The 62,124-nt window shown below is 43.2% G+C and overlaps 2 protein-coding genes across 2 annotated transcripts; both read right to left on the reverse strand.

Moving 5' to 3' along the window:
* Nucleotides 1–24,344: 24,344 nt before the first annotated feature.
* LOC123186869 (ABC transporter B family member 9-like) lies at nucleotides 24,345–26,766 on the reverse strand. The gene is made up of 4 exons (XM_044598539.1): nucleotides 26,614–26,766; nucleotides 25,483–25,749; nucleotides 25,087–25,350; nucleotides 24,345–24,998 (listed from the first exon to the last, which is right to left on the reverse strand). Exons 2-4 carry the CDS (start codon nucleotides 25,747–25,749, stop codon nucleotides 24,345–24,347), a joined length of 1,185 nt encoding a protein of 394 aa, XP_044454474.1. The 5' UTR covers nucleotides 26,614–26,766.
* A 46-nt stretch (nucleotides 26,767–26,812) lies between these two features.
* LOC123186870 (ABC transporter B family member 11) lies at nucleotides 26,813–49,709 on the reverse strand. Its single transcript, XM_044598540.1, has 9 exons — nucleotides 49,470–49,709; nucleotides 38,485–38,539; nucleotides 37,950–38,125; nucleotides 37,620–37,841; nucleotides 37,287–37,525; nucleotides 36,707–37,205; nucleotides 27,652–27,925; nucleotides 27,241–27,566; nucleotides 26,813–26,842 (listed from the first exon to the last, which is right to left on the reverse strand). Exons 1-9 carry the CDS (start codon nucleotides 49,707–49,709, stop codon nucleotides 26,813–26,815), a joined length of 2,061 nt encoding a protein of 686 aa, XP_044454475.1.
* Between the last annotated feature and the right edge of the window lie 12,415 nt (nucleotides 49,710–62,124).

The following is a 62,124-nucleotide window of genomic DNA, read 5'->3' on the forward strand; positions in this document are numbered from 1 at the left end:
GGCTGCTACGGGCTTAAGCAAGAACCAATCTTACCTACGCATCAAAACCACAACGATAGTTTGTCAAGTTGGTGCTGTTTTAACCTTCCCAAGGACCGGGCGTAGCCACACTCGGTTCAACTAAAGTTGGAGAAACTGTCACCCGCTAGCCACCTTTGTGCAAAGCACGTCGGGAGAACCGGTCTCGCGTAAGCGTATGCGTAATGTCGGTCTCGGCCGCTTCGTCCAACAATACCGCCGAACCAAAGTATGACATGCTGGTAAGCAGTATGACTTATATCGCCCACAACTCACTTGTGTCCTACTCGTGCATATAACATCAACATATAAAACCTAGGCTCTGATACCACTGTTGGGTTTCGTAGTAATTTCAAAAAATTTCCTACGCACATGCAAGATCATGGTGATGCATAGCAACGAGAGGGGAGAGTGTGATCTACGTACCCTTGTAGATCGACAATGGAAGCGTTAGCACAACGTGGTTGATGTAGTCGTACGTCTTCACGGCCCGACCGATCAAGCACCGAAACTACGGCACCTCCGGGTTCTAGCACACGTTCAGCTCGATGACGATCCCCGGACTCCGATCCAGCAAAGTGTCAGGGTAGAGTCCCGTCAGCACGACGGTGTGGTGACGATCTTGATGCACTACCGTCGCAGGGCTTCGCCTAAGCACCGCTACAATATTATCGAGGTCTATGGTGGAAGGGGGCACCGCACATGGCTAAGAATATGATCACGTGGATCAACTTGTGTGTCTAGGGGTGCCCCCTGCCTCCGTATATAAAGGATCAAGAGGGGGGTGCGGCCGGCCAGGGAGGGCGCGCCAGGAGTAGTCCTACTCCCTTCGGGAGTAGGATTCCCCCCCTTTCCTAGTTGGAATAGGATTCGGGAAGGGGGGAAAGAGGAGAGAGAGAAGGAAGGGGGGCGCCGGCCCCCTCTCCCTGTCCTATTCGGACTAGGGGGGAGGGGCACGCGGCCCAGCCCTGGCCACCTCTCCTCTCTTCCACTAAAGCCCACTAAGGCCCATATACCTCCCGGGGGGTTCCGGTAACCTCCCGGTACTCCGGTAAAATCCCGATTTCACCCGGAACACTTCCGATATCCAAATATAGGCTTCCAATATATCAATCTTTATGTCTCGACCATTTTGAGACTCCTCGTCATGTCCGTGATCACATCCGGGACTCCGAACAAACTTCGGTACATCAAAACTCATAAACTCATAATATAACTGTCATCGAAACCTTAAGCGTGCGGACCCTACGGGTTCGAGAACAATGTAGACATGACCGAGACACGTCTCCGGTCAATAACCAATAGCGGAACCTGGATGCTCATATTGGCTCCTACATATTCTACGAAGATCTTTTATCGGTCAGACCGCATAACAACATACGTTGTTCCCTTTGTCATCGGTATGTTACTTGCCCGAGATTCGATCGTCGGTATCTCAATACCTAGTTCAATATCGTTACCGGCAAGTCTCTTTACTCGTTTCGTAATACATCATCTCACAACTAACTCATTAGTTGCAATGCTTGCAAGGCTTATGTGATGTGCATTACCGAGAGGGCCCAGACATACCTCTCCGACAATCGGAGTGACAAATCCTAATCTCGAAATACGCCAACCCAACATCTACCTTTGGAGACACCTGTAGAGCACCTTTATAAACACCCAGTTACGTTTTGACGTTTGGTAGCACACAAAGTGTTCCTCCGGCAAACGGGAGTTGCATAATCTCATAGTCATAGGAACATGTATAAGTCATGAAGAAAGCAATAGCAACATACTAAACGACCGGGTGCTAAGCTAATGGAATGGGTCATGTCAATCAGATCATTCACCTAATGATGTGATCCCGTTAATCAAACAACAACTCTTTGTTCATGGTTAGGAAACATAACCATCTTTGATTAACGAGCTAGTCTAGTAGAGGCATACTAGTGACACTCTGTTTGTCTATGTATTCACACATTTATTATGTTTCCGGTTTAATACAATTCTAGCATGAATAATAAACATTTATCATGATATAAGGAAATAAATAATAACTTTATTATTGCCTCTAGGGCATATTTCCTTCACCAGGTACCACGCCTTCACCTGCTCGTCCATCGTCGACGTGTCTACCCCCATCAAGAACGACAGGTCTGTGTCCCTCTTCTTCGCGGAGACATTGGTCCTGAGAAGGTCGAGCTTAACGTCCTGCTTGGTCATCAACGCCGCCCACCTCGCATCGGATTTCTCCTCCCTCTTGGAGGCGTTGCTCTTGGCGTCGGCGATGCACTGCTCAATCGACGACTGCAGCCGTTCGGCAGCAGGTGCCGCGTCCCTTGCCGCCTTGGCTCGTTTGTTGCCATCAGGGTGCCCTTCTGCCGCCGCTGGGGCAGGCGCGTCCGGGTTGTAGGCGTCCTTTGTCTTGGCGAGAGCCAGCTAGACCTCCATCCATTTCTCGCACGACTCGATCCTGGTGAACACATGAAGGAACTTGAACTCTTGGTCGTTGTTGTCTTGGCGAAACATGTTGAACATCTGAACCATCTACACAGCCAAAGACAAAACTGTCAGCAAAGTGCACTGCGAGCAACTGGGCCGGGGAACGATGGCCATACCTGTCCCTCGACGTTGGCGCCGCTTTCCGGGCAAGCCCCGACCTCCTCTTGAATACCATGCCACTTGTTGCAGGGCGCCTGGATGATCGCCCAGTGGTTCGCCATGGCCTTCTCGCCGCGGTCCATGTGGATGTTGGCAAAGTCGGGGTCGACCACTTGCGCTCGTCGAACGTCGTCTTGATCCTCCTCTAGTACGCATCGGCGTTCTGATTCGAGGCGGTAATCGGGTCGATGCTGACGGTCTTCCATGCTTCGGTGAGGCACTCATCTTCCTTGGACGTCCACTTGACGTGAGGCTCTCCCGGCCTAGCGTTGGCCGCCCGCTTCTTCTTTTTCGCTTTGGGTGCCGGCTCCACCTCCGTCGGTTCTTACTCCTCCACCTCCACCTCGGCATCATCGAGATCATCCTTGATGTCGACGGTGGCGTCCAGAGTTTCGCCTTGTGTGCGGAACCTGGGGCACGAAGCGGCAGCGACCGAGCCGCTCGTGATGATATCGTCCATGTCGGCGTCGGTGTTGTTGAACTGTGCAAAGGGTAGGGCGCCATGACGCAAAGGCGGGGCAGGCGAACCTGAGTAAGTCGGCGGCAAGTAGTTGTACTAGGTGTTGAGGCCGGCGGCGAACGCGGGCAAGGGAGTGTGCGGGTCGTGGTTGAAGCCGGATGGGGACGCGCACGATGCCGCACCATGCGGGAAGGTAATGTTAGGGTTGAAGCCACCATGCGCGTCGCTGTTGGCGTATCCAGGCAAGGCTGTGTAACCCCACATCGGTGGTGAGAAGTTGGCCGGCGACGCGACGCTCTGCTGGCTCCCCCACGCGGCGTCTTGAGGTGGAAGGTTCGCCATCCCCGCGCAAGACGCCTCTCTCTACTCCGCTGCCGCCGCGTCCCTGGCCTTCTTCATGATGATCCTGTTTCGCCGGTCGATGGTGACCGCCACCCGTCGCTCAACGTCGGCCTTCCACTCGGCGTTTGACAAGCCCCGGGGCCTTGCCATTGGCGCCCTCGGCTTCCTCTGCTTTGACTGAACGGAATTGGTGGCTAGGCGAGGGGCGACGTACTTCTTCGGCGACATGACGGGCGGATCCGGGGAGAGAATGGCAGGAAGGGCGGGGGAGAAGGGGGCGACACTAGGGGAAATGGAGGGAAAGGGGGAAGAAAATAGCGGGAAATCGGCCGGTGTCGCCGACAGCGCGGGCCCGCGTGCCTTTTCGCTTCAGCTGGCGTCCCCAGGAGCCCCCCAGCGTGCTGGGTTCGGATTGGGTTAGCCGGTTGTAATTTCATCCCAAAGCGGCGATAAACGAGGATCGGGGGCATGGCTGAGCCGTTTTTTCGCCGCCGGCTTCAAGAAAGACGCCCTGGGGCCTGTTGGGGGAGGGCGAGTGGAGATGCTCTAAGAGAGAGCAAGAACTCCCCGCCTCTACATTAAAATATGCACAGGCGAGCTAATAAGTGTCCTAGAAAAAAAACTTCTTAACGATTTGAAATTGGCAAGTGCATATGCATCCGGAACAGCCACGTGAAAATTCATTTGTCGACCGTTAGAATGTGCACAGGCTCGTGCTGTCATCGTCGTAGACTGTCCTGTTCTGGATCGCATGTCAAGGTCGTGATGAAGCCTTCTCTCCAGTCCAATCTGCAACACTATGCCTACACAACAGATGATGGACAAGTTACGTACGACGGACAACGACCTGTGTGTTGACACACGAACACGTCACGTGTATCCTCGACGCCGGGGGTGATGCACCGCAGCTCACGTCGAAGGAGACCCGACCGACAGCGCGATATACAAAACAGTCGACGGGCGCTTTTGCAGACCCGAAAACCCCACACCCCCGAGAGGGACCCCGTTAGGGAGTGCGGCGGCTATGGGCTGCCCTAGGTCGATTCGCTCGCCCCTAGAGCCTCGGGATTCGCAGCTCTCAAACACGAAGAACAGCAAAGAACGAGAGAGAAAAACGATGGAGAGATAAAACGTAGATGAAAAAGTAGTATGTTGATTTGTTCGATTGTGTGTTGTTCAATCGACCGTCGCCCCCAACATATATAAGAGGCGGCTGGACTTCCCGTACAAGTAAAGGACTCGTCTAGGCTTTCCTTACAAGAAAAATTACATCAATTCACGTCCTAGAGTCCTAATTCTATTCCAACTCGGATTCAGTCTGAATCTGGCCCAAACTCTGTCTTCCTTCTTGCACGGGCCGCCGGGCTTGCATATGATCTCCGATCAAGACGGCCCAAATATCAAACTTGTGCGCCTAGACGATACGAACAACTCTCATGTTGATCACTTTTTCAAATAAGGCCATCTTGAATACTTTTTGAGGTCATCTTTATCTCCCAGTCGGACTCGGTCTTGCAGTAGACTGGATTATCCGAGTCTCGTAGTGAATTTGTAGGATATATACTATCTCTGATGATGATGACTTCAAAATCAAAGTTTACCGTCTTGATGATACGCACAACTTCTGTATTGAACACTTCTTCATCCGAGGTCATCTTTATAAAATTTCAGGCATATGTTCAGTTTCACTCGGATTCGAGCTCATCCACTCGGATTAGAGTCATTCACTTGGATCGTCCGACTGGACTTTTCACTCGGAAGACAATCTTTCACTCGGATGACTATATTTTCACTCGGAGGGCATTTCCACTCGGATGACTATATTTCCACCCGGAAGGCATTATCTTATTCGATCGGCAAGTTTTCGTCCTGATGGTAATCTTTTCACTCGGAATATTTTCACCTAGAGGACAATTTCACTCGGATGACCATATTTCCACTTGGATAATAATAAGTTCATCCGGTCAGCAAACTTTCACTCGGCCGGTAAATTTTCGCTCGACCTTAAACTTTCACTCGGATGGTAAACTTTTCACTCGGATTTTCCGACTGAAAACATAGCCTGATCTTGATTTGTCTCTCCAGGCCTCATACGACCTTGGATTGAGACGAATTATATATGAAAATCGATCGGCTCGACGAGACGAAACTTTTCCGTGTTGAAGGTTTTTCAATTCAAGGCCGTCTTGAAGGACGAATTGCTCACGCATTGCATCAGACACTCATCAACATGTGTCTGGTGTCAAGCGTAATATTTTGGTCTCTGGCCTGTCCAGACCATATTGACTATAACTTTTGCATATGAACTCGGATTGAGATGATTTATATATGAAAATCGATCGTCTCGACGAGACGAAGACAATTCCTTTAGAGCACTCCTTCATCTGAGGTCATATTAAGGGCGTAATCGGCCAAAAAGCACTCAGAACATTAAATTTTGTCACTCGGAGTACAGCTTCGGCCACTGAGATGAGGTCGAATGGCGATAGCCTAAACATCAAAGTTGTTCCACTCGACGATATGAAACTTTCTCATGCTGAAAACCCTTTCACTCTGTATCTTGCCAAAATCAGGTGTCAACACATGCCCCCCTGTTTTTCGGCAAAGCTTGCATGCCGAAAAATAATATGCATAGTGTTCGTTCTAAGGACGATGTCAACACTCCATCGGCCATTTATTTTTCTCAGGGCGATAATTATGTATCGGCCATGTTTGTGCTAAGGGCGATAATTGTATATCGTCCATTGCCTACTTAGGCTTCCTGCCACACACTCGGGTGATACTTCTTCAAATATTTGCCATTGAGAGCTCGAGGTAACAATGCCCCTTGTATTGATTCCACCAAATATGAATTTTCGGGAACAACTCTTGTAATCCTAAAAGGACCTTCCCAACTTGGAGACCACTTCCCGAATTTTCTATCTCTTGAACCAATCGGCAGAATCACTTTCCAGACCAGATCACCAACTTGAAAATTCTTCAACTTAACTTTCTTATTGTAAGCCCTTGCCACCCTCAACTTATCTCTCTCTATGGCATTCAAAGCAGCCAAACGTTTATCAGCAACCTCATCAATGTTGTCCATCATCAAGTTATAGAAGTCTATTGCCGATAAATCATTTTGTTTGGCTATTCTCAAAGCATTCAAATTTACTTCCACCGGTAAAACAGCCTCCTGACCATATACTAGTTCATATGGAGTCACTTTCGTAGCACCATGCCTTGAGATTCTATGTGCCCATAATGCCTCAGACAACAAGTCATGCCATCTCCTTGGATTATCCTCAATCTTCTTCTTGATGAGCTAGATTAAAATTTTATTGCTAGACTCAGCTTCTCCATTAGCTTGGGCATAATATGGAGAGGAATTGAGCAACTTTATGTTATAAGATTCGGCAAACTTTCTGACTTGGTGTGACATGAAAGATGAACCTTGATCTGTAGTTAACGTTTGAGGAATACCGAATCTATGAATAATATGCTCGGTTATGAATTGAATTACCTCCGTATGTGTCATGTTCTTGAGAGGTACTGCTTCAAACCATTTAGTGAAATAATCAGTTGCCACCAATACGAACCGATGCCCTTTTGAGGAAGACGGATGGATTTGTCCAATGAAATCTAAACCCCAACCCCTGAAAGGCCACGGTTTGATAATAGGATGTAACATAGCAGCAGGAGCCAATTGAATATCACCAAACTTTTGACAAGCTTCACACCCCTTATAATATCTGAAGCAATCATTAATCATAGTCGGCCAATAAAACCCAGCACGTCGCAATAACCATTTCATCTTGGGAGCCGACTGGTGAGTGCCACAAATACCTTCATGTACTTCTCCCATAGCAACTCTTGCCAGGTCCTCGTCCAAACACTTTAGAAGAACATCATTGACTGTTCGGCAATAAAGACCATCATCTCTCATTGTATACTTGAAAGCCATACGCCGAATAGCCCTGCCCACCCTTTCACTCGGATTGCACAAGTAATCAACAATGGGCTTCCTCCAGTCGGGATTGTCACCTGCACTAGATTTTTTGTTAATTACCAAATCAGTGGGTTCTGGTTCGGCCTCTTCTATACTGGTAAGACAAGACATCGGACTTTGAGAAATATGAAACATGCCATGATCAACATGGTATCCAGATGCTTGCTGTGCCAACTCATTTGCTTTCCAGTTGTCATGTCTAGATATATGTGCAATGCTAAAACAATCCAAAGTAGAGATTATATCTAGACATTTATCAAGATAAACATTAAGTGATTCGTCCAAACACTGAAAGACTTTGGATATTTGCTGCACCACTAGTAACGAATCACCATAAGCCTCAATATGTGTAACACCTATAGCAAGTAACATCTCTAGGCCGAATAACAATGCTTCATATTCGGCTTGATTGTTTGTGCAAAAATATTCTAAGCGGCATGAGGCTTCAAAAACAGCACCATGAGGAGATATATAAACAATACCAACACCTTGGCCATTGCTACAAACTGAACCATCAAAGTATAATCTCCATGGTACTAATGAAACAAGGTTCATATCAACATCATTCTTGTCATTAATCCGATGTTCAACAATGAAATTAGCAACAATTTGGCCTTTCATGGATTTTAGAGATTCATAAGCCAAATCATATTCAATCAAAGCATAAGCCCACTTGCCAATTCTACCACTAAGAATTGGCCTATGCAACATGTACTTAATGACATTGGTCTGACAAGCTACTACACAAGCACTCGGCACTAAATAATGTCTCAATTTTGTGCAAGCATAATATAAGCATAGACATAATTTTTCAATAAATGTATACCTTGTCTCGGCATCCAATAAGCGTCTGCTCAAATATGTAATAGCATGCTCTTTTTCCTCGGTTTCTTGAGTCAAAACAGCACCAATAACTCCTTCCTCCGCTGCAATGTAAAGCCTGAAGGGTTCCCTATGCTTGGGTGCTTTCATCACCGGAGGAGTGCACAAATAACTCTTGATCATATCAAATGCTTCTTGCTGTTTTGCCCCCCAAGTGAAATCAGCATCATTCTTCAACCGAAGGATAGGAGTAAATGCATCAACTTTCCCTGATAGATTAGCTATGAACCTTCTCAAATAATTGACCTTGCCAAGGAACTTTTGCATATCTCTCTTGCATGTTGGAGCCTCCACTTTCTGTATAGCCTCTATCTTTTTGGGATCAATCTCTATGCCATCTTCATGAATAATGAAACCCAAAAACTTGCCAGCTGACATGCCGAAAGCACACTTCAAAGGATTCATCTTCAGTCCATACTTTTTCATCCTTTCAAAAGCTAAACACAAATCGGCCAAGTGAGATTCGAAAGCATCCGATTTGACAACAATATCATCAATATAAACTTCAAGTATGATACCGAGTAAATCATGAAAAATCAAATTCATAGCCCTTTGATATGTGGCTCCAGCATTTTTGAATCCGAATGTCATCACTGTCCACTCGAATAAACCAAGGAAACCAGGACATCGAAAAGCCGTTTTGTACATGTCCTCTTCGGCCATAAAAATTTGATTGTATCCGGCATTACCATCTAGAAAGCTAATAACCTTATGTCCAGAAGCGTCATTAATAAGCATATCGGCTATTGGCATAGAATACTCATCTTTGGGTCTAGCCCTATTCAAATCTCTGAAATCAATGCACACCCTCAACTTGTCGGATCCTTTCTTCTCCACTGGGACAATGTTAGAAATCCACTCGGCATACCTGCAAGGTCGAATGAAATTAGCTTCAAGCAGTCGACCGATCTCTTCCTTGATCCGGTCATATGTTTTCGGATTAAATTTTCTGGCTGACTGTTTATAAGGTCTAAAACCGGCCTTTATAGGCAACCGATGCTCCACTAGCTCTCGGCTTAACCCTGGCATCTCATGATATTCCCATGCAAAGCAACAAACATATTCTTTCAATAGCTCGACTAACTTAGCCTTACAATCGGCTTTCAAATTTTTGTATATAAATGTCGGTCGAGTGACTGAACCATCTCCAATATCTACCTCTTCTAATGGATCTGTTGATGTAAAACCTTGTCCAAGTTTATCCATGTCATCCAACTCCTTTATAGACTCATACATATCGTTCTCATTGGACCGATACTTTACAAGACGTTTTTGTAACCACTCAGAATTAGGATCCATTTAAATATATCATACTTTGGAGTCGATTGCATTCAGTCGGCTTTAAAGAGACATGCACAAAACCATTCTTGGTCGCGCTGAGAAAATCAAATTCTGACAAGTCACGTCCCGTCAAGCAAGTAGCATTGGGATGTTGCCAATCCACCGATGCATCGGCCAAAGCAACACAGGCCGAGTTATCCGCATGAATGACTTCCACTTCATCATCAACCCACTGAATCAAAAACTGGTGCATAGTGGATGGCACGCACTGGTTTGCATGAACCCAATCACGACCTAGTATAACATTGTAGTTACCTTGCACCTCAGCGACAAAGAATGCAGTAGCCAAAGTTTTGCTTCCAACTGTAAGTTCCACATACATTACACCTTTGGCTTCAGTTTTTTCTTTGCCTTCAAATCCGTTGAGCATCATATTGGTCTTGATCAATTCTTCATCAGGCAAACCCAATTTCTTGAAGACCGAATAGGGCATAAGATTTACCACAGCACCACCATCAACAAGCATCCGAGTGAGCGGCGACCCATTGACATGACCTCTGAGATATAATGGTTTCAGATGCGTTACTGGTTCTTTTGGCTTCTCGAATATTGCGTTTTTAGGGCCAAAATCCAGCTGAGCCACCTCCCCTTCCTCATCTACAGCACGAAACTCAGCAGGTAAGTAATACACCATATTGATATCCATACCTTCATGAACCGGTGTAGACTCATAGTCCAACATATCAGCCTCCTTCTCGAGTGCATCCACCGATTCAGAAATTTGTCCGAGTGAAGAGGAAGCAATAGGTAACGTGGATGATGCAATGATTGCATTGTCCTCTTTTGGTAGTGTAGGTGCTGCTGTGATAGGTGTAGAGGCTACTGTATCTTGTATTTGTTTGGGCCTCCACACTTGTTTTGTAGGTACCATAGGCCTAGTGTCATTGAACAACTTATCCCTTTGCTTCTCAGCCTCTTGTTCTGCCGTCTCTTGACTCCTTAACCTCTGTAGTTTCCTCTTTTGTGTCTTTGTTAGCCCTGGAGGACACCACTTTGGCTGAGTGTATTTAGGATCTCTCGTTTTTACTCGGCTGGTGCTTGCTTCATGGTCATTAGCCGAGTGCTTTGGCGCGATAGCAAGTATCGGCTCAGTCGGATTGCTATGCACAATCGGCTGTCGTATGGCGAATGTTTCGGTGCCCAAGATAAGTGAGTCGGCATTCGTTTTCTCCTTGCCTTTTCCCGACTCAACTGCTGCAATACTTGGTGACTTAACACGCCATTCTTTTCGACTTTCCAGATGCATGAAATTTCCACTCGGGCGCAGCTTTTTACTCTGATGGAATCCACTCGGATGGATGTCACTCGGATGGAATTCACTCGGATGGAATCCACGTGGATGAAAGTCAGTCGGATGGAATCTACTTGGCCACATTTTTTCACTCGGATAGCTTCCACCTGGGTGCATTCTTACACTCGGATAATTTCCACTCGGTCGCATATTTTGACCAGCCAACTGATAGTCACCGATGTTAGAGTCGGCCATTATATGAGTAATCAAGTCGATCCCACACAGATTGCCTCTGCTCTTCTGAAAATTGCGCCCTTGGTCCACTCGGTTTTGTATACCGACTGAACATATCAGCTGATGGTGACCTTGGTCGTTTCAGATGAGTCGGTCGATTGAAACTAGAACCGGCCGACTGGTTAGCATACTGGGACAACAACATATCAAAAGTTGGCTTGATCCGCTTGCGCTGCATTTTAGCTTCATTCTTCTTCCACTTGCCAACTTCTGGACTCTTGGGCTTGACAAATTTAACACGAGTATTTTCTTGCACTTGCGGTTGCCCCCCGAGTGTAGGATTCTTGATGGTGATTTTGATCACTTCCTTGTCATCGGGTTGCTTATCAAGCACAACCTGTCTCCCCAAGACCTTGTTGTCCTCCTTGTCTTTCCTGGGCTCACCAACAATGACATTAGCTTTATTAGCAGATTCGGCTACCTCCGGCCGAATGAGTAGCTTCTTCCCCTCCAAATCCATGGTATTCATTGGAAAAGGTTGTTTATCAACTTGCATCTCAGAAAAGTTCAATCGTCCGTCATTAATGGCTGATTGTATCTGTCGTCGAAAAACATTGCAATCGTTAGTAGCATGAGAAAAAGAATTATGATACTTGCAATAAGCACGCCGTTTTAGCTCTTCAAATGGCGGTAAAGTATGAGATATTCTAATAATCTTAGCCTGCAGCAAAGCATCAAATATTCTATCATACTTAGCAATGTTAAAAGTAAACTTCATCTCTTCATCATGATTCTTATGAATCGGTTTCAGATCATTGCAAGTAAAGGGTTTGGCCTTAGATGGCCAAACAAATTCAGTAGCAAAAACATCACACTCATCGTCCGAGTGATCACTATCATATTCCACCATATTCATCTTTGGACGATCGGCTTTGTATCTATGCACTTCTTTGATGTCTTTGCTTCGGCTTTCCTGAGCCAAAGCCCTTTGTAAGAACTCATAGCCTTCTAGCTTTTCTCTGATGGGAGTTCTCAAACCACTCAGTACTAGGTCCGCCAAGTCCTTCTCGGTTATCACCAAACTAAAACACCGATTTTTTGTTTCTCTGAATCTCTTGACGTAATCGGAGACCGATTCATCATACTTCTATTTAACCGATGTCAGATGTGACAACTTGAGTTCATTGTCGCCGCTATAAAAGTGATCATGAAACTTCTGCTCTAGCTGCGACCAAACCCGAATGGAACCATGTGGTAAAGAAGAAAACCATGAAAATGCGGTACCAGTTAATGATAAAGGAAATAAACACACTTTCAATTCATTCAATGAGCCTACCTCACCCAATTGTGCTAAATATTGACTAACATGCTCCCATGTGGTTTTTGTGCCCTCTCCATTGAACTTAACAAAATCTGGAATCTTATATCCCGGAGGGCACTGGATGGCATCAAAGTACTCGAGGTACGACTTTTGGTAAATCCGATTCCGAGGTAACTCAACTCCAAAATTTTCTCGAAGCATCTTAGCCATCTCCTCTCTAAGATTAGCTAGACCATCATCCATAGTGGACGATGCAGCTTGTGGCAGTGGCATAGAAGGAGTAGGGTTACTAGCTGTAGGTAGAAATTGTGGTATGTACGTCGACCCATAATTTGGTAGTGGTCGAGTGGATGTAGCTGTAGGTAGGGTTTGGTTCGGTGTTGCCACCGAACCTGTCATGCTCATAATAGGATTAATGGGTGCAGCCACAATCTAATTTGTTTGGGTAGGATAATAAGCCATCGGCACGGGAGGCGCCGATGAAATAGGTAAAGCCAGATTAGGGTTTTGCACACTAGCAGCTACACCGTCATTACCACTAGCCGATTGAGATATATTCTTCTGAGCATTAGTATTTTCTATGAAAGTTTGATAGACTAGATTGTTACCATCAGCAATACGACTCTCAATCTCAGCCCACTGCTCAGGAGAAAAAGTAGTACTCACAGAGGGTTTAACCTGCTCGGCTTGAAGAGGAGGGAACTTGATTTCTTCAATCGGAGTGATGTTGCCTTGGCGATCCTTCTTCAATTTTGCAAGGAACTCCTGCAAATCCTTCTCTTCACGCGCCTTCTTGTACTCCTCATAGACTTGGCGATGATCGGCCGATATCTCATCAAGACTGGGATTAATGATGTTATCGGCGTCTACCTCAGATGGCTTGGGAAGATCAGACATGGTGGATGATGATGATTGACCTTCGTTCCCCAGCGGAGTCGCCAAAAAGTGTGTTGACACATGAACACGTCACGTGTACCCTCAACGCCGGGGGTGATGCACCGCAGCTCACGTCGAAGGAGACCCGACCGACAGCGCGATACGCAAGACAGTCGACGGGCGCTTTTGCAGACCCGAAAACCCCACACCCCCGGGAGGGACCCCGTCAAGGAGTGCGGCGGCTATGGGCTGCCCTAGGTCGATTCGCTCGCCCCTAGAGCCTCGGTATTCGCAGCTCTCAAACACGAAGAACAGCGAAGAACGAGAGAGAAAAACGGTGGAGAGATAAAACGTAGATGAAAAAGTAGTATGTTGATTTGTTCGATTGTGTGTTGTTCAATCGGCCGTCACCCCCAACATATATAAGAGGCGGCTGGACTTCCCATACAAGTAAAGGACTCGTCTAGGCTTTCCTTACAAGAAAAATTACATCAATGCACGTCCTAGAGTCCTAATTCTATTCCAACTCGGATTCAGTCTGAATCTGGCCCAAACTCTATCTTCCTTCTTGCGCGGGCCGCCGGGCTTGCATATGATCTCCGATCAAGACAGCCCAAATATCAAACTTGTGCGCCTCGACGATACGAACAACTCTCATGTTGATCACTTTTTCAAATAAGGCCATCTTGAATACTTTTTGAGGTCATCTTTATCTCCCAGTCGGACTCGGTCTTGCAGTAGACTGGATTATCCGAGTCTCGTAGTGAATTTGTAGGCTATATACTATCTCTGATGATGATGACTTCAAAATCAAAGTTTACCGTCTTGATGATATGCACAACTTCTGTATTGAACACTTCTTCATCCGAGGTCATCTTGATAAACTTTCAGGCATATGTTCAGTTTCACTCGGATTCGAGCTCATCCACTCGGATTAGAGTCATTCACTTGGATCGTCCGACTGGACTTTTCACTCGGAAGACAATCTTTCACTCGGATGACTATATTTTCACTCGGAGGGCATTTCCACTCAGATGACTATATTTCCACCCGGAAGGCATTATCTTATTCGATCGGCAAGTTTTCGTCCTGATGGTAATCTTTTCACTCGGAATATTTTCACCTAGAGACAATTTCACTCGGATGACCATATTTCCACTTGGATAATAATAAGTTCATCCGGTCAGCAAACTTTCACTCGGCCGGTAAATTTTTGCTCGACCGTAAACTTTCACTCGGATGGTAAACTTTTCACTCGGATTTTCCGACTGAAAACATAGCCTGATCTTGATTTGTCTCTCCAGGCCTCATACGACCTCGGATTGAGACGAATTATATATGAAAATCAATCGGCTCGACGAAAAGAAACTTTTCCATGTTGAAGGTTTTTCAATTCAAGGCCGTCTTGAAGGTCGAATTGCTCACGCATTGCATCAGACACTCATCAACATGTGTCTTGGTGTCAAGCGTAATATTTTGGTCTCTGGCCTGTCCAGACCGTATTGACTATAACTTTTGCATATGAACTCGGATTGAGATGATTTATATATGAAAATCGATCGTCTCGACGAGACGAAGACAATTCCTTTAGAGCACTCCTTCATCTGAGGTCATATTGAGGGCGTAATCAGCCGAAAAGCACTCGGAACATTAAATTTTGTCTCTCGGAGTACACCTTCGGCCACTGAGATGAGGTCGAATGGCGATAGCCTAAACATCAAAGTTGTTCCACTCGACGATATGAAACTTTCTCATGCTGAAAACCCTTTCACTCTGTATCTTGCCAAAATCAGGTGTCAACACCGTGTTGAGACTAATCTTGTGGCCTAGTAAAGACCTGAACCAACAGCCTCGCTGGTTCGATCATCGGTTTGGTTTTTAAACTATGGACCCGGCGAGTCGACCTGGTCGAGACTCGGCTCGACATTATCCCCGAGCTTCTTCGCGTTGCCGTCGGTGATGCCCAGCCGCATGGCCCTGCAGCCTTCGCCGCTACTATCATCGGGTGGGTGGTGTTCCCAAACAGCCCTCGCACCTCATATGAGAGTACGGGTGCGCCGTCGATGGTGGCCCCTTCACGGCTGTTTGTCTAGTGGGTTCTAGCGGTTTTGGTGCTAATGAATCCCAGTGTCCCCTGCTCCACTTCGGCGCCTCCGGATCCAGGACGTGCTCACCTCCTAGCGTCGAGGGCTATCGTTCGATGGCAGGTAGCCATAGCCCACCTCGAAAGGCCACCATACCCCTAGACATCGGAAGGCCGAAGTGGAGCAGGGGACACTGGGATTCATCAGCACCAAAACCGCTAGAACCCACTAGACAAACAGCCATGAAGGGGCTACCATCGACGGCGCACCCGTACTCTCATATGAGGTGTGAGGGCTGTTTGGGAACACCACCCACCCGATGATAGTAGCGGCGAAGGCTGCAGGGCCATGCGGCTGGGCATCACCGACGGCAACCCGGAGACGCTCGGGGATGATGTCGAGCCGAGTCTCGACCAGGTCGGCGAGGGAGGTAGGTGAGCACCCGTCTCCGCCAACCACCGTGAGGATCTTTGCCCTGGTAGCCGTTTGCCAACAGTAGTAAGAGCAACTCCAACACGCCGAATTAAACGGACGGTGTTTTTGTCTGCTTTTTATCTGTTTGGATTGGCCGCCTGCTCGGCGTCCGTCCTATTAGAGATTTGGGTCAGCAGTGCGCCTAACACGCCGACCCATGTATGCCGGCGTGGCCGGCTGGCCGCCCTTTTTCAACAAATAGCATAAATTTTACATTATTTCACACACAAATTTTGCATTATTTCACAAGGGAGAAATTAGGTGGAGGGTGCTAGAGAAGGAGCGACGCTACTTCCTCTAATCTAGGAAGGCGATGGGCCTCCATGTGCACAGGTTTGTAACAAGCAACAATTTACCTCAAGTGGATAGCTTTAAAGTTTATCAAACCAATAGAAGTTTTGCAAAACGAACAATCAGTACCAGCACACACAAATACATAACAATCAGTACCTGCACACACAAATACATAACTTGCTACAAGAATTAACCTAACTTGTTTTCGGAAGTATTGTTTGCAATAAAAGAAAAGAAAATCCAGATTGTAAACGGAACTCTAAAAATGTTGATCAAGGTTGAAAGCAATGTGAATGAATGGATTGAGATCCATAGTTTCACTAGTGACATCTCTCCATGAAAGGATAACATTGCATGGTGAACAAATTACAATTGTGTATCGATTAAATCATAGTATTATGAACATGGTCATACATGCCATAATTGTATATCTGCATCATGTCCAGACATTCACATACCATTAGTCTAGCGGTATCTATAGTTAATAATCCACCCTAACAACACTATCCAGCATGCATCTTAATATATTAAGTAAAATAGAGTATTGCATTAAGTATGACGAGGTGTTAACCCTAAACCCCTTTCAACATTTCAAAATGTGTATTTAGACAATGGGTGCATATGCACCTAGGAGCCATTGCCAATTTCCGATTAAGTATGATGACATAATGTAGATAGTATATTGTCTTTAGCCTCTGTCTATAAGATAATTACACAACTATCTTTTTATCCTTAGTGGCAACAACACAATATAAACATTTTTTACTTTCTCTCACTAAGGTAGATTACTTGCAAAATTGAACTCAACTAACATACACAACTTCCTTTTGGTCATCATTCATCTAAACATGACTAGTTCAAGACTAATAGATCGGAGAGCATATCTGTCAATAAACTATGCGGCAGAGAACTCGTACGAATCTAAAAATAAAACATATATAGATCTAATCATAAAATGATAATTCGTCACACTGCAACAAACACACTAAAGAAATTAAATCAGATGGATTACAGTTATGTAAGGCAACTCATGTGATCATTGTATTGAAGAACAAGGGAGACATTGCCATATAGCTATTGCTATGTACCCATAGTCCTAACGAAAATACCCATGGGTGATCATGTTGTGAGCAAGTTTGATGTAGATGACCACTGTGATGATTTTCACCTTCGGTAGAGTGCCGGAAGAGGCATCCACGTTGAACCGCCGCCAAAGAGAGAGGCACGGTGGCCCGAAAAAAAATCCTCAATAATTATTGTTAGGGTTTTCGGAGCAATATAAAAGTGTAAGCACCGAGAGGAGGTGGGGGAAGCCCACATGGGCCAACCATGCGGCCACATTCCCTAGTCGAGTGGTGGCTATGGGCCACCTCTATGTTGGGCCATGTGCCTCCGGAAGCTCCCCGACTCAAAATATTTTCTTATTTTTTTTAAAGATTTTTCTAAGTTCTGTAAAAATTATTTTCTTCAAAAGTCCAAAAATAGCAAAAAAAATATATTAAACACCAACTAACGGTAGGCACTAAATTGATAGGTCATTCCAAAAAAAATAATAAAATATGATTCTAAAACTATGCCAAAATAATATAATTATAGCATGTACAAGCAAAAACTATATATACATTTAAGACATATCTAGCGCTGCCACCCCGTGTCGCCTAGATAGGGATATCACGATGACGTCCTTCTAAAAGGCAGTTATCGCTTCTAAAGGAGATCTTTGTTCCGTATATCCTTCAATAGCTACACAAATCGGGATGAAAACGGAGCGGAAACGGACGGAACTGGGTGCTTCCACATTTGTTTTCATATTTTTTTGCAGAAACGGAAACAAATACAGAAACCCCGAAAATGAATACAGAAACAGATACTACCGGAAATGAACACAAAGCGAATACAGAGCGGAGACAGAAACATAAGTGGTCATTTGCGAGAACTTAAAACACCATTGAATCATAGAAAAATGCACAGACAAAAAATTAAATAATTGTTATCATGGCTACAAAATTATATGATTATGTCAGCAACTTAGCTTAGTGTTGTAGTAGTACTAGACAATTGCGTATAGGGTCTAGTTGTGTACGTCTGTGGTAGTAGAAGTTGGGCCTCAAATTTTCCATTCTACTCATTTTGCTTGGTGTGTCATTGTGTGTTATTTGGTGGTTGCGTTACAAAGCAACCATAGTAGTTAAAACGGAAATTCTATATTCACGGAAACGGAAAGTTTTGTTTCCACGTCTGTTCCACCGAAAATCACTGTTCCATTTTTGTTTCCGTTTCCACATAAAAAATTTCCATTTCCATTTTCATTTTGCAAATTTCCGTTTCCATTTTCACATTTCCTCTCTGTTTCCATTTTTCCTTTGGAAAATCGAAAAGTTTCCACTCCATTTTCATCCCTACCTTCAACTGAGTGAAAAGTGACTACTCCATGAGACCTAAAGGAGATTGTTAGTAGTATTAATAGACACTAGCAAAAGGACGCGTGCATTGCAATAGGAGAAAAAAATCATAAAAGATTCAATGGCCATGACAACATTATGCTGCATCACCGATAACATTTTGTTCAATTTCATTAATAGTTTTTAATACACGGACTTTTTTAAAATATTATCATGAACGTTTGTTGATTTCCCAAACATTTTTTCAAAATTGCAAATATTTCAAAAAATATATGTATATTTTTTTAATCCACAAACATGTTTTGCTTTATTGACCATTTTATTAAAAATTCTCATTTTTTCTAATTTTCAGAAATTTGAACTACCAAATTATTTAAAGGAGAAAACAAAGAAAACAGAAAATAAAAAATAAAAATAAAGAAACAAAAATTGAACACAGGCCGCCCGCATATGGGCTGGCCCAAACGGGCGCGCTGCGTCTTCTCCCAGCGCGCACAGGGCAGTATAGGAGGTCCCTGCTACGTGGTCCAGCCCAGGCGGAGGATTTCTCTGTGTGAATCTTTTTTTGTCACTTATAGGTGGCATCGATTGGTAATATTTTGCAACTTTGAGGGCAATTTATGTGACGTACCACTAGAAGCACTAATGACTTTATTATTACTAGCAAAAGGGCCCGTGTGTTGCATGGGTAGAAAAAAAATCATAATCTTTAACGGCGATGACCACATTTTATTCACATCTCATCACATGATTTTGACAATTTGTTCAGGAATGCAAGAAATTGTTTCTTTTCAACATTTGTACACAAATTTAAGCAATGATCACATTTTCGAAAAAATACCGTGGTCATAGAAAAACTTGGTAATTCAAACAATTAGTCTGAATTTCAAGAAATGTTTTTTTAAAACATACTATAATATTCCGCTCCACCCCAGCAGTTAATTCTTCAAAATTCATGTGTGATTAACTACATACCTTCGATCATTCGTGACCATTTTTAAAAATTTGGGAACAGTTTTAATGATCGTGAACATTTTCTACTACTTACAAACATTATTTTAAAATTGTAAACATTTTTCTGTATTATGAACTGTTTTTAAGCATTTTCTATTGACTCGGCGAGCAATTCTAGAATAGACGATCAGTCTTTTTCGAAATTGTGGGATTTTGTTAAAAATTTCACACACATTTTTTGAAATACAAGAACATATTTTGAGTTAGCAAACATTTTATGAATCAATAAACTCTTGTAATTCACGAACTGTTTGAAACTTTTTAGGACATTTTTTTAATGCATTAAAAAATTTAAAAATATTTTTTCCAATTTCATTAATCATTTTTAACCCACAGATTTTTTAAAAAAAATCATGGGATTTTCTTTACAATTTTTCTCAAAATTGCAAACATTATTTTCAATATGCGAACATTTTTGGAAAAATCTCGAGGAATTTTTGAATTCACAAACATTTTATGTTTTTTTTACATTTTATTTTCAAATTCTATGTTTTCAAATTTTAAAGAAAAGGAAGTTAGAAATTACTTAAAGTAGTAAAAAACAGAACAGAAAAATAAAATTAAAAACGAAACTAAAAAAACAGGCACACACATGGGCCGGGCCAAACGTGCGTGCAGTATCTTATCCGTCGCGCAGAGCGCAGTATAGTCGGTACCTTTGCTTGGGCCGGCCCAGGCAGGGATTCCTTGCAAAAAGGTTTTTTGTCATTTATAGGTGGCATTGGTGGGTAATATTGTGCAACTTTCAGGGTAATTTTAATGATCTGCTACCAGAAGCAATATCTGCTTTATTATTAGGAAAAGAAAGATTATGTATAGATATAGACGAGAAACAAAAAGGAAGAAGAATAGAGAAAATATATAGTTTGGACCCTTCACGCTTGATCTCCATTACCTTCTTCGGCCCAGGGGATATAAGTTGGGCCTGGGCTAGCACCTCCAAGCAGTTCTTCTTTAAACTTCCACGTGAATTTTTTTTTAAAAAAAAGGTCAAGACCAAGATGTGTACAACAATTATCGGAGGGACGGGCAAGGCCTAGGTACACTATCGAACAACAGCGCACTGCACGTGCATATGAGTTTTGCAGATTTCCAGAACGTGTATAACTCGCTCGTTGAGTACTGTACGACTCGCTCACCACTACGGCACCGGCGCATGGGCCAGACCTATAACATGGAGCACGCACAGTGTTCATTTGTCGTTTTTGTTCTTTCCTATTGTTTTGCTTTTACATAGACTATTTTATCGTTTAGCACAGTCAATGTGTGTGTCATTGAAATAATGCCAACATTTATTTTAAAGCTTATTTTTTGTTTTAAAAATGCAAATATATATTTCAGAAATTAATTTACATTAAATGTTCATGTAATGTAAAAAAAATGTTCTCGTAGTTTGTAAAACACATTTAGATCAGTAAAAAATTGTCCATCACACTAATTAAATGTTCACTTGTTACAACATATGTTCATGACATTTTTCTAAAGGTATATACATTGTAAAAAAATTTGTTACATAAGTTTGTAAAATGTTTTGTAGCATTCAAAGAGTTCTTGACATTTTATTAAAATGTTCGTGACACATCATAAATGTTTCACAAAGTTTTATAAAATGTTTGCGCTATTAAAGAAAAATGTTCAACGTAAATGGTAACATTTAGAATAGAAGTTACAGAAACAAAAATGCAAATAATATATTGATTAAAGAAAGACATTCAACCGAAAAGAAATCAAAAGAAAACTAAAAACATACAAGAAACCCGCAACCTTCCAGGTCAGTTAACAGTAAGAAGAGAAAAATTCAACGTATAGCAACCATGACAAGCGTTCCTATAGCGACTGAGCAAGCGTGCATGCTAACTAAGTAGTCGTTTGATAGGTCAGCCCATTTGTGGCGACTGCCGGCGGCAAGATCTATAACCGTCTCGGAGGGGACGAGGTATAGCTGCAGCACAAGTGCAGCAGGTTTTGAAAAGGGACTCGGTCGTGATTTATAACTTGTTATTAATATGAACCCTATTAAATAAGACTTTCTTATTTTTACCTGCTCTACCTTTTTCTGATCTAGCTCAGCTATTTCATCTCGTAAAATCAACATTTTATTTGGTAGGGTTTGTGCGAGGAGAAGCCAATGGGCCATGGTATAGCCCAAGTGTCCATGGAGAAGAGAATCATGTAATCCAATCGAATCTAGGCCGCAGAAACCCATAGACATGGGGGAGCTCCTATCGGTTCGCTATGTGCTGGCAATCAGCCAGGGCACACCCCCTTCCCCCACCTGTCCCTTTTGTGCCGGCCCATGCGCGGGGCGGGACGCGTCCTGTTTTCCATTAGTTTTTTTTCTTTTGTATTTTCTTTTTTGTATTTGTTTTTTTCTTTAAAATAATATTGATTTGAAAAAAAATCCAAATTTCAAAAACATTGTGAATTTTGAAAAAAATGTTCAATAAATCAAAAAAATCCTTGAAATTTTCCCATAATTTTCAAAAAAATATATTGATATATTTTTTGTGGTTTTGAAAAAATATTCACGAATTCAAAATGTTCATGAATTTTTAAAAAATCACACAAAATAAAAAACAATTGTGAATTACAATACATGTCCATCAATTCGAAAAATGTTCATTGATTTTGAAAAAAAATCATGCATTTCACAAAAATGTTCATCAAACAGATAATGTCGATGAATTTCAAAAATTGTTCCCAAAGTTCAAAAACTGTTCGCTGATTCAAATTTGTTTGTCAATTAAAAAAAGTTGATGAATTTGAAAAAGATGTTCACAAAATTCAAAATGAAAAAAAGGAAGAAAAATGAAATGGAAAAGGAAAAGAAAAAACTAATAAGAAAAATATTTAAAAAGAAAGGAAATGAGGAAATTGAGTAAAGCAGAGAAAAACTGAAAGGAGAAAAGAAAAAACAACTGGAAAGGAGATACTTGGGTCCGCTGAAAATGTGTACGTACTTAGCTGGAGGGGGTACGCGCCAGGTCCGGCTAACGCACCGACTCTTGCTTCGGAGCTGATAGACGCGACCTCCGCAACATGGGAAAGACAGAGGGTTCTAGCGACTTTTATGCCCATGAATGCGGAAGTTATACTTGATATTTCTTTGTGCATGAAGAATGTTGATGATTTCTGGAGTTGGGGTCATGAAAAGAACGGTATATTCTCCGTTAAATCTGCATATCGCATGCTTGTGAGTACACGACAGAGAAGAGAAGCGTGGCTAGAGAACAGGGCCGGCCCCTCCAGCTCGGCAATAGGAGAAGGGGGATGGAAAAGGCTATGGAAGACGGAAGTGCCAGGGAAGGTCCGTATATTCCTCTGGAGATTCTCAATACAATCCATACCAACCAACGATGTAAGAGCACACCGGCATATGTCAGATTCTATAGCATGTGGTATGTGCGGTTCTCCAGATTCATGGAGACATTCCCTCTTGGAATGTACTATGTCAAGATGTACTTGGGCTCTAGTGGATGACGAACTGGCGCAAACCCTAGCAACTATTACCGAACCAAATGCAAAACAGTTGTTATTTACCCTCATGAGTTCATTATCGCATGAACTTTTTGTGAAGCTAGCGGTTACTCTGTGGTCTAATTGGGCAGCACGACGGAAAGCTATTCACGAGGGGTTATTCGAAAGCCCCAGACTATCAATGGATTCATCAACAGATATCTCCAGGAGCTAAATATGTTGTCTTCACCTACTCCGGCGTTGAACCAGCGAGCTGCTCCTACAACTAACGCAAGCGCCCAACGCCCAAAAGCACCGCCACAAGGCTATGCAAAAAATCATGTCGATGTTGCTTGTCGCAAGGGACTTGGGGCCTATGTGGCTGCTGTATGCAGAGATGCAGTGGCAACTTTTTTGGTAGCTCAGTCCTTGTCATCGGGGGAGTTGATGACCCTGATATTCTGGAAACCATAGCATGCAGGGAGGCGCTCGCGTTGGCACAAGGTCTTAACATCCACAATCTAGTTGTTGCATCAGATTCTAAGTGGGTAGTTGGAGCTATCAACAACTGGGGCCGGGGCACTAATGGCCCCATCATCACCGAGATCAATAGTGTAGCTATTTCCTTTAATTGTATTTTTACTTTTAAAGGCCGTGCCGTTAATGTTGAGGCACATAGATTAGCCAAGTTCGCACTCTCATTAGGCATGGGATGTCACCCATGACCAGAGTTATATCCCACACACTGTGGTTTTTACTGAATAAAACTTGGTTTTACCGCTAAAGAAAAATTTGTGGTCAACGGTTTCCCGGACACCGGCCGGCCACAGCGTCGGGGGCCGAGCACACCTCCATACCGGCGGCTGTTGGGAGTCACCGAGCCTCTGAATCCTCTTCGATATCGTGACATTGCTCACTGCTGGTTCGCTGGCAAGTATTGATTCCTGACATTTCCTTACGCATTTGCTTGCACTGTATGTAAGATCAATTCCTCAACTGTAGATAGATTTTAGCCAGAAAAACAAGAGCTACAGACATCTCCACACAATAACTCCTGAAGGGGCGATCTTTAATTATTTATATAAGTATTACAGCACAAAACTACACTGCTCTACACATAGCAGGAAATGTACGTTTGAGAACCAGAATCAAAATCTAAAGCAGAAGCAGAATCTCTCCTTGTAAATGCGAGCAACCTTACATCAAATAGACTTAGACAGCTAGATACAGCAAACTGGGCGCGGTGTACCACGTGTGTACAGATAGGAAATGACCATGCTCATCCTAGGCATTTTCATGGTGAGCCGAACGAAGTTCAACAAGTGAAGCGTACACTCCATCTTTGATGTTCATCAGGGACTCGTGCCCCCCTTTCTCCACAATCGCACCATCCTTGAGGACTGCAATGATATCGGCGCCTTTGATCGTCGAGAGGCGGTGCGCCACGGCAACCGTGGTCCTGCCGACCATCACATGATCCAAGGCATGCTGCACGATCCGCTCAGATTCAGCATCCAAGGCGCTGGTCGCCTCGTCGAGCAGCAGTATCTTCGGGTCTTTCAGTATGGCCCTTGCGATAGCCACCCGCTGCTTCTGGCCACCAGATAGTTGTATCCCTCTCTCCCCAACAGAGGTTTCATATCCTTGAGGAAGGCTTGATATGAACTCGTGCGCATTGGATGCCTTCGCCGCTGCAATGACCTCCTCCTCACTGACTTCCCCGTCCTTTCCATAGGCTATGTTGGCACGGATTGTGTCATTGAACAGTACAGGCTCTTGGCTCACTAGTCCAGTTTGCTTCCTCAACCAATTGATGTTCAAGCTCTTCATTTCCACTCCATCCAATAAAATGGTACCTGAATCAGGATTGTAGAATCTCTCCAACAGAGAGATTACAGTTGACTTGCCACAACCACTCTCTCCAACGAGTGCAATAGTCTATATAGGACCATAACAAACATAAGACACCAACTACATGATTGTAAAAGATATAATAATGTGATGAGTATACGAGAAGTAGACTAACCTTTCCATAGGGAATGTGCAGGGTAAAGTTGTTAAATATCACAACATCTGGGCGTGTTGGGTAGTTGAAGCTGACATGTCGAAAATCGATGTTGCCCTTGAGCTCGTCTAAAGTCAAGCCCTCATTGCTACTTGAGTCGATTTCAGACTTCCGGTCCAGCAAAGCAAATACGGAGATAGCTGAATCCTTTGCTTTTTTTGAATCGGATGCCATTGCACTTGTTTGAGATACTCCCAAAGTTGCTAACATCAGTGCGAAGAAAACCTGCAAAGTATGCCTTACTATGTGAAATGACCTCATGAAAGTGGTTAATCATGGAGGGATTAAGATTAAAAAAATACTAAGAAGAGGATCCGCAACGAGAAACTTTACTGCTGAAATAGTGCATATGTGTACCTCAAAAACATCACCAAAATTTGATTTTCCATGGCGCACGAATTGCCCTCCAACATAGAAACAAAGAGCGTATGTAAGGTACAACATCAGGAATGAAAAACCAAATCCAATGCCCCCGGCTATTCCTGTTTTGAATCCTTGATTCTTTGAGGCTTCACATTTCTGCTCATATATTCTTGTAATTCTTTTTTCAGAACAAAAAGAAGCTACAGTCCTTATACTACTAACTGCATCTGTGGCCACTTGACTCGCATCTTCATTCATCATCTGATGGGAAATCCATTATCACAAACTCAAAAGGTGGTAAGAAAATGAAAAACAGTTACCTAAAGTGTCGATTCTTACTATGCTTGATGAAGTAAAAAAAATGACCGCACTTCGTAAATTTAATCAGATTGTTTTTGTTTTCTTTACTGTTATATAAATGGAGCTGCCTATAGTTCTTCCACCTATTCCTCTTTCCTTTTTCACCTTGGTAAAAATCTCTAACAAATAATTAATCACAACGAAGCTCCTCACATAAAAAAAATAAGTTCGCTGCCTCCTTCAAAATTTATACCGGATATAGATCATACCAGATGTGAGATAGAACAATGACAGTATGTGACTATGGTTGAGGACATGGTGTAATGTTTTAAGGAGAGCAAGAACACTACGTCGTGACACTGGCCAAGAAGGAACTCAGATGTACACAATAACGTGTGAGATATATGAATATGGGCAAGCCGAGGACCCTGACTGAAAATAATCCATCAAAAGCATGGGTAATGAGCTAGTAGTTCTAGATTGACAGTACAAGCTATGCATGAACTGCATCATTACTCGCTCCGGATCCCCAAAAGTCATTTTTTGGAGCAAGTTTTGGAACATTGGCAACTAATATCTTTAAATTTATTTTAGCTAAATGATATGCATATTTTTTCTTACAAGGAATTTCCAAAGTGTATAGTTTCTTCACTTTTTATGCCTATAATAGTGAAATTAGTGGTAAATTATGTATTTTGGATACAACGCCTATGCCCAAAGAAAAAATATATCTAACTATAGGGTGTAGCATCTAGTTCTAGGGCATTATTCTCAAAATGTCATATAACTTGAGGAACATCCCAACAACTTTGTTTAGTGAATTACCTTAGCATCTTGACTGAAACCATTCAAGAACTTCACATTGGCATAACCTTGAATACCAGTAAGTGGAATCACACATATGATAATCAAAGCAAGCTTCCAGTCAGCAATGATAGCAATGACAACTCCGGTGACTAGATTTGAGATAATCTGAACCATTAAAGACAAGTTATCTCCCACTAAACGTCGGACATTCGAAGAATCAATTGACAGTCTTGCACCAAGTGCTCCGCTGTAAGACATAATTTAGCGATTATGTATAGTGCCTCAGAGTAGAATCATATAATATATAGAAGAACAAACCAAGAGAAAATATGTAACACACCTGGAATTTCTCGGATCATCAAACCAAGCAACTTCTTGGTGCACAATGCTTTGAAATGACAAAGCTCGGATGCGTTCTATAAGCTTGCCACCAGCTAGTCCAAACAAGGAGAACTCTACTGGTATTGAGATTATTGATATGATACCCATGACAACACACATCAGACCCCAAAAACTAGTATCCTTTCTGAGTTTATCTGGTTGCTCATAGAAAGCTTTAATGGCACCCGAAAGTATTAAACCAAACACTGGGAAAAGCACTCCATGGACTGCTGCAGCTAGAGATCCTAACAGAAGAATAGGTACCTCTGGCTTGTTAAGAAGCGCTAGTTGTACCATAGGAGCTTTCTTTGGGACCTCACCATCACCATTCAGCTCTTCCCGATTCTGCCCATGTGTTTCATTTCCTCCAGGAAATTCAATTGCGCTAGGTAGACCGAAGGGGAGCGTGAAAGAATGCCCACTACTATTGCCTATCGAACCACTAATCGACCGCTTCATTGACAAGCTTTTACTTTTAGACCTTGGAGTAGACAATCGGCGGTCTATTTTATGCTCTTTATGACTTTCTTGTAGCAGAACAAGTTGAGAGTACGCACCATCCAAGTTTAGCACCAATTCATCATGGGAACCTATATGCATGAAGTTGAAAAATCTAATTAAGATGTGAAAAATAGGTTATTGGTAAAAAATGGGAGGTAGAAATGAAATACTAACCTTGTTCAACTATCTTTCCTTGTTGAACAACTGATATGCAATCAGCATTTCTCACAGTAGTTAGACGATGTGCCACCACGAGTGTAGTTCTGTCCACCATGATTCTATCCAATGCCTCCTGAACTATCCTCTCTGACTCCACATCTAATGCGCTAGTAGCCTCATCTAACAAAAGTATTTTGGGGTTTTTAATGATTGCTCTCGCAATCGCAATTCTTTGTTTTTGCCCCCCTGAAAGTTGAGCACCACGTTGGCCAACCATTGTGTCATAACCCTGGTAGGAGATAAATGTAAATGTCAGCACTCAGCTCAAACGGAAGAAATCTGAATTACATGATGTTTTATCACACACATTGGGCAACTTATTGTTGGGGAACGTAGCAGAAATTCAAAATTTTCCTACGTAACACCAAGATCTATCTATGGAGAGACCAGCAACGAGTAGAAAGGGGAGTGCATCTACATACCCTTGTAGATCGCTAAGCGGAAGCGTTCAAGTGAACGGGATTGATTGAGTCGTACTCGTCGTGATTCAGATCACCGATGATCCTAGTGCCGAACGGACGGCACCTCCGCGTTCAACACACGTACAGCTCGACGATGTCTCCCACGCCTTGATCCAGCAAGGAGAGAGGGAGAGATTGAGGAAGACTCCATCCAGCAGCAGCACGACGGCGTGGTGGTGATGGAGGAGCGTGGCAATCCTGCAGGGCTTCGCCAAGCACCTACGGGAGAGGAGGAGGTGTCACGGGAGGGAGGGAGGCGCCAAGGGCTCAGGTATGGATGCCCTCCCTCCCCTCCACTATATATAGGGGCAGGGGAGAGGGGGGAGGCGCAGCCTTGCCCCTTCCTCCAAGGAAGGGGTGCGGCTAAGGAGGGGGGAGGAGTCCATCCTCCCCAAGGCACCTCGGAGGTGCCTTCCCCTTTAAGGACTCTCCCCTTTTTTCTATATCTTGGCGCATGGGCCTCTAGGGGCTGGTGCCCTTGGCCCATGTAGGCCAAGGCGCACCCCCTACAGCCCATGTGGCCCCCCGGGGCAGGTGGCCCCACCCAGTGGGCCCCCGGAACCCTTCCGGTGGTCCCGGTACAATACCGATGACCCCGAAACTTGTCCCGATGGCCGAAACAGGACTTCCTATATATAAATCTTTACCTCCGGACCATTTCGGAACTCCTCGTGACGTCCGGGATCTCATCCGGGACTCCGAACAACATTCGGTTACCACATACAAGCTTCCTTTATAACCCTAGCGTCATCGAACCTTAAGTGTGTAGACCCTACGGGTTCGGGAGACATGTAGTCATGACCGAGATGTTCTCCGGTCAATAACCAACAGCGGGATCTGGATACCCATGTTGGCTCCCACATGTTCCACGATGATCTCATCGGATGAACCACGATGTCAAGGACTCAATCAATCCCGTATACAATTCCCTTTGTCTAGCGGTATGGTACTTGCCCGAGATTCGATCGTCGGTATATCGATACCTTGTTCAATCTCGTTACCGGCAAGTCTCTTTACTTGTTCCGTAACACATCATCCCGTGATCAACCCCTTGGTCACATTGTGCACATTATGATGATGTCCTACCGAGTGGGCCCAGAGATACCTCTCCGTTTACACGGAGTGACAAAATCCCAATCTCGATTCGTGCCAACCCAACAGACACTTTCAGAGATACCCGTAGTGTACCTTTATAGCCACCCAGTTACGTTGTGACGTTTGGCACACCCAAAGCACTCCTACGGTATCCGGGAGTTGCACAATCTCATGGTCTAAGGAAATGATACTTGACATTAGAAAAGCTTTAGCATACGAACTACATGATCTTGTGCTAGGCTTAGGATTGGGTCTTGTCCATCACATCATTCTCCTAATGATGTGATCCCGTTATCAACGACATCCAATGTCCATGGTCAGGAAACCGTAACCATCTATTGATTAACGAGCTAGTCAACTAGAGGCTTACTAGGGACATGGTGTTGTCTATGTATCCACACATGTATCTGAGTTTCCTATCAATTCAATTCTAGCATGGATAATAAACGATTATCATGAACAAGGAAATATAATAATAATCAATTTATTATTGCCTCTAGGGCATATTTCCAACAGTCTCCCACTTGCACTAGAGTCAATAATCTAGTTCACATCGATATGTGATTAACACTCAAGGTCACATCCCCATGTGACTAACACCCAAAGAGTTTACTAGAGTCAATAATCTAGTTCACATTTACCATGTGATTAACACTCGATGAGTTCTGGGTTTGATCATGTTATGCTTGTGAGAGAGGTTATAGTCAACGGGTCTGAACCTTTTAGATCCGTGTGTGCTTTACAAATCTCTATGTCATCTCCTAGATGCAGCTACCACGTTCTATTTGGAGCTATTCCAAATAACTGTTCTACTTGGAGCTATTCTAAATTGTTGCTCCATTATACGTATCCGGTATCTCTACTCGGAGCTATCCGGATAGGTGTTAAGCTTGCATCGACGTAACCCTTTACGACGAACTCTTTTACAACCTCCATAATTGAGAAAATTCCTTAGTCCACTAGTTACTAAGGATAACTTTGACCGCTGTCCCGTGATCCATTCTTGGATCACTCTTGTACCCCTTGACTGACTCATGGTAAAGCACACTTCAGGTGCGGTACACAGCATAGCATACTGTAGAGCCTATGTCTTAAGCATAGGGGACGACCTTCGTTCCTTTCTCTCTATTCTGCCATGGTCGAGCTTTAAGTCTTAACTTCATACCTTACAACTCAGGCAAGAACTCCTTCTTTGACTGATCCATCTTGAACACCTTCAAGATCACGTCAAGGCATGTGCTCATTTGAAAGTACTATTAAGCGTTTTGATCTATCCTTATAGATCTTGATGCTCAATGTTCAAGTAGCTTAATCCAGGTTTTCCATTGAAAACACTTTCCAAATAACCCTATATGCTTTCCAGAAATTCTACGTCATTTCTGATCATTAATATGTCAACAACATATACTCATCAGAAATTCTATAGTGCTCCCACTCACTTCTTTGGAAATACAAGTTTCTCATAAACTTTGTATACACCCAAAATCTTTGATCATCATCAAAGCATACATTCCAACTCCGAGATGCTCACTCCAGTCCTCAGAAGGATTGCTGGAGCTTTGCATACTTATTAGCATATTTCAGGATGGACAAAACCTTCCGGTTGTATCACATACAACCTTTCCTCAAGAAAATCGTCGAGGAAACAATGTTTTGACATCCTATCTGCAAGATTTCATAAATAATGCAGTAATTGCTAATATAATTCCAACAGACTCTTAGCATCACTACGAGTGAGAAAGTCTCATCGTAGTCAACTCCTTGAACTTGTCAAAAAACATCTTAACGACAAGTCGAGCTTTCTCAATGGTGACACTTACCATCATTGTCTGTCTTCCTTTCAAAATCCATATGTACCTAATAGCCTTACGACCATCAAGTAGTTCTTCCAAAGTCTACACTTTGTTTTCATATATGGATCCTCTCTCGGATTACATGGCCTCGAGCCATTTATCGGAATCCGGGCCCACCATCGCTTCTCCATAGCTCGTAGGTTCATTGTTGTCTAGCAACATGACTTCCAAGACAGGATTACTGTACCACTCTGAAGTAGTACGTATCCTTGTCACCCTACGAGGTTTGGGAGTGACTTGATCTGAAGTTTCATGATCACTATCATAAGCTTCTACTTCAATTGGTGTAGGTGCCACAGGAACAACTTCCTGTGCCCTGCTACACACTTGTTGAAGTGACGGTTCAATAACCTCATCAAGTCTCCACCATCCTCCCACTCAATTCTTTCGAGAGAAACTTTTCCTCGAGAAAGGACCCGATTCAAGAAACAATCCCTATTGCTTTCGGATCTGAATTAGGAGGTATACCCAACTGTTTTTGGGTGTCCTATGAAGATGTACTTTATCCGCTTTGGGTTCGAGCTTAATCCTGAAACTTTTTCACATAAGCGTCGCAGCCCCAAACCTTTAAGAAACGACAACTTAGGTTTCTCCAAACCATAGTTCATACGGTGTCATCTCATCGGAATTACGTGGTGCCCTATTTAAAGTGAATGTGGTTGTCTTTAATGCCTAAACCATAAACTATCGTGGCAGTTCGATAAGAGACATCATGGTATGCACCATATCCAATAGGGTGCAACTATGACGTTTGGACACACCATCACACTATGGTGTTCCAGGCTGTATCAGTTGTGAAACAATTTCCACAATGTCTTAATTCTGTGCCAAACTCGTGATTCAGATACTCATCTCTATGATCATATCATAGACATTTTATCCTCTTGTCACAATGATCTTCTACTTCACTCTGAAATTACTTGAACCATTCAATAATTCAGACTTGTGTTTCATCAAGTAAATATTCTCAACATCTACTCGAATCATCTGTGAAGAACATAACGATATTCACTGCATGCCTCAGCACTCATTGGACTGCACACATCAAAATGTGTTACTTCCAACAAGTTGCTATCTTGTTCCATCTTACTGAAAACGAGGCTTTTCAGTCATCTTGCCCATGTGGTATGATTTGCATGTCCCAAGTGATTCAAAATCAAGTGAGTCAAAACGGTCCATTTGCATGGAGTTTCTTCATGCATATACACCAATAGACATGGTTCGCATGTCTCAAACTTTTCAAAAACGAGTGAGCCCAAAGATCCATCAATATGGAGCTTCTTCATGCGTTTTATACCGATATGACTTACGTGGCAGTGCCACAAGTAGGTGGTACTATCATTACTATCTTTTGGCATGAACATGTGTATCACTACGATCGAGATTTAATAAACCATTCATTTTAGGTGTAAGACCGTTGAAGGTATTATTCAAATAAACAGAGTAACCATTATTCTCCTTAAATGAATAACCGTATTGCGATAGACGTAATCCAATCATGTCTATGCTCAACGCAAACACCAAATAACAATTATTTAGGTTTAACACCAATCTCTTTGGTAGAGGGAGCGTGCGATGCTTGATCATATCAAGCTTGGAAAAACTTCCAACACATATCGTCAGCTCACCTTTAGCTAGTCTCCGTTTATTCCGTAGCCTTTTGTTTCGAGTTACTAACACTTAGCAACCGAACCGGTATCTAATACCCTGGTGCTACTAGGAGTACTAGCAAAGTACACATTAACACAATGTATATCCAATATACTTCTATCGACCTTGCCAGCCTTCTTATCTACCAAGTATCTAGGGTAATTCTGCTCTAGTGGTTGTTCCCCTTATTACAAAAGCACTTAGTCTCGGGTTTGGGTTTTACCTTGGGTTTCTTCACTAGAGCAGCAGCTGATTTGCCGTTTCATGAAGTATCCCTTCTTGCCCTTGCCCTTCTTGAAACTAGTGGTTTCACCAACCATCAACAATTGATGCTCCTTCTTGATTTCTACTTTCGCGGTGTCAAACATCGCGAATACCTCAAGGATCATCATATCTATCCCTGATATGTTATAGTTCATCACGAAGCTCTAACAGCTTGGTGGCAATGACTTTGGAGAACCATCACTGTCTTATCTGGAAGATCAACTCCCACTTGATTCAAATGATTGTTGTACTCAGACAATCTGAGCACAAGCTCAACAATTGAGCTTTTCTCCTTAGTTTGCAGGTTAAGAAAATCGTCGGAGGTCTCTTACCTCTTGACGTGGGCACGAGCCTGAAATCCCAATTTCAGCCCTCGAAACATCTCATATGTTCCGCGACATTTCGAAAAACGTCTTTGGTGCCTCAACTCTAAACCGTTTCACTGAACTATCACGTAGTTATCAAAACGTGTACAAACGACGTTTGGGGTTCAGCACACTGAGCGGTGCATTAAGGACATAAGCCTTCTATGAAGCAATGAGGACAATCCTCAGTTTACGGACCTAGTCCGCATAATTGCTACTTTTAACTTTCAACTAATTTTTCTCTAGGAACATATCTAAACAGTAGAACTATAGCGTGAGCTACGACATAATTTGCAAAAACCTTTTGACTATGTTCAGGATAATTAAGTTCATCTTATGAACTCCCACTCAGATAGACATCCCTCTAGTCATCTAAGTGATTACATGATCCGAGTCAAACTAGGTCGTGTCCGATCATCACGTGAGACGAACTAGTCATCATCGGTGAACATCTTCATGTTGATCGTATCTTCTATACGACTCATGCTCGACCTTTTGGTCTCCGTGTTCCGAGGCCATGTCTGTACATGCTAGGCTCGTCAAGTTAACCCTAAGTGTTTCGCGTGTGTAAATCTGTCTTACACCCGTTGTATGTGAACGTTAGAATCTAACACCCGATCATCACGTGGTGCTTTGAAACACGAACTGTCGCAACGGTGCACAGTTAGGGGAGAACACTTCTTGAAATTGTTGTAAGGGATCATCTTATTTACTACCGTCGTTCTAAGCAAATAAGATGTATAAACATGATAAACATCACATGCAATCAAATAGTGACATGATATGGCCATCATCACTTTGCTCCTTTTGATCTCCATCTTCGGGGCTCCATGATCATCATCGTCACCGGCATGACACCATGATCTCCATCATCATGATCTCCATCATCGTGTCTTCATGAAGTTGCCTCGCCAACTATTACTTCTACTACTATGGCTAACGGTTAGCAATAAAGTAAAGTAATTACATGACGTTTTAAGTTGACACGCAGGTCACAAATAAATAAAGACAACTCCTATGGCTCCTGCCGGTTGTCATACTCATCGACATGCAAGTCGTGATTCCTATTACAAGAACATGATCAATCTCATACATCACATATATCATTCATCACATCCTTTTGGCCATATCACATCACATAGCATACCCTGCAAAAACAAGTTAGACGTCCTCTAATTGTTGTTTGCATGTTTTACGTGGCTGCTATGGGTTTCTAGCAAGAACGTTTCTTACCTACGCATGAACCACAACGTGATATGCCAATTGCTATTTACCCTTCATAAGGACCCTTTTCATCGAATCCGATCCGACTAAAGTGGGAGAGACAGACACCCGCCAGCCACCTTATGCAACTAGTGCATGTTTGTCGGTGGAACCGGTCTCACATAAGCGTACGTGTAAGGTTGGTCCGGGCCGCTTCATCCCACGATGCCGCCGAATCAAGATAAGACTAGTAACGGCAAGCATATTGAACAATATCGACGCCCACAACTACTTTGTGTTCTACTCGTGCAAAGAATCTACGCAATAGACCTAGCTCATGATGCCACTGTTGAGGAACGTAGCAGAAATTCAAAATTTTCCTACGTAACACCAAGATCTATCTATGGAGAGACCAGCAACGAGTAGAAAGGGGAGTGCATCTACATACCCTTGTAGATTGCTAAGCGGAAGCGTTCAAGTGAACGGGGTTGATTGAGTCGTACTCGTCGTGATTCAGATCACCGATGATCCTAGTGCCGAACGGACGGCACCTCCGCGTTCAACACACGTACAGCTCGACGATGTCTCCCACGCCTTGATCCAGCAAGGAGAGAGGGAGAGGTTGAGGAAGACTCCATCCAGCAGCAGCACAACGGCGTGGTGGTGATGGAGGAGCGTGGCAATCCTGCAGGGCTTCGCCAAGCAACTACGGGAGAGGAGGAGGTGTCACGGGAGGGAGGGAGGCGCCAAGGGCTCAGGTATGGATGCCCTCCCTCCCCTCCACTATATATAGGGGCAGGGGAGAGGGGGGGGGGAGGCGCAGCCTTGCCCCTTCCTCCAAGGAAGGGATGCGGCTAAGGAGGGGGGAGGAGTCCATCCTCCCCAAGGCACCTCGGAGGTGCCTTCCCCTTTAAGGACTCTCCCCTTTTTTCTATATCTTGGCGCATGGGCCTCTAGGGGCTGGTGCCCTTGGCCCATGTAGGCCAAGGCGCACCCCCTACAGCCCATGTGGCCCCCCGGGGCAGGTTGCCCCACCCGGTGGGCCCCCGGGACCCTTCCGGTGGTCCCGGTACAATACCGATGACCCCGAAACTTGTCCCGATGGCCGAAACAGGACTTCCTATATATAAATCTTTACCTCCGGACCATTCTGGAACTCCTCGTGACGTCCGGGATCTCATCCGGGACTCCGAACAACATTCGGTTACCACATACAAGCTTCCTTTATAACCCTAGCGTCATCGAACCTTAAGTGTGTAGACCCTACGGGTTCGGGAGACATGTAGTCATGACCGAGATGTTCTCCGGTCAATAACCAACAGCGGGATCTGGATACCCATGTTGGCTCCCACATGTTCCACGATGATCTCATCGGATGAACCACGATGTCAAGGACTCAATCAATCCCGTATACAATTCCCTTTGTCTAGCGGTATGGTACTTGCCCGAGATTCGATCGTCGGTATACCGATACCTTGTTCAATCTCGTTACCGGCAAGTCTCTTTACTCGTTCCGTAACACATCATCCCGTGATCAACCCCTTGGTCACATTGTGCACATTATGATGATGTCCTACCGAGTGGGCCCAGAGATACCTCTCCGTTTACACGGAGTGACAAAATCCCAATCTCGATTCGTGCCAACCCAACAGACACTTTCAGAGATACCCGTAGTGTACCTTTATAGCCACCCAGTTACGTTGTGACGTTTGGCACACCCAAAGCACTCCTACGGTATCCGGGAGTTGCACAATCTCATGGTCTAAGGAAATGATACTTGACATTAGAAAAGCTTTAGCATACGAACTACATGATCTTGTGCTAGGCTTAGGATTGGGTCTTGTCCATCACATCATTCTCCTAATGATGTGATCCCGTTATCAACGACATCCAATGTCCATGGTTAGGAAACCGTAACCATCTATTGATTAACGAGCTAGTCAACTAGAGGCTTACTAGGAACATGGTGTTGTCTATGTATCCACACATGTATATGAGTTTCCTATCAATACAATTCTAGCATGGATAATAAACGATTATCATGAACAAGGAAATATAATAATAATCAATTTATTATTGCCTCTAGGGCATATTTCCAACACTTATCGATGAAAATTGCTGCATTAGCGAGCTCAGCTGCTCTCTTGATCTCCTCAATTGTTGCATCTTCCTTGCCATATGTTATGTTGTCTTTAATTGAGGTCATAAATAGCACTGGCTCTTGGCTAACAAGACCAATTTTCCCTCTTATTGAATCAAGATGTAAACTCTTGATATTGATCCCGTCAATTAAAACCTCACCATCATGTGGATCATAGAATCTCTCTACAAGACTAACCACAGTTGACTTGCCGCTCCCACTCTCCCCAACTATAGCCATTGTAGTGCCACTAGGCACAAGAAGTGAGAATCCATCAAATATCAATTGCTCAGGCCTTGCTGGGTAGCTAAAATATACAACCTTCAGCTCAACTTCTCCCCTCATATCTTCCAATTGCTTACCATTATTGTCATCAGGATCAATCTTTGGTTTTCTCCTTATTGTTGTGAACAGTCGGTGTGCTGCTGATTGTCCTTCTACAAAGGCAGTCATACATGGGGCTGCATTACCTAAAGTCCTGCAAAAAAGATTGATATCGCTTTCGGTAATGTGATATGGAAGATATGAATTCTAATTCAAGGTAAGAGTAAAGACTGACCCTGCCCCAATAATGATAGCCAATATGACTGTGATGACTTGTCCTCCTGTGTATCCTTTTGTAAGAGCCAACTTTCCACCATACCAGATGGCTAAACCATAGCTAGAGAAGAGTGCAAAGAAAGCAGAGCCCATGCCAAAGCCATTAGTAAGTCCTTCCTCAACAGCAGTCTTGTATGATTTGTGTATTAGTTTATTGTACGTTGTGATGGCCTGCTTCTCCCCATTGAAAGAAACAACCTATTGACATATATAGCCATCATATAAATTAGAGAGTGCACATAAACTCAATTATAATAGAATTATCAAAACTTGTTTCGTAAACTAAACTTACTGTTTTTATAGCGCCAATTGTCTGTTCGACAACATTACCTGCAGCACTGTATGATGCTTGACATCTGCTTGATATTTTGGACAACAGTTTTGCAACTACTGCTCCAGTAAGTACAACTGGAGGTATGGATGCCAACATGACAAGAGATAGAAGCCATCCTTTCACGAAACCTACAATGAAACCACCAACGAAAGTAGCCACAAGTGATTGAAACTTGCCAACCTGAAGAGTTTAGAGTGCATGTCTATGTTAATTTCAATAAGATTAGGAATATAACGAATACAATTTTTTTCTTACGTGTTATTCATTGTACTTGGAGAAATTCCTTACCTTCTCACCAATAGCATCCTGAACTAGGACAGTATCACCGGACATTCTCGAAACGATCTGCCCAGTTGTCATTTCTAGGTCAAAGAATGATATATCCTGTCTCAAGACAGATTTGAGGTATAGAGATCGAATGCGTGTCGCTTGCCTTTCACCGGTAAGTGTCCAACATGACACCTCTGCAAAGACAACAAGTTGGTTTGGCATGATCAACACTAGATATTTGGTTTACATATGATCAAAATATTTATATTGAATGCGTTACATGAGCAAAAATGCCGCCATGATTTCAAATATAATTTCATTCTGTTGAAATACAAAACATGTAAACATTGTTTTCCCTATATGCAACAGGTTAGCTATCATCCCTGGATAAGAACTTTAGCAATCACGGCATGATGATACTAACTTGCATATTAAAAAAATAGCATGCATGTGCATTAACTGCCATCTTCTCAAACATGCCAACAACTAGCTAGTATCAAGGCAGGTGACAGAAACACATATGTATAGGTGGACAAAGTGTACTCGTGCTCACGAAGAAAGGAGACGATTGTTGTTCCGATACCCAAGTAGACAAATTTTAGAACCACCTGCATAAAAACAAATGGCAATAAGATGAATAATGCATTCCTGTGTTTGCCATCTGACAACCATGTATATGTGCAAAGAAATAAATATTACTATTTATGTAGATAAGTGATGATATGTGGTTAAAAAGCTTCGAGCTGGCTAGAAATTCTTCCAGAACTGGAATTATAACCAATCCACGATGATCCCACATATGCATAGATCTTGTAGATGGATAAATGAATATAGAATAAGTGTCTTGAACTACAAATGAATATTACCCGTTAAGGTAACCTATCAGTGAAATTTTGAAATTCAAGCTCCAAATTTTATATATCCATGTAGAATGTACAGGATGGAGCAAAATTGTGTGGATCAGTTAGTGTATTTCTTACAAGAGATTGTAGTGTTTTCTTCAAGCTGGAATTCATGGACAAAATTGATTAAGCAACAATCAATTATTTTTATCTAGCTCGCGATGGTAATCTGACAGTGTGAATCATCTCCAATGGTAAGCTGACAGCGTGAATCATCTCCACCCCCGACATGGTGAAGCGCACAAGTGGCAGCTAAGCCGGCAACTAGCAATTCTTCATTCGAACCACTAAAGTTTCAACTATAACTTTTACGAGTTGTTGGGCTACTGACCTCACAAACCAATTTCAAGGATTGACATTATGATGTACTATATCTTTATTTCAGGAAACTAGCATATAGGCCTGTGATATGCATGATCAGTGCATTGTGACATCTATAAGGGGGAGGTGTCAAGGTGAAATGTACTCCAACCCCATCGCTTCATGGGGTAGGGCACGTAGGTCTTTAAAAAAATTAGATATACTGGTAAGAACAGTTCTTTCAGATGTGCAAACTAAAGTCCAATATGTGATTCAGTTTCCCTTTGTAAGTGGCATCGCACAAAATTACAGTACTACATGAATAGCACAAAATATCAGGAAATAAATTTTGAACTATAGACTTTGTACTAAATCAGCGACACTTATTTTGGGATGGAGTGAGTACATGATATTAGATAGGTTTCCCAAATTGCTTTGTAGAATGAACATGAGCATACTTTGACAAGTTGTTCGTTGAAAAAATAGTACTTCCGCTATTATTTGAAAGTACTATTATTGATATGTCTACATTGGCAAGTTGTCCGTTGAAAAAATAGTACTTCCACTATTCCAAATAAGATACATTTTATTACTTGCTAAATTTCTAATATGGATTTTTTATCAATACTTTTGCATGCGTATAATAAACAATAATTAAATTATAGTATTAATAAGAGAATTGGACGAATATAATCAGATAATTGTGACCTTATGAATCTATATATATTTTAGACATATTGCGTGTCAAAGTTAGATAACATTGGGTGCATGCTTTCTTATTTCATATGCGTAATGTTTATCAAAGGAATTATGTTGCGTGCACATTTAATATAGTATTGTATTTATAGGGAGTTTCAATGGTGATAATGATTAAAAAAATAATCTTTAAGTTATCCAAATAAGATGTGACTACCATTAGGATTATGCAAATCAATTTAACAGTATGCATATCGGCATATGTATGAAATTGCAATTTCCCATATATTGTTTCTTAATTTTATATTACAAACGAACACCCTTGTCTTTATGTTCACTCAGCTTAATATATTCTCAATAAAATTGTTTTTGTGCAAGTTAGGATGTGAACCGAGGAGAGTTTCCTTACAATATCTTTAAACCCCATAATTTTCATTATGATATTTTTAACAGATACTATTATGATCTTAAATGTGACATAATTTTACCCATTTAGATAATGCAATGAACCGGATTATAACGTCATAATGATATGTGTGTACTCAAATAATAATGTAATTTTGGTCTTTTTTAATGAAGTTTAATTATTCACTGAATGTGCATTGTACGGTTATGTGATCTAACAATTATATTCCTAGGTACAGTTAGATAGCTCTAACAGTTGTGATCTGCTTAGGAGCGGTTATGATGATCAACTGATTTGTGACATATTTAGCTAATAATGGTTTAGCACATAAATGGCACAATTTTTTGCTATGAGAAAATTCTAACATATCTTTCCATTTTTTTTCTTCAAATTTTGCTTTTAGAATATATATCTTTAAGATCAACCTTCCATCCTCTACATCTTGCAATACGCAGAAGCTAATTTACTTAGGAAAGGCATACATGTTGATGCTAAAGTTGGCTTGTAGAATGGCAGAAAAGCCATGTTGTGACTGACAATGACATGCAAACCCACGACCACAAGCATAATAGCGTGCTATTGTTACAACTATAAGAAAAATCTAAATGGGCTTAGAGATAAATACATTGGTGGTCACCGGAGTTGAGGTGAAACCACAGTATGGTCACGATACTTTCTAATATGCACATTACGGTCATGAAATACAACTTGCGGAGAAAGAGCATGTAGCCCAGTGGTTGCAACGACCTTAGTAGCACCTCAGGTCCTGGGTTCGACTCCTGGTGGGACCGGATTTAAACAGGTCTAGGCAAAAATTTCTGTAATAAAGGACGTAGGGTTATTGCCCTATAGTAAATAGTAAAAAAAGTATGACTCATAATGATTATAATGTCAGTGGTTCATCATATAGCTTTGTATCCTATATACCTAAACAGTTCATCCCCACTACCTCTATATCTTAACATGCACACATACCGCCTCGTCCAAGGCCCACCACAACATGCATGAGAATAAGTTTTCCATCATTAGTTGATTCCATCCGCTCATCTCACCTCACCACACATGCCACCTCATCAAAGTGCCACTCAACGTGCATGGGAGAAAGTTTCCCATTATATTATGCCACTTATAGTCAAAATATTTTTTGACTATACCATCATCAAATACAATGCAAAATATGTGTTTTTAGTTTTGGTTCATATATTATTAATTGAACTATTCATGTTTTATACAATCGAATCACTCAAAATGTATTGCAATCGATTCCCGCAACAACGCACGAGGTATTCTCTAGTTTTATCTATGAGGCACTCGGTTGACTTGTCAAACAATCCATGTGCGAATAATGGTGCCTCGTCAATTGCATGTGCTCCATACATGTGTGGGTCCCACTTGTTAATGATTGGAAGAAATAAGTACTGGAAAATAAAATTATGTGTGTTGAAATTGATATGCATAATGGCAAAAAAATACATTGTGATTGTGATCGAGAACGACGACCACAAAATAATGACATGCTATTGTTATAAAAAAAATTGGGAAGATGCTATTGTTATAACTAGAAGAACAAACTAAATGAGCTTGGTATGGAGAATTGAGATGGGTATAATGCACAAGGCTGGCATAGACTGTTGCTGACGAAGAGGCCACGAATGGTAGAGGTGCCATTTTCAGATGTGGTGGGGCTTGGATACATAGTTTTAAATAGCTGGCTATAGCCCCGCTATAGCCTTGATATAGCCTTTTCAGCAGGGTGCCGTAAATGGTTTCATGTACAAACATCCCGCTAAAGCCTGCTATAGCCCGCTATAGCTCCGCTATAGCTGATTTTGAGGTCTGCCGCTATTTGGCATAGCCCGCTATTTAAAACATTGCTTGGATATCGGTTGCAGCCTGGTGGCCACACAGTAGAGTAGCTGGTTACCTTGAACGAATGATCTGAAACTCCATCTCCTAAAAAGGCTACCAAAATAGGGAATGAAACCATTTTAACAATCCTTGAATACCCACTATCGCTATAACTTTTAGCGGGTCTTTTAAAAATACTGCCTCGGTTTTTATCTACTTTGCATATTAGCTTTGTCTCGAATCAAATTTTCTAAACATTGACCAAGTTTGTACAAAAAAATATTACGTCCACAATAAGAAAATCAATACTATTCGAATCATCATTCAATATATTTGCATCACACACACACACACATGTTATTGTGAAAATTTAGATTGTTTTTTTTTAGAGGAAAGGCTTGGCCGAGCCCAAGAAAGGCTCGAACCTAACCCGACTTTGAATTAACAAAGCCATCAACCGGCCAGGAGATTACAAACGACGCCTTACAAGGAGAACAGAAAAAGAAGAACAGCGAAAGATACAAAGTGTTGTGCCAACAACTAATAGGCTCCATACGCACAACAAGCAAAGATATGATAACTAAGGCCCTACTCCGCTTGAAGACGATGAAGCCCTCCAGCATGAGCAGACCACCACACAAAAGCTTCAGCAGGACCTTGTCGGCATGAAGAGCTTAATAGGTGCAGAGGCACTCTCGTCTGCTCCAAGGATTCTGGCCGCCACGGTACCAACCTCCTCCATCTTCAGAGGGGGCACCAGCCCCCTCGCCCTGGCACGAAGGGCGCCAATCCGTCAAGAGATGGAGACGCTCCCCCAAGAACTAAGGTGGGAACCGGCGCCGTTGCCCACGGAAGCCAAAACAGAGTGCCAACACCATACCAAGTCAAGGAAATTTAAGAGAAGCTCTACCCTGTCGAGGAATCTGCACACGCGGAGAAGCAATGGCACGGCAGGGCGGCTGAAGGCCAGTCAGCAGTGGAAGGAGGACGCCGCGCCGGAGCTCCGAGGTGCACCTAGTCCGCAGAGATGAGCACCAAGCTCCCGCCATCCACAAATGAACAGGAACTACCAAAGGAGCGAATAGGTGAAACCCTGCCACACGGAGACTACGGCCGACGAGCTCCGGCCACACCACCAACCACCACCAGACAACCAGAATGGCACCTCCACCACAAGCTCACCAAAGACGGCACCCCAAGAAGTGACGACGCCAGCAGCGCCGCTGCCGCCCAATCCGGAAAGGATCTGGGTTTTCACCCGGTACGAGCAGGGTGAAGAGGAGGGGAAAGGAACAACCTTGATGACGCCAACAAGAAGGGGAACAGCGTCCAAGGACGTCGCCGCCGTCGTGGCCGGACCAGCCGGCCTCGGATTTCTCCGGTGTCCCTCCCCACCTCCAACCTCCAAGCACAAACAGCACCGGCAGCCGAAGACCACCATAGGCTAGATCTGGCAGGAGGGCGCCGTTGATGTCGGGGGAGAGGCCAACAGATCGGAAACGGCCGCCACCGAGGGGCAACGCACCACCGCCACCACCTGCCGCCCCCTCGCCGCCCCCACGGCCGAGGAGGACGACCAGCACCGCCGGACACCGCCCGCTGAGGCAGGCACCGGCCCACCAGCCATGGCTGCCGCCATGGATGCAGGGCACCTCGAGAGAGAGCGAGGCTACCAGATCCTCGCCGCCACCATCCTTGGCAGCCGCGCGGCGCACCGGCGACCCCTCTGGTGGCGACGAGGGGGAGAGGCAGTGGTGGGGAAGCCGCCAGCGGCGGCTAGGGTTTGCCGCCCGTGTCGCCCCAGGTGGAGCGACGCGGGGCGAGCGAGAGGAAGAGTTGGTGGTTTCCTAAGGTTGTAAATTTAGATTGTTTGATAGAGTTGGTCTAATTTTATAAAGTTTGACTTAGGCCAAAGCTAATATGCGGATTAAATAAAAATGGAAAGAGCATCATTTTTTCTTTTAATTAGGGAATGAGAGGGGAAATATAGAGGACCCTCTCCCAAATTATTTTTGCGCCAATGAAGCTTCGCGTATGTTCCTAGACGTGCTGCCACGGATTGCGGCCTCTCACCAACATATCAATTTGTCGCGAACTCTCCCGTACACTATTGCCTACCCATTTCCGTTGCTACCGGCTATTATGCGAGCTATGGTGTCTTGCACGACCGATAATGGTAGATGGCGGAGGACGACACGATGGTAATTAGACCGCTTCACCCCTTGAAGACGCCACCTCCCCTCTTCTAAGTTCTGCCACCCTGTCGTGCCCCTCCCACGGCCTCTAGGAGCCTCGCGCCACCATTCTTCCATTGGTGCAAGCTCCCCTTGTTGCTGCTGTCGGGCTTGCCAATTCTCGGTACGAGACTTGTGCAACCCCTCATACCTTCACCGGCCTCATGTAGTCGATTCGGCTAGCGACAAGGTGAACACCCACATGGTGTTTGATGGTCTCGCATGGACATGAGGTTTATTTGTGATAGTGGTGAGGGGGCTCCTCTTTTCATTATTTATCTTCAAATATTATAAATATTGTATTGAAAATAATTTGAACTAGCACGACACTAAAAAAACCACTAAAATCATTGTAGAGGGCCCCTAAAACCATTTTGGGGTATGTTAAGAGTTTCTCTTAGGCATTCCGATGGACGTGCTAAGGGTTGACGTGAGATACACCTTATTTAGGTGGAAAGTGCATGATCGGCTTTTCACGCACGCAAATACTATTTCTCACCTGTTGCCATTCGTAATAGGTCTCGCCAACAACGCAACGCTGCTGAGCCGGCCCAGTATTGTGGCTACACTTGATTGTTTTTTGGGGTTTCTGTACGTTTTCTTCTGTTTTTCCTTATTTCCCTTTATTTGTGTTTTTTTCTTTGGTTTCTTTGTTTCTTTCTTCGGTTTTCACCGATTTACTCTGGGTTTTTTCATCTTTCTTCGTTCTTTTTTTCAACACATGTTTAGGTCTTTCATACACATTGTACATTCTTTGTATACGCCAAGAACATGTTTAAGATCTTTCAAATGCGGGATTGGCATATTCAAATACATGTTTTGATGTCTACTTTTTTCATACACATTGTGCATTTTTATATATTTCAACATGGATGATTACATTTATTACAAATGTGTGTTCTAAATATATTTTTAATACGTGTCAAACATTTTTCAAATGCATTTTTGAGATATTTTATCCTAATGATACAAAATATTTTCAAAAATATGCGAACATTTTTTATCATTGTATAAAATTTCTTTAAGAAGTCAAAACATATTTTTGAAACATGTGGATATTTTTTTACAATGTAAAACGTACATTTTTAATGGTACCAAACTATTTTTTTAACTACACAAACATTCTTTAAAAAGTACTCCCTCTGTAAACTAATATAAGAGCGTTTAGTATAACATTTCAGCATATCACACATTTGTTTATTGATAGGAACATTTTTAAAGGTTTGAAATTTTTTTGACATTGCATGAACGTTTTTGTAATGTGCGGTGAACACTTTAAAATAATTAATTTATTTATTTTACATAATATACATATTTTATATTTTTTAATATAAAAAATTGGAAAACTAAAACTGAACAATTGTGTGATGTCAGTGTGATGAAACCATATGACTACTAGGTCGGCCCACTACCAGGTCCTTGCTAAAGGCAAGACATAGACTCGCCCCTTCTTGCGCCTGAATCGTCACTGGTTCTCGTGCGGATGCTAGGTGGGCCGCAGCCCATTATCTGGTCCGCTGGCTCGGCTCGGCTGCTTGACACTTGCTGGCCCGTCAGCAGTTAATGGTTCAGGATAAACCCATTTTTTCAGTTGACAAATATGGTCTTTCATAGGTTAAAATCCATACTTTCAAAATTTGAAAAGGCGTTCATGAATTTTAAAGACTTCAAAAAGTTGAAAAATGTTCTGACTTTAAAAAAATGAATTGAAAAAAATCAGATATTTTCAGAAAGTCCACTGAGTCTTAAAGATTTCAAAAAATAGAAAATCTTCCTTAATTTGAAGATGTTCATAAATTCAAAAAATATTATGAATTTGAATAATATTTAGGAATTGGGAAAATATATTCATAAAATTGTTTTCATGAATTTGAAATAATATAAAAGAGAAAGAAAAAAGGAGTACTAGAAAAATTAGCCAAGAAGAACCTTCGAGAAGGTTCTAAAACACTGGAAAACCCACAATAGTGGAACCTTCAAGAAAGGTACCAAAACTAGAAAACCATCTGTTCATGGGTCGGCCAGTTTACTTCTAGGCCCTGTTCGGAACAAAGGGTCCTAAAACATAGGAATTTGTAAAATCGTAGGAATGGGAAAGGATGACCAGAGCAAACCACAGGATCTAGAAAATATTGGAAAGGCTGAAAAAATGTGTTCGGGTGACATTGCCAAATACAAAGGGAAGACTAGTGCAATGATACTAATGCATCTGCCGTGAGGGATAGACTGTTGCATAGTTTATTCTGCAATGCACAGCTGCTGCCTTTGTCTCCAACCGCTAGTGCATGTAACGGTATTTTTTTTATTTAGATGCACAGTGCAATTGGTAGGCTCCTCAAGTTCCCCACGGCGCTTGCCTCGGTCATCCGCCCAAAACATGAGCTTGGGGTGGATTTTTACTTTCCTCTGGAATCAGCGCTGGAGGACAAAAATTCCTTTGGTTCCCTGTTCATGTTTCCCCTATCCCGAATGCCACCTAGGAAATTTTCCCATAGGAACCGGTTCCTTTGGAGTTTCATGTGAAAATCCTTTGTACCAAATAGGCCCCTAGTGTGAGCAGTTTCTATCGTTAGGGCACAATTCAGCGCCTTAAGCGCTGAATAGGAAATTCCCAGGTTAGGATTGAGGATGAATTCCTTGAGCCTAAGGAATATGTTGCTCCATTTCACAATATTCTAGGCCGGGTCTCGCCGGTTATCATCCCGTGGACCGTTGTGATCCATTATTGATGGTAAATATTCCTTACATAGTGGTCATATACTCATATGATAGTTTCTTGCCGTTATTTTGATTTAGCCCACATCGTCCGGTCTAGTAGAATTTTATGATTATGCTAATGTTTATGTACAAATAGGATGTTATATATAGCGGTTGTGATTTATTTTGCTATTATAAAGATATATCAGTTGTGGATTGGTTAAACATAAGGGAGCCCATCGGATTAACCTCAAGATGTTTTTTTTTCATGGTGTATGTGTCATGATTTATGTACTCCATGTGTCTGTAGATAGATGAAGTTTGGATATTGAATGGCATCAAATAAGAAACAGTGACCATTATTTATCACGTGAATATATTACAATGAGAATATGTTAAATAGATGATAATTTGGATATTCATGTGGTCTCTCTGATCCTAAATAGATGGGGTTTCAAATATTAATATGGTATAAAATATGCAATTTTGATCATCATTTATCACATGGATATATCCCACTGTAAATTAACAAAATTAGGATATTATGAAAATAGTTTCTTGATAATATAATAGTATTAGTTCACATGGTTCACCGGCATAGAATATGTCATTTAAGACACCTATGGCACATGGTTTCAAAAAGTCGCCGGAGTAAGGCAACCAGGATTGTTTATTTCGAACCATAACAAATACACCTACATTGCAAAATGGTTTCAGGTGACAATAACATATCACACATGGTCAAAACTTTAAGCCCATGTGTAAAAGGTTCCAACTTACGTAATCCTCTCCTCCATCTTTGCCCACCTTTCTCTGTACCATCACCCTCTAATCCTCCCATCTCCCTCTCTCAAATCTCCATCAACTGATGCCCCCCTCCCTCGCCGCTCCCTCATCTTCTCTACACCGGATGGCCACAACGCTAGCATCGACAGCTAGAGCTTGCTCAAAACCCATTATCTTCTGCTGCCTCGGCGCTAGCATCAACAGTTGTCAAGCCTCATGGGGGCAGCAGAAGACGATGGCCACGACGCTACACCGGCAAGCTCTAGCTGTTAAGCCTCGGGAATCGGGGCCCCGCACCTCATGGCCGTCTGTGTGCCTACACCCCCTGAGAGCTCCCTCCTTCAACAAACTCATGGTTCAGGTGAGGCTTGCCTCCTTCGTCAGCTTGACAACCACAGTTGTACTTCACCAGATTCGTGTACACAAGTCGAGGAAGGGTCCCCTTCACCATATTTGGCCAAGACGAGGAGAGGTTGGCTATGGTGGTCGTCAAGCTCGTTCCATGACTACCTTTTGTGTTTCCTTGGCAACAATGGTGGATGTCACAGTACTAGTGTGACGAAGTTGCAGAAGGAGTGGCAAACAACAACTCCTTCATCTCCTAGTGAGCTCGGGCTCCGTGATTCCCACAAAAATGATGGATCTACGATGTGTCGGTTGTCTACCCGTCTTTATGACACTCCATCCCATCTTTGCTCCCTTTTTAATCTGTGGTTCACAAGTCACATGATTTTGTTTCATGTGATTGTGGGATATTGACTAAATATTGCATGTGAGTTAGGGTCAGTGTGCAATGAGACCCCAAACTCGATACAATTTTGTGCACATACTGAAGGAAGCCGTATGTGATATGCTTTTTTGAACCGTGTGCGATGATTAGTTTTATACTGGTGATGACACCCCTATTTTATGGATTTTCAGCAAAAGAAAAAACCACTAAAACCCTCCCATACTCACCTTGTGTTGTAGGGAGGGCTCTCTTTCACCCTATTTCCCCTACATCTAGGGAGAGAATATGAGCTCTCCATCCCTCCCACGAGACTCCAACCGCCATGAAATTGCCTTCCTACCACCACCCATCTTCTTCGATCTGCTGCCCCCCGCGCTAGCATCGACAGCTAGAGTTTGCCGTAGCTCTCCTTGGATCGTCCGGCTCACCAGAGCTTGTCGGAGACCTCGGAGCTCCCTGTGCTGCCGCTTACTTCTTTTTGTTTCTTTATGCGAAAAGAGAAGAAGAAGAAAAGGAATATGAGGGAAGGATGTAGGGGTGACGGTTGGAGAGGCACCAAAAAAGAAGGCCCACAAACAGCCTTCTAAAAGGGAGGTAAATTTAGGAAGATGAGAGATGCATGGTTGGAGTTGCGTTAGTGTAAGATGAGTCAAAGTTTCGGTTTTGGCCTAGTTTTTCACTAATTAACTGATCAATGCTCTTCTTCTTGAGTAATGGATTGAGCTCTAAGGCTCGGATTTCTAAAAAAAGAGTCAAAGTTTAGGAAATATAACATTTTGACACTGTCATATTGTCAGTCAAAACACTTCTTATATTTATCAAGTTGCAGAGGTATACCAACTCGGACGCAGCAATACACACAGACGAGGACGTACGTTGTAAAAGGGATATAACAGATGTAGTAAGCCTGCCATGGAAGCTTAGACAGATGGGGCTTACTTTGTTGACCCGCTGAAGGACGTCATCGCCGGTGGCGTCGCCGAAGGCGTTGAGGGTGTCACCGAAGATGATCGTCATGAGGGGCTGTGACACGCCGTTGGCCAGCGCGGCCACCGTGCCGACCAGCATCAGCAGCAGGTCCGTGCCGTCGGCGTACCGGAACATCCCCATGAAGGACACCTTCTCTTGCTGCCCCACGCTCTCCTCCTCCCCCTCGGCAGCCACTGCTGCTGTGTCCATTGCTAGCGGGGTAGCTCGTCCCCAACCCACTGCTTTGTTTGTCTAAAGCCTGAGTCTCACAATTGAAGTTCTCTGTTTGGATTAATCTGCTGGGTATTTATGCTTGGGCTGGCCAATGCTTGGAGATACAAGTGGGCATATTATTATACCGTTGCAACCACACATGCATGCACTCTGTTGCCAGAGTGGGGTATAGTTACGCTCCACTAAAAGTCTAAAACCAAAGAGTAGGGTCTGACGCAAATGGATTATAAAAAGTGTTAAAAAGTGTTATTTCTGGGCCGACAATGTCATTGACGTTTATTCTTAATTTAACAGTTCAACAAATACCTGTTGAACTAAAATCACGACACTTATTACGGATCGGAGGGATTAGTATTTTATAGATGATGTACAACCTCATAGTTGTTGAAATAAAGTGTACTCCTTTTTTTTTCCTTTTGAGTGGAAGAAGTGTACTCTTTCTTTTTTTGAGGGAAGAAGTGTACTCTTTTAGAACTCCAGAAGTGTACAATTATAGGTGTGAAGGTATCATAACATGACATTTGCACATTAGTTGACAAAAATTTGAATATAAATACATAACTAACGGCATGCCACCCAATCGACTGATCGAGAAAAAACCAATTTCTTAAACTGCTGTGAAATAGCAAATCCGGTAGACGATGGATTAATGTTTTGCACTCATGGCAGGGTCTTAGTCTACACAGGCCGTCAGACTATTCTGGGGCATGAGCTTTCCTTGGGAGTCACTTAACCACAAGTTGGCGATATATAGTTTGTGTGGAATGTCTGTCCCCGGAAGCTTCCTACTAATAAGGAACATATATAGTTAGCTGACTGGACGCACGTGCTGTAGTTGGTGAACTAACCTCTTGTCACTTAATTATAATAGTAATCAGGAAAGACCTATCAAACAGAAATAAAATTCTAATTTTATCCTGACTGGCTTCCTCTAGGTACATAATTAACAATTAACCTTGTTGTCCAGGCTGATGTATTATGATTGCGATGAACGACTCTTCTTCCTATTTATAAGTCATCAGAAAGATAACTATTTAACGTAGACATTTGTGTGCAGACAATCGGTTTTTGGGTGACAATCGACTATTATGCCTCTTAATTTACAAGTGAGTTTCGTTAGAAGCTTCCGCCAAAAATGAACTTTCTGAGAAAGTTCAAGCAAAACCGACCCCTTGGGTAAGCCCCAGTTATCCTAGCGTTGAGGTTAAACTACTCGACGCAAGGACCGGTTGATCAGGCTATGTGGACGGGTTCGTAGGGTTCTAATTCCTACAATAGACATTATATATATCTTACAACCTTTGCTGATCAGAATGGTCTTATTAATTTTGTCGGGATAAGGTTGTCTAGTCGAGTATGTTGATGTTCCGTTTCTATCATATCTAGCATGTGTCACTCTAGCCGCTTAGTTGTTCTGCGTAATCCTACTAGCTTGTCTATGATCATGTTACGTACAATGGGTAAGAACACATATAACATTTAATTTCTATGATCATAATTGTCTATGATCTTGCGTACAATGGTACAGAAATTCCTTTCAACTAAAGGTGGTCGTAATATTAGAATTGTGCATGTAGGATAAGAACACAGATAACGTTTACTTTCTGTAAGATATAGGTTAAGATGCAATACAAATTTAAAGGTAAGTATCATAGTAAATGCAATTATTATCCAGTGCTTACACCGGGGTGATAGGATATGCTCACTTGGCGAAATAACCTTCCTCTCTCATCTGCTATAGAAACACTTCCTCCATTCCAGTTTATGAGACACACACAATGACTTAACCGTCAATTTAACTTACAAATTATCACTTATATGCCAGAATTTATAACATTGAATCTGTACTCAAAATTAGACGGAACACTCAGCTACCAGTCTACGACAGCGACCTGCATACTTCTACGGCAATGTTTTTTATACGTTCAAGTGCCAAATTAAAGTGGCTGCCTTTGCAATTCTCACTGAGAAGTTCTTACATATGCGTGCTTCCAAGAAAACCCGGCCAAACATGTGATATATGATTAACCGGTATGTAACTGCAACTTGAGAGTACAAAGAGATGATCACATGGTAGTATGCAAAATGTGACTTGGCCCATTGGTGAGGGGCACCCTAGGGGGATCAAGTCACTCCATTTGATTTTGCCGTGAGGGGACACTTATCCAGACCCCCATTTAACCTATATATAAATAAGAGAGCATGTATATACAGTTGATTATAATCATTAATATTAATAAAGTGGAACTACACCCCTATATTTTATGTGAAAATTTACCTTCAATAGTGGTATGCTTCTTGACTACTTTTGTGTGTTCCGCTTCTTGACCCTTGACTGGCCTTGCTGTTAAAGGTTGTGGAAATGATTCTATGTGTGCATGTCTGTCTTATTGTCCTCCATCCAAAGGAGTTTGACTGCGAGTGTACCGGGTCGCCTTTCTCCTTCTAAATTAGGATTTAGTGAACCTTCTCCTCTTCTTCTCAGCTTTTATTTAACTAACTATTTAGTTACTAGTCTATGTCTATGACTATGACTTGCATACTTCTAGGTTGCAACGACTTTGTACCACAAGTTCCAATGCAAAGTGATTGTGTTGCATTTCTCATTGAGAAGTCATTATGTGTGCTTCAAGGAAAGCCTGGTTGAATAGGTGACATTCAACTGGATGATCAGTTGGTAGTATGCAAATGTAAATTTAGCCTTTGGCAAGGCCTACCATGGTTGGAGTGTTCCACCAGCTCCTATTTGACTAAGTACTTCCACTTTGATGTTAGTGGGTATGGGTAGTTATCCAAACACTCTTTTAGTCTATATATAAAGAAGAGAGCATCATTAATTCATTCTACACACGGTTGAGTAGAATCATTAACAAGGAGAAAATCGACCTCTATTTCTTCTGTGTCAATTTACCTCGTGTACTTACACTTTCCCTGGTCAGGTACATCCTCTACATATCTTGCTTCGCACGCGGAGTAAAAGTCATGGAATGAATTCTACATGTGCATTTTCGTCCTGTTCTTTTTCTGAAAGTTCATTTCCGTCTTCTTGTCCTCAACTTCGTCCACAAGCTTCACCAACCTGACTGTCCCTCGTGGAAGAGCTGGTTCCTCGGCAACATCAGGGGGGACGTGAGCGACTGTTCCTCGGCTCCTTCCTTCCTCGAGGTCATCATCCGCCAGGGCCTCCCGATGTACAGGTCCATCACTCGCGTGGAGCTCGGGGACGGGCGCGCCACCTCCTTCTGGCATGACCGATAGTGCCCAGGTGGTGCCCTCTGCTTCGAGTACGCGGCGCTCTTCTCCCACTCTACGCGTCCCAACACCTCCGTGGCGGCGGTCGCCCTCGACGGACTTCATCTCCAGAGACGCCTCTCTTCTGTCGCCGCTACTCAGCTGGGTGAGATTCAGGCTCTCATCCGTGCCTTGCAGCTCATGGACTCTCCGGACCGCCGGTTCATGGCATGGGGAGAGGACCTCGAGTTCAGCTCGCGCGCTGCGTTCCGGGTGCTCTCTCCAAACGGAGTGCTCTGCCAGTCCTCCATCGACATCTGGAGCTCCAATCTCCCCCGGAAGATCAAGATCTTTGCTTGCTTGATGATTCGTGACCGTCTCAGCACGCGAGCAAATCTGTACGCGAAGAGCTGCGCCCCCTCTAGCACATGTGCCACCTGTTCCGCGGAGGAGACTACTGTGCATATCTTCACCTCGTGCGGTCGCGCGGTCTCCACCTGGGATCTGTTGGGGAACGTAGCATAAATTCAAAATTTTCCTACGTGTCACCAAGATCTATCTATGGAGTCATTTAGCAACGAGGGAGGAGTGGATCTACATACCCTTGTAGATCGCGCGTGGAAGCGTTCAAGAGAACGGGGTTGATGGAGTCGTACTCGTCGTGATCCAAATCACCGATGATCCTAGCGCCGAACGGACGACACCTCCGCGTTCAACACACGTACGGAGCAGCGACGTCTCCTCCTTCTTGATCCAGCAAGGGGGGGAGGAGAGGTTGATGGAGATCCAGCAGCACGACGGCGTGGTGGTGGAAGTAGCGGGATTCCAACAGGGCTTCGCAAGCGCTGCCAGAGGAGGGAGATGTGTCATGGGAGGGAGAGGGAGGCGCCAGGGCTTAGGTGTGGCTGCCCTCCCTTCCCCCCACTATATATAGGGCCAAGGGAGAGGGGGGTGCAGCCTTGGCCCTTCCTCCAAGGAAGGGTGCGGCCAAGGGAGGAGTCCATCCTCCCCAAGGCACCTAGGAGGTGCCTTCCCCCTTTAGGACTCTTCCTTTCCCTTATCTCTTGGCGCATGGGCCTCTTGGGGCTGGTGCCCTTGGCCCATATAGGCCAAGGCGCACACCCCTACAGCCCATGTGCCCCCCCGGGGCAGGTGGACCCCCGGACCCCTTTCGGCACTCCCGGTACAATACCGATAATGCGCGAAACTTTTCCGGCGACCAAAACAAGACTTCCCATATATAAATCTTTATCTCCGGACCATTCCGGAACTCATCATGACGTCCGGGATCTCATCCGGGACTCCGAACAACTTTCGGGTTACCGCATACTAATATCTCTATAACCCTAGCGTCACCGAACCTTAAGTGTGTAGACCCTACGGGTTCGGGAGACATGCAGACATGACCGAGATGACTCTCCGATCAATAACCAACAGCGGGATCTGGATACCCATGTTGGCTCCCACATGTTCCATGATGATCTCATCGGATGAACCACGATGTCAAGGACTTAATCAATCCCGTATACAATTCCCTTTGTCTAGCGGTACGATACTTGCCCGAGATTCGATCGTCGGTATCCCGATACCTTGTTCAATATCGTTACCGGCAAGTCTCTTTACTCGTTTTGTAACACATCATCCCGTGATCAACTCCTTGATCACATTGTGCACATTATGATGATGTCCTACCGAGTGGGCCCAGAGATACCTCTCCGTTTACACGGAGTGACAAATCCCAGTCTCGATGCGTGCCAACCCAACAGACACTTTCGGAGATACCTGTAGTGTACCTTTATAGCCACCCAATTACGTTGTGACGTTTGGCACACCCAAAGCACTCCTCCGGTATCCGGGAGTTGCACAATCTCATGGTCTAAGGAAATGATACTTGACATTAGAAAAGCTTTAGCATACGAACTACATGATCTTGTGCTAGGCTTAGGATTGGGTCTTTGTCCATCACATCATTCTCCTAACGATGTGATCCCGTTATCAATGACATCCAATGTCCATGGTCAGGAAACCGTAACCATCTATTGATCAACGAGCTAGTCAACTAGAGGCTTACTAGGGACATGGTGTTGTCTATGTATCCACACATGTATCTGAGTTTCCTATCAATACAATTCTAGCATGGATAATAAACGATTATCATGAACAAGGAAATATAATAATAACTAATTTATTATTGCCTCTAGGGCATATTTCCAACAGTCTCCCACTTGCACTAGAGTCAATAATCCAGTTCACATCGATATGTGATTAACACTCAAGGTCACATCCCCATGTGACTAACACCCAAAGAGTTTACTAGAGTCAATAATCTAGTTCACATTACCATGTGATTAACACTCGATGAGTTCTGGGTTTGAACATGTTATGCTTGTGAGAGATGTTATAGTCAATGGGTCTGAATCTTTCAGATCCGAATGTACTTCACAAATCTCTATGTCATCTTGTAGATGCAGCTACTACGCTATATTTGGAGCCATTTCAAATAACTGTTCTACTTGGAGCTATTCTAAATTGTTGCTCCATTATACGTATCCGGTATCTCTACTCAGAGCTATCCGGATAGGTGTTAAGCTTGCATCGACGTAACTCTTTACGTCGAACTCTTTATCACCTCCATAACCGAGAAACATATCCTTATTCCTCTAAGGATAATTTAGACCGCTATCTGGTGATCTACTCCTAGATTACCTTTGTACCCTCTTGCCAGATATGTGGCAAGGCACACATCAGGTGCGGTACTCAACATGGCATACCGTATAGAGCCTATGACAAAAGCATAGGGGACGACCTTCGTCCTTCCTCTTTCTTCTGCCGTGGTCGAGCTTTAAGTCTTAACTTCATACCTTACAACTCAGGCAAGTACTGCTTCTTTGACTGATCCATCTTGAACCCCTTCAAGATCATGTCAAGGTATGTGCTCATTTGAAAGTACCATTAAGAATTTTGATCTATCCTTATAGATCTTGATGCTCAATGTTCAAGTAGCTTAATCCAGGCTTTCCATTGAAAAATACTTTCCAAATAACCCTATATGCTTTCCAGAAATTCTACGTCATTTCTGATCAACAATATGTCAACATATATTTATCAGAAATTCTATAGTGCTCCCACTCACTTCTTTTGAAATACAAGTTTCTCATAAACTTTGTATAAACCCAAAATCTTTGATCATCATCAAAGCATACATTCCAACTCCGAGATGCTTACTCCAGTCCCTAGAAGAATTGCTGGAGCTTTGCATACTTATTAGCATCTTTCAGGATTGACAAAACCTTCTGGTTTGTATCACATACAACCTTTCCTAAAAAAAACGTTGAGGAAACAATGTTTTGACATCCTATCTGCAAGATTTCATAAATAATGCAGTAATCGCTAATATAATTCCAACAGACTCTTAGCATCGCTACGAGTGAGAAAGTCTCATCGTAGTCAACTCCTTGAACTTGTCGAAAAACATCTTACGACAAGTCGAGCTTTCTTAATGGTGACATTTACCATCATTGTCCGTCTTCCTTTTAAAATCCATCTGTACTCAACAGCCTTACGACCAGCAAGTAGTTCTCCCAAAGTCTACACTTTGTTTTCATATATGGATGCTCTCTCGGATTATATGGCCTCGAGCCATTTTGGAATCCAGGCCCACCATCGCTTCTCCATAGCTCGTAGGTTCATTGTTGTCTAGCAACATGACTTCCAAGACAGGATCACATACCACTCTGAAGTAGTACGCATCCTTGTCATCCCACGAGGTTTGGTAGTGACTTGATCTGAAGTTTCATGATCACTATCATAAGCTTCCACTTCAATTGCTGTAGGTGCCACAGGAACAACTCCTGTGCCCTGCCACACACTAGTTGAAGAGACGGTTCAATAACCTCATCAAGTCTCCACCATCCTCCCACTCAATTCTTTCGAGAGAAACTTTTCCTCGAGAAAGGACCCGATTCTAGAAACAATCCCTTATTGCTTTCGGATCTGAGACAGGAGGTATACCCAACTGTTTTGGGTGTCCTATGAAGATGCATTTATCCGCTTTGGGTTCGAGCTTATCAGCCTGAAACTTTTTCACATAAGCATCGCAGCCCCAAACTTCTAAGAAATGACAGCTTAGGTTTCTCTAAACCATAGTTCATATGGTGTCATCTCATCGGAATTACATGGTGCCCTATTTAAAGTGAATGTGGTTGTCTCTAATGCCTAACCCATAAACTATCGTGGTAATTCAATAAGAAACATCATGGTATGCATCATATCCAATAGGGTGCAGTTATGATGTTCGGACACACCATCACACTACGGTGTTCCAGGCTGTATTAGTTGTGAAACAATTTCCACAATGTCTTAATTTTGTGCCAAACTCGTAATTCAGATATTCATCTCTATGATCATATCATAGATATTTTATCCTCTTGTCACGACGGTCTTTCAATTCACCCTGAAATTACTTGAACCTTTCAATAATTCAGACTCGTGATTCATCAAGTAAATATAGTCAACATCTACTCAAATCATCTGTGAAGTAAGAACATAACGATATCCACTACATGCCTCAGCACTCATTGGATTGCACACATCAAAATATATTACTTCCAACAAGTTGCTTTCTAGTTCCATTTTACTGAAAACGAGGCTTTCAGTCATCTTGCCCATGTGGTATGATTTGCATGTCTCAAGTGATTCAAAATCAAGTGAGTCCAAACGGTCCATTTGCATGGAGTTTCTTCATGCATATACACCAATAGACATGGTTCGCATGTCTCAAACCTTTCAAAACAAGTGAGCCCAAAGATCCATCAACATGGAGCTTCTTCATGCGTTTTATACCGATATGACTTACGTGGCAGTGCCACAAGTAGATGGTACTATCATTACTATCTTTTGGCATGAACATGTGTATCACTACGATCGAGATTCAATCAACCATTCATTTTAGGTGTAAGACCATTGAAGGTATTATTCAAATAAACAGAGTAACCATTATTCTCTTTAAATGAATAACCGTATTGCGATAGACATAATCCAATCATGTCTATGCTCAATGCAAACACCAATATCGATGGTAGAGGGAGCGTACGATATTTGATCAACCTTGGAAATACTTCCAACACATATCGTCATCTCACCTTTAGCTAGTCTCCGTTTATTCCGTAGCTTTTATTTCGAGTTACTAACACTTAGCAACCGAACCGGTATCTAATACCCTGGTGCTACTAGGAGTACTAGTAAAGTACACATTAACATAATACATCCAATATACTTCTATCGACCTTGCCAGCCTTCTTATCTACCAAGTATCTAGGGTAATTCTGCTCCAGTGGCTGTTCCCTTTATTACAGAAGCACTTAGTCTCGGGTTTGGGTTCAACCTTGGGTTTCTTCACTAGAGCAGCAGCTGATTTGCCGTTTCATGAAGCATCCCTTTTTGCCCTTGCCCTTCTTGAAACTAGTGGTTTCACCAACCATCAACAATTGATGCTCCTTCTTGATCTCTACTTTTGTGGTGTCAAACATCGCGAATATCTCAAGTATCATCATATATGTCCCTGATATATTATAGTTCATCATGAAGCTCAAGCAGCTTGGTGGCAATGACTTCAGAGAACCATCACTATTTCATCTGGAAGATCAACTCCCACTCGATTCAAGCGATTGTTGTACTCAGACAATCTGAGCACAAGTTCAACAATTGAGCTTTTCTCCCTTAGTTTGCAGGCTAAGAAAATCATCGGAGGTCTTATACCTCTTGACGTGGGCACGAGCCTGAAATCCCAATTTCAGCCCTCGGAACATCTCATATGTTTCGCGACGTTTCAAAACGTCTTCGGTGCCTCAACTCTAAGCCGTTTAACTGAACTATCACGTAGTTATCAAAATGTGTATGTCAGATGTTCGCAACATCCACAGACAACGTTCGAGGTTCAACACACTGAGCGGTGCATTAAGGACATAAGCCTTCTATGAAGCAATGAGGACAATCCTCAGTTTACGGACCTAGTCCGCATAATTGCTACTATCAACTTTTAACTAAATTTTCTCTAGGAACATAACTAAACAGTAGAACTGAAGCGTGAGCTACGACATAATTTGCGAAGACCTTTTGACTATGTTCAGGATAATTAAGTTCATCTTATGAACTCCCACTCAGATAGACATCCCTCTAGTCATCTAAGTGATTACATGATCCGAGTCAACTAGGCCATGTCCGATCATCACGTGAGACGGACTAGTCATCATCAGTGAACATCTTCATGTTGATTGTATCTACCATACGACTCATGCTCGACCTTTTGGTCTCTTGTGTTCCGAGGCCATGTCTGTACATGCTAGGCTCGTCAAGTCAACCTAAATGTTTTGCATGTGTTCTGAGGCCATGTCTGTACATGCTAGGCTCGTCAACACCCGTTGTATTCGAACGTAAGAATCTATCACACCCGATCATCACGTGGTGCTTCGAAACGACGAACTTTCGCAACGGTGCACAGTTAGGGGGAACACTTTCTTGAAATTTTTAATGAGGGATCATCTTATTTACTACCGTCGTTCTAAGCAAATAAGATGTATAAACATGATAAACATCACATGCAATCAAATAGTGACATGATATGGCCATCATCACTTTGCTCCTCTTGATCTCCATCTTCGGGGCTCCATGATCATCATCGTCACCGGCATGACACCATGATCTCTATCATCGTGTCTTCATGAAGTTGTCTCGTCAACTATTACTTCTACTACTACAGCTAATGGTTAGCAATAAAGTAAAGTAATTACATGACGTTTATGTTGACACGCAGGTCATAAATAAATTAAGACAACTCCTATGGCTCCTGCCAGTTGTCATACTCATCGACATGCAAGTCGTGATTCCTATTACAAGAACATGATCAATCTCATACATCACATATATCATTCATCACATCCTTTTGGCCATATTACGTCACATAGCATACCCTGCAAAAACAAGTTAGACGTCCTCTAATTGTTGTTTGCATGTTTTACGTGGCTGCTATGGGTTTCTAGCAAGAACGTTTCTTACCTACGCAAAAACCACAACGTGATATGCCAATTGCTATTTACCCTTCATAAGGATCCTTTTCATCGAATCCGATCCGACTAAAGTGGGAGAGACAGACACCCGCTAGCCACCTTATGCAACTAGTGCATGTCAGTCGGTGGAACCAGTCTCATGTAAGAGTACGTGTAAGGTCGGTCCGGGCCGCTTCATCCCACAATGCCACCGAATCAAGATTGGACTAGTAACGGTAAGCATATTGAACAAAATCAACGCCCACAACTACTTTGTGTTATACTCGTGCATAGAATCTACGCAATAGACCTAGCTCATGATGCCACTGTTGGGGAACGTAGCATAAATTCAAAATTTTCCTCCCTTCCCCCCACTAGCTCATGAAGCGCTGCCGGAGGAGGGAGATGTGTCATGGGAGGGAGAGGGAGGCGCCAGGGCTTAGGTGTGGCTGCCCTCCCTTCCCCCCACTATATATAGGGCCAAGGGAGAGGGGGGCGCAGCCTTGGCCCTTCCTCCAAGGAAGGGTGCGGCCAAGGGAGGAGTCCATCCTCCCCAAGGCACCTAGGAGGTGCCTTCCCCCTTTAGGACTCTTCCTTTCCCTTATCTCTTGGCGCATGGGCCTCTTGGGGCTGGTGACCTTGGCCCATATAGGTCAAGGCGCACACCCCTACAGCCCATGTGGCCCCCCGGGGCAGGTGGACCCCCTTGGTGGACCCCCGGACCCCTTTTGGCACTCCCGGTACAATACCGATAATGCGCGAAACTTTTCCGGTGACCAAAACAAGACTTCCCATATATAAATCTTTACCTCCGGACCATTCCGGAACTCCTCGTGACGTCCGGGATCTCATCCGGGACTCTAAACAACTTTCGGGTTACCGCATACTAATATCTCTATAACCCTAGCATCACCGAACCTTAAGTGTGTAGACCCTACGGGTTCGGGAGACATGCAGACATGACCGAGATGACTCTCCGGTCAATAACCAACAGCGGGATCTGGATACCCATGTTGGCTCCCACATGTTCCACGATGATCTCATCGAATGAACCACGATGTCAAGGACTTAATCAATCCCGTATACAATTCCCTTTGTCTAGCGGTACGATACTTGCCCGAGATTCGGTCGTCGGTATCCCGATACCTTGTTCAATCTTGTTACCGGCAAGTCTCTTTACTCGTTTCGTAACACATCATCCCGTGATCAACTCCTTGATCACATTGTGCACATTATGATGATGTCCTACCGAGTGGGCCCAGAGATACCTCTCCGTTTACACGAAGTGACAAATCCCAGTCTCGATTCGTGCCAACCCAACAGACACTTTCGTAGATACCTGTAGTGTACCTTTATAGCCACCCAGTTACGTTGTGACGTTTGGCACACCCAAAGCACTCCTCCGGTATCCGGGAGTTGCACAATCTCATGGTCTAAGGAAATGATACTTGACATTAGAAAAGCTTTAGCATACGAACTACATGATCTTGTGTTAGGCTTAGGATTGGGTCTTTGTCCATCACATCATTCTCCTAATGATGTGATCCCGTTATCAATGACATCCAATGTCCATGGTCAGGAAATCGTAACCATCTATTGATCAACGAGCTAGTCAACTAGAGGCTTACTAGGGACATGGTGTTGTCTATGTATCCACACATGTATCTGAGTTTCCTATCAATACAATTCTAGCATGAATAATAAACGATTATCATGAACAAGGAAATATAATAATAACTAATTTATTATTGCCTCTAGGGCATATTTCCAACATGATCGTCTTGGGTTGGGCCCCTTCCACTCGATTGACGGGGTTCTCTCCTCGCTCCCGGGAGCCTTGACCTCGGCTGCGCCTTGGAAGGACGGGCTCCTTGTGCTGCTTTGGCATATTTGAAAAGTCCGGAACAACGCCACGTTCAACGGCATCGACTGCCATGCCTGCGACATCCTTTCCAGGACGGCGGACGATCTGCTGCTTTGGAGCCGCCGCTACGACGCCCCTGATCGCGAGCTCCTCCTGGAGACCCGCGCTTTTTTCCTTTCGGTCCTGTAACTCGCCCTCCCCCCCCCCCGCCCCCCTCTTTTTGGTTTTTCTCTTCTTAGCTTGTAGTTTTTTA

The sequence above is a fragment of the Triticum aestivum genome, chromosome 2A (assembly GCF_018294505.1).
Source record: "Triticum aestivum cultivar Chinese Spring chromosome 2A, IWGSC CS RefSeq v2.1, whole genome shotgun sequence".
Classification (NCBI taxonomy): domain Eukaryota; kingdom Viridiplantae; phylum Streptophyta; class Magnoliopsida; order Poales; family Poaceae; genus Triticum; species Triticum aestivum.

Bases quoted from the DNA above. Each gene is read 5' to 3' on its own strand.
- LOC123186869 (XM_044598539.1), bottom strand. From the start codon at position 25,749: ATGATGAATGAAGATGCGAGTCAAGTGGCCACAGATGCAGTTAGTAGT. The intron at 25,351-25,482 runs GTACACATATGC...CATACTTTGCAG, and splicing joins ATTTTGGTGATGTTTTTGAG to GTTTTCTTCGCACTGATGTT. The intron at 24,999-25,086 runs GTTAGTCTACTT...GGTCCTATATAG, and splicing joins TGCACATTCCCTATGGAAAG to ACTATTGCACTCGTTGGAGA.
- LOC123186870 (XM_044598540.1), bottom strand. From the start codon at position 49,709: ATGGACACAGCAGCAGTGGCTGCCGAGGGGGAGGAGGAGAGCGTGGGG. The intron at 37,842-37,949 runs GTAAGGAATTTC...TAAACTCTTCAG, and splicing joins AGGATGCTATTGGTGAGAAG to GTTGGCAAGTTTCAATCACT. The intron at 27,567-27,651 runs GTTAGTATTTCA...TCATGCATATAG, and splicing joins AGGAAAGATAGTTGAACAAG to GTTCCCATGATGAATTGGTG.